Raw genomic sequence first — 60,948 nt, 5'->3', positions numbered from 1 at the left:
AAGTGATCTACAGATTCAATGCAATCCCTATCAAAACGTCCAGTGACGTTTTTCCCAGAAATAGAAAAAACAATTTAAATAGAAAAAAACAATTAAATATTCAGGGTCAAGAAACCCTGAATAGCCAAAGCAGACTTGAGCAAAAAGATCAAAGCCAGAGGCATATACTACCAGACTTCAAAATATATTACAAAGCTGTAATAATCATAATAGCATGATACTGGCATAAAAATAGACACATAGAGCAATAGCACAGAATTAAGAGCCCAGAAAGAAACTTACACATTTAAGGTTAATTTATTTTTGATAAAGATACAAAGAGCACACAATAAGTAAAGGAAGTCTGTTGTTGGGAGAAGTGGACATGCACATACAGAAGAATGAAATTAGACCCTCATCTCACACCATATTCAAAATCAACTCAAAATGGATTAAAAACTTAAATATGAGACCTGAAACTAAAACAATAAGAAGAAAACATAGGGGGAAAACTTCATGACCTTGGTAAGTAAATGATTTTTTGATACGACCTCAAAGTATAAGCAACAAAAGCAAAAATAGACAAATGGCATTATGTAAAACTGAAAAGCTTCTATACTTTTTTCCCCCCACTGTCTAAAGGAGATACTACTTAATTATATAAAACGCAGGTAATAAAATACATTTCTGTCTTTCCAATCAGGCAGTGAGGCATAAACTGTTGGGGCAATTTTTTAATTTTTAAAATTTTTTTAGATGTAAGAAAAGAACTTTATTTCCATATGGTGCTTGGGGCGGGGTCTGATGGGGGCTACAGACAGGTGCTCCCCGGTCCCAACCGCTATAGCTGCCAGGAGAGCCTGAGGTTGTACAGTAAGTGGGTCTTTCGGGGGACAGCCCGGAGTGGGAGGAGCCCTGTGTCCCCTCTTTTAGGACGTCCTCGCGGGTCCCCTTGTGGAGCCCATCCTGGATGACCTGCAGGAGGTGTCGCTTCTCACTGAGCCAGAGGCCGCCCTCCAGGACATTGTGGTGGGACCTCCACCGTGGCAGCTTCATGATCCAGAAGGCCACCCGGGGCTGGAGCTCTGCGTGGAAGCTGTCCATAGCCTTCCGGATGGACACCAGGGCCGCCGCCTCCTCCATCCTGGGTGCCTTCCAGTTACCCTCGAAACTCCCCTCCGCCGGCTGGATGGATGCCACCACCTTCTCGGAGATCAGTACCTCTCCTGTCTTATTGTCGGTCACCTTGTCAATATGGAGGTGGCTGGAGAGGGTGTTGTTCCCCAGCTGGTGCTCCTGGTTCTCCTCTTGTTGGTAGTTCCTAGGGAGGCCCCGGAAGTCCATGGGGGTAGAGAAGAAGCTGTCTATGCCCCGAAGCAGGTCGTCTTTCAGGAAAAGTCGGCTGAAGCCTTGGAGTAGGTTCTGGAGGCCTGTAAGACCCAAGGAGCTCTCTTGGGCATGAGCATCGTGGATAGAGGCTGCAGTGGAGGAGGTCACCAGGGCAGAGAGGAACAGCAGCAGGACCAGCGGATGCCGCATTGCGGGGGGAGTGAGGGAGGTTTCTTCCACCCCACGCCCCTTCTTCTCGGCTCCGCCTTTATGCTAGACCACAGCCTGGTCACCACACTCCAGGACTCCCGGCCGCCCACAGACTGTTTGGCACAGTCTCAGCTCACTGGAACCCCCACCACCCGGGTTCAAGCAATTCTCCTGCCTCAGCCTCCCGAGTAGCTGGGATTACAGGTGTGCACCACCACACCTGGCTAATTTTTGTATTTTTAGTAGAAACGGGGTTTCACCATGTTGGCCAGGCTGGTCTCGAACTCCTGACCTCAAGTGATCCACCTGCCTCAGCCTCCCAAAGTGCTGGGATTACAGGCATGAGCCACTTTGGTGCTATCTGCTGTTATGCTAATGAGAATTTTCTTACATGTGACTTGACACTTTTCCTATGTTTAGAATTCTTTGTCTTTAACTTTTGACAGTTTGACTATAATCTGCCTCAGAGAGGACATTTATGGATTGACTGTGTTTAGGGATCGTTGAGTTTCCTGTGTCTGGATGTCTATATCTCTGGCAAGAATTGGGAAGTTTTCAGCTAATATTTCATTAAATACATTTTCTTTGACTTTTCCTCTCTTCTGGAACTTTTAAAATTTGAATTTTTTTTTTTTTGCTTTGGTATCTTATATGTCTTCATTCTTTTTTTCTTTTCTTCCTTTTTTTTATCTGACTGGGTTACTTCAAAAGCTCAGTTTTCAAGTTCAGGAAAAGTTTCTTCTGCTTAATCTAGTTTATATTAGAAGCTCTACATTGTATTTTTGCTTTTATTCATTGTGTTATTCAGTTCCAGGATTTCTGTTTGCTTCTTTTTTTATGATATGCATCTCTTTGTTGAATTTCTCATTCAGATAGTGAATTGTTTTCTTGATTTGTAATGTTTATCTGTGTTCTCTTGTATCTCTGTGTTTCCTTACAATCATTATTTTGAATTACTTTCCATGCATTTCATAGATTTCTTTTTACAGGGAGGTCTATTACTGGAGAATTATTTTGTTCATTTGGAGGTGTTGTCTTTCCTTGCTTTTTCATGTTTCTTGTGTCCTTACATTGATATCTGTACATATGGTGTAACTGACATTTCTTTCAATTTTATGAAGTAACTTTTGTAAGGAAAAACATTTCCCTGTAGAAGTATCTATAATGTAAGTTGGGTAGGGTGCTTTGGCTTTGATTTTGGGTGGACACTGTAGTGTGGTCTCCATATGATTACTTTGGCTGTCATTAACATTAGTGATGTCTGCGAACTCCTTGGCATCTTAGGGTGTAGTTATTTGTGGAAGCTGTGGTGAGGCTCTGGCAGTTTCAGATGTGCTGGATGGGCTGGTTCATGGGCCCCTCGGTTGAATGTGCAGGCACTGGTGGTGATGGTTATGTGCTTCATGTGGGCTAGTCTTTGGGCCCCAGGTCAGATGCACAGGCACCAGCAGTGGCAGTGTAATGCCCTGAGTGGGATGGTCCTTGGTTACTCAAGCAGAGTGTAAATGCTGGCTGGGCAGTTCCTCCTTGGGCCCCCAGGTGGGCACCCAAGTGCTGGCAATATCTGTAGTTGGGTGAGTGGACTGGTTTCATTTCCTGAGTGGAGTAGTTGGGAGCTGGTGGTTTCTGTAGTGGGTTGGGCAGGTAAGTCTCTGGGCCCTTGGGTGGTATTTACAGTGTTTCATGGCCCCACTGCTGGAGGGGAGTGAGGTTACTGTTGGTGGCAGCAGGTCCAGGAAGGTTGCTCTCAGGCTCTGGGGAGCTCACACTTTGGTTCTCTATGTCCTTGAGCCAGTATACCGGTTGTGTTGGACCATCTGTTCCCTGGGGTGTGGGATGTTGTCTGGTCTCAGATGCTGGCAGTGTGGTTGTGCCACTGAGCTTAGCCAGCACTATGATGCTGCAGCCCTTTGAGTGGGTGTGGGCGGATATTGGTGAGGTCTCAGTGTTGTGGAGATGCAAGAGCTATTGGTCTCCATGGCGGGATATAGTCTGTTGTTGTATTTGCTCTCAAAATGGCACCATACTATAGCAGCCTGCATTCCAGGGATGGGCGCCTGTGCAAATTCTCTCCCTGGAACAAATGCAGTCACGTGGATTCCAGGCAGCTTTCCAGACTAGGCTCAGGACATGTGAGGGTCTAGGAGCTTTTCTGCAGTTAGAACTTCAGGCATTTCTGGTGGGAGTGTGGACTGACACGTATCTTTCAGTTACCTTTTTCCCAACAATGTGGAGTTCCTCCTGGCTCTGAGCTGATTCAGCTGGCTGCCTTGATTCCTTCTCTATGCTGCCATCTTGAGCTTTTGTGCCTCAGAGTCCCTGTTGCTTCCCTGCTGGATTCCAGCATTCTCTTCTAGACACTTTATTTGATATGTGGTTATCTATTATGTTGGTTCATAGGTAATTGAAGTTTTCTATCATTACCTTTAATGCCCCAAACCACATTTACTTTTGCACCCACCTAATACTGTTTAGTCCTTCTCTGTAAAAGTGGTAAGTTCTGGATGCTTCTAGTCAGCCATCATGATCTATATTTACCAGTGGGTTTTGTACTTTCAAATGTTATAGTCTTACTGAGTAGCATCCTTTTATTTCATTAGAAAGAATTCCCTTTAGTCTTTCTTGTAAGGCAAGCCTTGTGCTGATACACTCCCTCAGCTTTTCTGTGTCTAGGAAAGCTTTATCTTTCCTTCATTTGTGGAGTGCAGATTTCCTGCATAAAGTATTCTTCATTGGCAGTTTTTTTTCTTCAACACTTTGGATATATCATTGCATTCTCCTGGTCTGTAAGGTTTTTACTGAGAAATCTGTTGCTAGCCTTATTGGAACTCCATTACAAGTTATTTGCATATTTTCTCTTGCTGCTTTCAAGATGCTCCCTTTGTCTTTGATTTATGACTGTTGAGTGTACGTCTTCATGTAGTCTTTTTGAGTTTAATCTGATTCAAAACCTTTAACCTTCTTGTATCTGTATATTTATATCTTTTTCCAGATTTGGGAAGTTTTTTACTCTTATTTCCTTAAATAAGCTTTCTACTCCTTTGGTTCTCTCTTCTTCTTCAGAAACTTATAATTTGAATATTTGTTCTTTTGGTGCTGTCTCATAAATCCTGTAATGTTTTTTCATTCTTTTTATTTATTTTTCTCATTTGACTGTATGTTTTCAGTTTCACAGATTCTTTCTTCTGTTTGATCAATTTTGCTGTTGATGCTTTTTATTGTATTTTTTATTTATTCATTGTGTATTTCAGCTCTATAATTTAAAACAATTTCAATTTCTATTAAATTTCTCATTTTGTCACTTATTGTTTTCCTGATTTTACTGAATTGCTTCTCTGTATTTTCTTGGAGTCTGCTGAGCTGCTTTATTTATTTACTTATTATTATTTTTATTTTTTTTTGAGACAGTCTCACTTTATCACCCAAGCTGGAGTACAGTGGTACGATCTCAGCTCACTGCAAACTCCACCTTCCAGGTTCAAGCAATTCTCCTGCCTCAGCCTGCCAAGTAGCTGGGACTACAGGTGCCTGCCACCACACCCAGCTGAGTTTTGTATTTTTAGTAGAGACAGGGCTTCACCATGTTGGCCAGGCTGGTCTTGAACTCCTGACCTCAGGTGATCCACCCACCTCGGCCTCCCAAAGTGCTGGGATTACAGGCATGAGCTACCGCACCCAGCCTGCTTAGCTTCTTTAAAACAATTATTTTGATTTCTTTGTCACACAGTTTGTATATTTCCATTTCTTTAGGGGACCAGCTACTAGGAAATTATCATATTCTTTGTTATTATGTGTCCTTGGTTTTTAAATGTTTCTTATATTAATGTCATCATATTTGATGGAGCAATCACCTTTTTCAGACTTTACAGGTTAATTCTGGTGTGGAAAGACCTGCCTCTGTGGAGGGAGGGGAGTGCAAGGGTGCTTTCTGAGTGAAGGGTAACTGTTCTGGCATCACTGAAGGTACAGTGGTGTAATTTCTGTGCAGCTCTGTCAACTGATGCTGGTGTTGGTTAAAATTGCAGGAATCCTTAGTGACCAATACTGTGGATGCCAGCAGTGGCAGTGAGGATTGCTGAGGTCTTTGATGGTGTTGGCTGCTAAGGTCTTCTGTATCTCTTTTTCTCCCGCTAGGGAAATTGTGGCTGCATGAATCCCTCTTGACACTGAATCTGTCCTGTGGCTTGCTTGTAGTGCTGGTGGCACTGGTGTTTGATGAGTGGCATCCATGGAGTGGCCATGTTGCTGAGGCCTGCAGCACAGGTATGTATGGAGAGACTATGGCTCTGGGATCTGGAGTGGTAATGACACTGGCACCCAGGGCACAGGCACCCCAACTGCCTCATTAGTAACAATCTAAAGTGTGATACTTGTGAAGCAGTCAGGGGACCAAGAAGGAGAGCATAGGCAGGGTTACAGGGGCTCTGGGCTTGCAGTGGAGCTAGCTGTCTATGGCAGTTGAACTGGTGTCTGGAGAGAACATAGCTTCAGGGCCTGGAGTACAAACTAGCTTGCTATAGTGATGACTTCAGGGTCTGAGATGTGTGTGTGTGAGGTGCAGCCCCAGAGCCCAAATTCTCATGGGGATCAGTGCACATGGGGATTGACAGTGATGGTGGCTTCTTTCCCAAAGCAGTTCAGCAGTAGTGCTTCTTGGAGGAAGGAGGGTTGTGCAGCTGCATCTCTCAAAGATTCCCCAGTGGGAATGACTATTGTTAACCGTTGTGGCAAATGATGCTGTTGTCTTCTTCAGAGTAGGCCACTGGGACCATAGTGGTTTACACTGCATAACTGATACTCTGCCTTTCTTCTTTGTTTCTAACTGTCTCCTATAGTCTCAGATATGCTGACCTCACTAGCAATCCTTTCTTTGTGGATGTTCTCCATTTTGTTTGTTTGTTTTTGGTCCACTATGTTGCTACAGAGTTTTAAATGTTTAATGGGCCCTTGAGCTATCTCAGGGCTATTTTGATTTTGAGGATAGCTAGCTGGATAGATAGAGAAAGAGAGAAAGAGAGAGAGATCTTTTTTGGTAGGGTATGAAGGCTGGTATCTCCTATTCTTACTCTTTTTTTTTTCCATAGGTTATTGGAGTACAGGTGGTATTTGGTTCCATGAGTAAGTTCTTTAGTGGTGTTTTGTGAGATTTTGGTGCACCAGTCACCCGAGCAGTATACCCTGTACTTTATTTGTAGTGTTTTATCCCTCGCCCCCTTCTCACTCTTCCCCTTAAGTCCCCAAATTTCATTGTATCGCCTATTCTTATTCTTATAAACACAATAACTTATTTACATATGTTACATGTAAAGAACATGGTAACATAGTAAATGGTTGTGTACTTTATCTTATTTTGACCTTACAATATACTGAGAAAGGTAGTATTAAATAATATCCACTTTATGGAAAAGGAATCTGATGCTCAGAAAGTTTTGATGTCCTCCCCAAAAGAGTGGCAGAACAGGGAAGTGGAATAAACTTTTCTGGCTCCAGGGGATCATTCCAAGATGATCAAATAGGAACAGATCCAGTCTACAGGTCCCAGTGTGAGCAACACAGAAGACAGGTGATTTCTGCATTTCCAACTCAGCTTTGAAGAGAGCAGTGGTTCTCCCAGCATGGAGTTTGAGATCTGAGAACAGACAGACTGCCCCCTCAAGTGGGTCCCTGACCCCCGAGTAGCCTAACTGGGAGACACCTACCAGTAGCGGCCGACTGACACCTCATATAGCCGGGTGCCCCTCTGAGACGAAGCTTCCAGAGGAAGGATCAGGCAGCAATGTTTGCTGTTCTGCAATATTTGCTGTTCTGCAATATTTGCTGTTTTGCAGCCACCACTGGTGACAACTAGGCAAACGGTCTGGAGTGGACCTCCTGCAAACTCCAACAGACCTGCAGCTGAGGGTCCTGACTGTTAAGAAGGAAAACTAACAAACGGAAAGGAATAGTATCAACATCAACAAAAGGACATGCATACCAAAACCCCATCTGTACGTCACCATCATCAAAGACCAAAGGTAGATAAAACCACAAAGATGGGGAGAAACCAGAGCAGAAAAGCTGAAAATTCTAAAAACCAGAGCGCCTCTTCTCTTCCAAAGGATTGCAGCTCCTCACCAGCAATGGAACAAAGCTGGATGGAGAATGACTGACGAGCTGATAGATGTAGGCTTCAGAAGATTGGTAATAACAAACTTCTCTGAGCTAAAGGAGGATGTTCGAACCCATCTTAAGGAAGCTAAAAACCTTGAAAAAAGATTAGATGAATGGCTAACTAGAATAAACAGTATAGAGAAGACCTTAAGTGATCTGACGGAGCTGAAAACCATGGCACGAGAACTACGTGACGCGTGCACAAGCTTCAGTAGCCAATTCGATCAAGTGGAAGAAAGGGTATCAGTGATTGAAGATCAAATGAATGAAATGAAGTGAGAAGAGAAGTTTAGAGAAAAAAGAGTAAAAAGAAACGAAAAAAGCCTCCAAGAAATATGAGACTATGTGAAAAGACCAAATCTATATTTCACTGGTGTACCTGAAAGTGACAGGGAGAATGGAACCAAGTTGGAAAACACTCTGCAGGATATTATCCAGGAGAACTGCCCCAACCTAGCAAGGCAGGCCAACATTCAAATTCAGGAAATACAGAGAACACCAGAAAGACACTCCTCGAGAAGAGCAACCCCAAGACACATAATTGTCAGATTCACCAAGGCTGAAATGAAGGAAAAAATGTTAAGGGCAGCCAGAGAGAAAGGTCGGGTTACCCACAAAGGGAAGCCCATCAGACTAACAGCTGATCTCTCAGCAGAAACTCTACAAGCCAGAAGAGAGTGGGGCCAATATTCAACATTCTTAAAGAAAGAATTTTCAACCAGAATTTCATATCCAGCCAAACTAAAGTATAAGTGAAGGAGAAATAAAATCCTTTACAGATAAGCAAATGCTGAGTGATTTTGTCACCACCAGGCCTGCCTCACAGGAGCTCCTGAAGGAAGCAATAAACATGGAAAGGAACAACCAGTACCAGCCACTGCAAAAACATGCCAAATTGTAAAAACCATCGATACTAGGAAGAAACTGCATCAACTAATGAGCAAAATAACCAGCTAACATCATAACAACAGGATCAAATTCACACATGACAATATTAACCTTAAATGTAAATGGGCTAAATGCTCCAATTAAAAGACACAGACTGGCAAATTGGATAAAGAGTCAAGACCCATCAGTGTGCTGTATTCAGGAGACCCATCTCATGTGCAGAGACATAGATAGACTCAAAGGGATGGAGGAAGATCTACCAAGCAAATGGAAAACAAAAAAAAGCAGGGGTTGCAATCCTAGTTTCTGATAAAACAGACTTTAAACCAACAAAGATCAAAAGAGACAAGGCCATTACATAATGGTAAAGGGATCAATTCAACAAGAAGAGCTAACTATCCTAAATATATATGCACCCAATACAGGAGCACCCAGATTCATAAAGCAAGTCCTTAGAGACCTACAAAGAGACTTAGACTCCCACACAATAATAATGGGAGACTTTAACACCCCACTGTCCACATTAGACAGATCAACAAAACAGAAAGTTAACAAGGGTATCCAGGACTTGAACTCAGCTCTGCACCAAGTGGACCTAATAGACATCTACAGAACTCTCCACCCCAAGTCAACAGAATATACATTCTTCACAGCACCACATCGCACTTGTTCCAAAATTGACCACATAGTTGGAAGTAAAGCACTCCTCAGCAAATGTAAAAAAGCAGAAATCATAACAAACTGTCTCTCAGACCACAGTGCAATCAAATTAGAACTCAGGATTAAGAAACTCACTCAAAACTGCACAACTACATAGAAACTGAGCAACCTGCTCCTGAATGACTACTGGGTAAATAATGAAGTGAAGGCAGAAATAAAGATGTTCTTTGAAACCAACGAGAACAAAGACACAACATACCAGAATCTCTGGGACACATTTAAAGCAGTGTGTAGAGGGAAATTTATAGCACTAAATGCCCACAAGAGGAAGCAGGAAAGATCTAAAATCGACACCCTAATATCACAATTAAAAGAACTAGAAGAAGCAAGAGCCAACATATTCAAAGGCTAGCAGAAGGCAAGAAATAACTAAGATCAGAGCAGAACTGAAGGAGATAGAGGCACAAAAACTCTTCAAAAAAATCAACGAATCCAGGAGCTGGTTTTTTGAAAAGATCAACAAAATTGATAGACCGCTAGCAAGACTAATAAAGAAGAAAAGAGAGAAGAATCAAATAGACACAATAAAAAATGATAAAGAGGATATCACCACCGATCCCACAGAAATACAAACTACCATCAGAGAATACTATAAACCCCTCTATGCAAATAAACTGTAAAATCTAGAAGAAATGGATAAATCCCTGGACACATACACCATCCCAAGACTAAACCAGGAAGAAGTTGAATCCCTGAATAGACCAATAACAGGCTCTGAAATTCAGGAATAATTAATAGCCTACCAACCAAAAAAAGTCCAGGACCAGATGGATTCACAGCTGAATTCTACCAGAGGTATAAGGAGGAGCTGGTACCATTCCTTCTGAAACTATTCCAATAAAAAGAAAAAGAAGGAATCATCCCTAACTCATTTTATGAGGCCAGCATCATCCTAATACCAAAGCCTGGCAGAAACACAACAACAAAAAAAGAGAATTTTAGACCAATATCCCTGATGAACATTGATGCCAAAATCCTCAATAAAATACTGGCAAACCAAATCCAGCAGCACATCAAAAAGCTTATCCACCACTATCAAGTTGGCTTCATCCCTAGGATGCATGGCTGGTTCAACATATGCAAATCAATAAATGTAATCCATCATATAAACAGAATCAAAGACAAAAAAACACATGATTATCTGAATAGATGCAGAAAAGGCCTTTGACAAAATTCAACAGCCCTTCATGCTAAAAATTGTCAATAAACTAGGTATTGATGGGATGTATAATAAGAGCCGTTTATGACAAACCCACAGCCAATATCATACTAAATGGGCAAAAACTGGAAGCATTCCCTTTGAAAACTGGCACAAGACAGGGATGCCCTCTTTCACCACTCCTATTCAACATAGTGTTGGAAGTTCTGGCCAGGGCAATCAGGCAGGGGAAAGAAATAAAGGGTATTCAATTAGGAAAAGAGGAAGTCAAATTGTCCCTGTTTGCAGATGACATGATTGTATATTTGGAAAACACCATCATCTCAGCCCAAAATCCCCTTAAGCTGATAAGCAACTTCAGCAAAGTCTCAGGATACAAAATCAATGTGCAAAAATCACAAGCATTCTTATACACCAATAACAGAGAGCCAAATCATGAGTGAACTCCCATTCACAATTGCTTCAAAGAGAATAAAATACCTAGGAATCCAACTTACAAGGGATGTGAAGGACCTCTTCAAGGAGAACTACAAACCACTGCTCAAAAAATAAAAGAGGACACAAACAAATGGAAGAACATTCCATGCTCATGGACAGGAAGAATCAATATCGTGAAAATGGCCATACTGCCCAAGGTAATTTATAGATCCACTGCCATCTCCATCAAGCTACCAATGACTGTCTTCACAGAATTGGAAAAAAGTACTTTAAAGTTCATATGGAACCAAAAAGAGCCCACATTGCCAAGACAATCCTAAGCCAAAAGAACAAAACTGGAGGCATCATGCTACTTGACTTCAAACTATGCTACAAGGCTACAGTAACCAAAACAGCATGGTACTGGTACCAAAACAGAGACATAGACCAATGGAACAGAACAGAGCCCTCAGAAATAATACCACACACCTGCAACCATCTGGTCTTTGACAAACCTGACAAAAACAGGAAATGGGGAAAGGATTCCCTATTTAATAAATGGTGCTGGGAAAACTGGCTAGCCATATGTAGAAAGCTGAAACTGGATCCCTTCCTTACACCTTATACAAAAATTAATTCAAGATGGATTAAAGACTTAAATGTTAGACCTAAAACCATAAAAACCCTAGAAGAAAACCTAGGCAATACCATTCAGGACATAGTCATGGGCAAGGACTTCATGACTAAAACACCAAAAACAATGGCAACAAAAGCCAAAATAGACAAATGGGATCTAATTAAACTAAGAGCTTCTGCACAGCGAAAGAAACTACCATCAGAGTGAACAGGCAACCTACAGAATGGGAGAAAATTTTTGCAATCTACCCATCTGACAAAGGGCTAATATCTAGAATCTACAAAGAACTTAAACAAATGTACAAGAAAAAAATCAAACAACCCCATCAAAAAGTGGGCGAATGATATGAACAGACACTTCTCAAAAGAAGACATTTATGCAGCCAAAAAACATGAAAAAAGGCTCATCATCACTGGCCTTCAGAGAAATACAAATCAAAACCACAATGTGATGCCATCTCACACCAGTTAGAATGGTAATCATTAAAAAGTCAGGAAACAACAGGTGCTGGAGAGGATGTGGAGAAATAGGAACACTTTTACACTGTTGGGGGGACTGTAAACTAGTTCAACCATTGTAGAAGGTAGTGTGGCGATTCTTCTGGGATCTAGAACTAGAAATACCATTTGACCCGGCCATCCCATTACTGGGTATATACCCAGAGGATTATAAATCATGCTACTATAAAGACACATGCACACGTATGTTTATTGCGGCACTATTCACAACAGCAGAGACTTGGAACCAACCCAAATGTCCATCAATGATAGACTGGATTAAGAAAATGTGGTACATATACACCGTGGAATACTATGCAGCCATAAAAAAGGATGAGTTCATGTCCTTTATAGGGACATAGATGAAGGTGGAAACCATCATTCTCAGCAAACTATTGCAAGGACAGAAAACCAAACATTGCATGTTCTCACTCATAGGTGGGAATTGAACAATAAGAACACTTGGACACAGGGTAGGGAATATCACACACCGGGGCCTGTCATGGGGTGGGGGGAGGGAGGAGGGATAGCATTAGGAGAAATACCTAATGTAAATGACCAGTTAATGGGTGCAGCACACCAACATGGCACATGTATACATATGTAACAAAACTGCACGTTGTGTACATGTACCCTGTAACTTAAAGTATAATAATAAAAAAAAGTTTCTGGCTCCAAAGAATAGGCTGTTAAGTACAACCACACATTGCATCTAAAAACTTACTGGATAAGTATGAGTTTTATGAGATATTCAATGCTAGAGAGTTAATGCTTCTGAAATGAGTATAAGCTGGTTCTATATGTAGAAGGCATGGCTACACAGACAAAAGATCAAGAGGTAGACAATGCCTTATCAAAACTAAAAGCTAAATTTGAATCAGTTTCATTTATGATTGAATTGTAGCAACTAAATTCTACTATATCAGCCTACCAAGGGAAAGGGTGGACCCTCTCTGGATGAAGATAATATCATTGGAAGCTCTACAATATTTTATACAATGTGTCTGGAAATCAACAAAATATTAGTTGTCCATTAACCTCTGTTCAACCTTTTATGCTATTATTGTTATGCATATTAATTATATAAATATTATAATGCCCTAAGACATTATTATAATTGTTTTTTATAGTCAATATTCATTTAGATTTACCAAACAGTTATCACTTATAATATTCTTTATAAGTGGAGTTTTTTGACCAAAATGAAAATAATTCTAGTTAGAAGCATGAAAATAAAAAAAATACTTTACTGTAGGTTTGCCTTTTTAAAATGTAGCACAATCACATTTATTTGCAAAAATATTCTAGGTTCCAATCAGTTTTTCTTTGGGCTTTTCCTTATGCTTTGTTAGTTAAGAAGTGTTTTAAAAAATTACTTCTTATATCATCATTCTTGTCAATTTTCTTTTTAATTTTCAACTAATATAATTCTTACTGATCCTCATTTATTAATGACTTTGCATATTAACAGTTTAATTTTATAACATGACTATCAATATCTAGAGAAAATCCCGCATATTCAAGAAGGTTTAAATGTCACTTGACGACAATTTGCCATGCATTTTTGCATGTTCACAATTAGTCCATGGAAGACATTGACCTGCTGGGTTTGGGAGAGGCACAGATTCTAAGAAATTGGGATGTTTGAGTGGAGACTTATTTCACCAATGAGTTTTTAAATTAATAAATATTCTTAGGATGACTTTTCTTCCCCACTTAACCTCTTTTCAGAGGGGGATGGAGTGATCTGGTTTGCAATAAGAAACTTTCAGGCAGAAGGGGCAGTCTATAAAAAGAAGGGCAAGAAATTAGATTAATTAATTTCCAAGAATAAGGTTGTTTTGGGAGGTCCACGGTGGGAATTGAAAGGGGGGAGGAACTGGATATAAAACTACTGAGGCAGGCAGGGATTATCATAAAGGGAGTTGAGAATTGATTCCTGAAAGGGTTATGTAGCTTTTGGACAATTTGGAAAGAAAAAAGTTTCATATTTTTGTAGAGATGTTCTTCTGGCAACTGTATGAAAAGCCTGGAGTGAGTTGAAGTCCTAATGAGAGAAAGAGAGATGACTAGGATGCTGATGTTATGGTATGTCTGTATCAGTCTGCCAGGGCTGTCACAACAAAGTATCGCAGATCAGGTGGCTTAAACAATACAAATTTATTTTCTCACAATTCGGGAGGCTAAAAATCTGAGACCAAGGTGTCAGTAGGGTTGATTTCTTCTGAGTCTTCTCTCTTTCACTTGTAGATGGTCTTGATCTCCCTGGATCTTAACGTGGTCTTCTTGCTGTGGTCATAATTATTTGTAAAATAATTCTGTCCTAATTTCTTCTTATAAGAACAGTAGTCCGATCGAATTTGTATCTGTCCTAATGACTTCATTTAAACTTAGTCACCTCTTTCAAGACTCTGTCTCCAAATGCAGTCACATTTTGAGGCACTGGAGGTTCTGACTTCAACACACAATTTTTGGGGGTTGGGGCACAAAATTCATTCCACAGCAATGGACAAGGAAAGATGATGGCTGAACTGGAAGACTAGAGGCAGAGATGAAGAGCAGGTGCTATAGAAGCAGACTTGGAAAGTCTGCGTGGCTAACATGATATATGCATATGGGGAAGCAAGGAGGAACAGAAGGTGTATTTTAGGGTTATGTTTTGAGTACCCAGATTGAGGTATACATTTCCTATTTCCCAGTCTCTCTCTTCATCTTCCATGCCTTTGCTCCCTAAGGTGTCATCTTCTGCAGTCATAGGTAGAGAGTGCATAATTTTCACCATAATGTAAAGAATGAAGAAGGCCTTAAAGGTTGAAAGGTATATGGAGTTTATAGTCCAGACCAATGCTTCCATTTTGAAGATGCCTCATAGTATTCTAGTTGGGGGAAATGAGAGAACTGACAGGAAGTACTTTGGGAACTGGACTGAAGGGTTAGTGGCTGCCGTTATTGTGATGATTGCTGTACCTTGCCTTTGGACTGTGTCCTCCAGATCGTTGTGTCAACAGAAGGTATGGATACTGTTCAACTTCAGATGTGATTGGCATTGGCCCCTGAGCTGCAACTCTCTGCAAAGCCGGAGCCATTTCTCGCTAGCCAAGTGCAACCTAGGATAACCTTTATTTGAACCTGGATGAACCTGCTAGGACTGGGTTCATTACACATTTTAACCACAAGAGGGCACACAAAGCTCTTTCTTCACCACACCTTCCCTATTAAAGAGGTTGGTTCTGTGTGGGAGGAGTAAAGTGAAGCTTTTCGTAATGCAGCAATCTCTTTCCACTATGGGGAAGCACGGTACCTGAAGCCAGGCATTGCAGAGTCAAAGTCCTGTTAATGAACTAGCTCTCTGTGCCATTTAGGGCAAGTCACTTAAACTCTCTGTGACTTAGTTTCCTCTTCTGGCGAAGGGGCACACTAGTTCCTATCTCCTGGAGCTGTTGTTGGGACAAAATGAAGTAAAGTGCTTAGGACAAGACCTTGCACATAATAAGTTCTCACTAAATGTTGGGCCTTTTATTTTCCTCTTCCATTTGCTTGGGAGCAGGAATAGTTGCCTCCTGCTCAGAGGGCATGCCAATCTTTGGACAGCCAAAGGTGCCTGGGAATTTGGGGTAAGGGATAAGTTCCAAGAGTAAGACCATACGGCAGAGCCTTGAGCTAAATTTTGAGCTAAAGACAGAAAAGGACACTTTCTGGATTACTCTGTTTTATTGCAACTCTCCAGGATGAGACATTAGGTAGGAATCTGTAGCTAAGGTCCAATTTGCGTTAACCTGGTAAACTTCTACTTTCAGGGACCCGGTCAGAGGTTTAGGAATTCAAGATCTAGATCCTATAAAATTTTCTTACCTTGAAAACCACTATTATTAGTCATATCCAGGGACGGCTTAGAGCGTTGTTGGGCTACAGCAGGCTAGAGAGATATATTGATAGCAGGAATGAGCTTGTTTTTCTAACGGGCCCTGTGAAGACTTGGCAGAGATCTAGGAAAATGCAGGTGCCCCCGATAGCCATTTCATTGACTCATTATAATGACTTAAAATTCTGAATTAGAAGTCGCAACTAGATATATAGCTCACTTGTCTCTTTTTGGTCGTGAATGTGTGATAGTTTATCCTTTTCTTTAGGGACACAGCAAATATGTTTTTCCCCACATTTTTCTTTCTTCCTCTCAATTTCTTTGCATGATTTCCTGCATCTGCCAGTTCCATAATAGCACCTTCTGATCCATCCATCTATCAAAATAAGCAAAGACATGAATATATAAATACATTTGAAAAGTAAATACAATTAAACAAAGGATGTTGGTAATAGTAATAATGGTTAGAGTGAAACATTGATTTTGACACTTAGTGGCATTCATGGGAATGTTATAAATTTGCACATGTTTAATGACTAGGAGTAGTTATCTTCCTTCCTCTAATCAGCTCTAATTGAATTTTATTCCTATGCTTATGATACTTTCTTCTCTGTCATTTTTCAGTCTCACTAAATCTGGTTCTACTTCCTCTCTAAATCTAGATGCTTGCCAGGGAGTGGGACTAAGCCTTCAATTATCTTTTTTTTCCTCTCTCCATTCATTATTCATCTAACCACAATTTGTTGAGCATCTACCATGTGCCAGGCATTGTTTGTTCTAGGGGTGTTTGCCCCAGGGGTTGTTTAAAGCAAGACCCTGAACAATGGATGACCAGTTTACATTTCTGAGCTGCAGGCTGAAGTTGTGTTTGTGTGTGTGTGTGTTGGGGGGCGGGTGCAGGGAGGGTTTAACACTGTGCCCTTCTCTGATTTATTTTCTGTGACTCTAAGTCAACGCAGACTGCAAACCCAGTTTTCTCAGCACATTGGATTCGTTTGAGGGATCATTATATCTTAATCTAAACTACAGATTCTTTCCACTTGTCTTTTCCCCAAACTCTTCTTCTGGGAGATAATTCCTAATTCTCTGTCTTTTACCAGAATGTTCAGACTGAAAAAAATCAGTCACATTGACTCTCACTTTTCTCTTCCAGTATTTCATAAGTCAATATGTAGATTCTTTCTCCAAAATGTCTCTTGCATCTGCAACTCCCTCTATTCTACTTGCCCTTGCTGGAATATAAGGCATGCTCAAACCAACACAGGGTTAGCCCAGAATAACCTTCTTTTGCTTCTAGAACAACTGAGTGATTGGCAAAGGCTTTCATCTTGAATAGCTGCTCCAAGAGAGGATGTGACTTCCAACAGCAATGACCCAAAGGAAATCACAGAATTAAAAATCATCAACTTTAGAGCCCCTGGGAAGCCTAAGGGGAAAACATTTCCATTAGAAAGTTATTCACCACCTGGCCATGATGCCTGTTTATACTGCTAGAGAGCTTTGAGCATGTTCAACTTGAAAGCCAAAATCTTCTGCTGTAACCCCAGCTCCATACTGTGAGCCTGTTTTTATAAACCTGTAGATATCCAACATCAACTTACAACTTTTTCACCATATATTCCAAGACAAGAGCAAGTTGCCTCTTCTGCCTGCTTTAAAGGAGCACTCAAAGCCCAACAACAGTGGAAAAGTGAAGTAATGAGACTGATTATTACAAGAGGTAGTATCAACTGAAAGTGGGGTTGAAGTGAGAGACTCACAGGATGAGACTGTTGACATATGGGCCAGAGGCATTCAGGATACTAGAGATGTTGGGGTTGCTTCTGCATATGGAAGGGACTTCATATAAAACACCTTGGCCTCTGCAGATATTCTCCAGGTTCCCTGATGAGAACCACCACCATGGTCAGGGCTGACAGGCTGCCCTTCTTATGGGAGCATATTCATTATAAGCCTTTCATCAGGTCTCAGCCATCCCTGTGGGCTCTCCTCGCTTCCACACATGTTCAATTTTCCAGTGATTCTGTGGTTAGGACCCCATCCTTACTCCCTTTTCCCTCCTCTCCATGGTTCTGTTTACCTGGGGCAGTCTGAGCCAGGACCACAAGGACAACTAAGTCCAGGACAGAGAGTTTAATGTCTCCTGAGAGGGGTGAGAAATGATCTGGCAGCATTCTGAGTGTGCTGGGGAAGCTGGGTGTGCACTCAGCATTTTATTGACCTAGGTAAGGCTGACTCACAGACAGAAAATTAGAGAAGGGCAGAATGTTACACCACCCAGAACATCAGCCTGCCACTCAGCAGTATAAACTGATTATCCAGTGTTCAGGGTCCTGCTCTAGATAGCCCTGGGGATGGTGAAAGGCACTAGCAGTGGAGGTACAAGTCCTCTCCAAGGCTGTTGCACTGGCCAGAAAACAGATCCCTTCTCCAAGAAGCCTTTCCTGTCCCTCTCCTTCAGAATTTATCCCCCTCCCCTACATTCTCACAGCTGCTGTTTTCTTTTTCTCTGTGTGTTTATCATGACACACTGGAACTAAGTGTTTTTCTAGTTCCTCCTCCCATTCAGAATGATACCCTAAGGGAAACTTTTAATAGACAGTGAGACCCCTGAGGTTAGGAACAGGCTGTCATTTTGGTACACCCAGAGCATACAGTGAACATGTGTCGAAAAGCACTGAGTGAGTGAACGCACATATGGCATATAATTGTATCCCAGTAGCTCTTAGAATTGGCATTTCCCAGCTAAGAAAATGCAGGCTGAGAGTGGAAAAGAATTGTCTAGGGCCCAACCATGAGCAAGAAAGAAATGGACTGGGGTGGAAGCCCTCATAACCCAACTCGTTGTCCAGCTCTTAACTCTGAATTTTTATCCTATTTTCCTGCTCCAAATCCTTCATATCAACCATTTCTGGGTCCTTCTTGGACTCCAGCCTCAAACAACAAAGCAAAAAAGATTTCTTGCTGTTTTTCCAACAAAAAGAAGAGGGTACTGCCCAGGCTCCATTAGGAGGGCTGCCTGTGGGCCCACTGGATCTTCCTTTTTGGGTTCCTGGTCGTTTTCTGCCTTTGGGTGAGTCCAGTGTGCATCGGTTTTACTCTCCTCTTTCTACATGCAGGCAGCGGACCTGATGGGGTTCAGGAAATTTGTTTTGCTTTTAGGATTTGGACAGAACTTTCTTCAGGAAAGCAATGAACATCAATGTCATCCACTGAACTTTCACTGTCAGGCAGCAACTATGCTAAGCACTTTATATATATGACCCCCTGGAATCCTCACAGGAGCCCTGATAGGCAGGTGTGATGTGCTCAGGGTTACACAGTGACTATGAGTGAGGTCTGGATTCAGATCTGGGTTACCTGTCCCCAGATAACATGTTCTTTCTGTCATCCCAGAGGATTATGCCTGAGCAATGATGGAAGGAGAGGTCTGTTTAACTTGAAAAGCAGTAAACAGCTGGAGAGAGTCATAATTGCTCTCTTCAAGTATCTGAAAGGCATGTTCTGTGTAGGCCCACAGGGCAGAACTAATAGGCCTGAGTGGAAACTGCAAGGGCACAAGTTGAAACTCATCAGAAAGACCTCTGAAGATGGGAACCATCTGGAAAATGGTTAGACTGCCTGGAGGAGCTAGCTGGTGGCTCCTGCTGTTTTAAAGCTGCAAACTGAGACGACATGACCACTCCCCTCAGATTCTGCAGGGAGGATGGCTGAATTGGCTGCATGTGGGTCTGTGCACTGGCACAATTCTAGGCACTGAGCTTAAGAGAAGAAAGCAAAGTCTGGCCATTCTAATTAGGGAGAGGGACAACATATAGTGTCAGTTGGTGATAAGTGCTATAAAGAAAAATAGGGAAAGGAGAATAGAGAATAATATACTTGTGTGTGTGTGTGTATGAGAATATGTGTGTGTGAGTGTGCATGTGAAAGGCACACAGGATTGAGTGTAGAGTAAGAGGAATAGAGAATATTGATATACATCTGTGTGTGTGTGTGTGTGTGTGTAAGGCACATAGGATTGAGTGCAGTATAAGGGGAATAGAGAATAATATGATATACGTGTATGTGTGAGTGTGTGTGACACACAGGTTTGAGTGCAGAGTAAGGGGAACAGAATAATATACATGTGTATGTGTGAGTGTGTGTTAGGCACACAGGATTGAGTGTACAATAAGTGGAATAGAGAATAATATGATATATGTGTGTGTGGCTATTTTGAGCAGGAGGGTCAAGTAAGGACTCATTGAGGAAGTGGCATAGGGCAGAACCTGAATGTACTAGGAATTGAACCACATAGATATCTAGAATCTTCCAGGCAGAGAGAACAGCAAGAGCAAAGCCCCTGAGGCAAAAAAGTGTTCAGTATGCTGGGAAGAGCAAGAGGTCAAGTGTGATTGTAGTAGTGGGAGCAAGAGAACAGACAGAAGAAACGGAAATCATAGAGGCAGGCACAGCTACATCCTATCAGATCCAATAGGCCCTCGTTAAGGACTTTGGAATTTATTTAAAATGTGATGAGAAATTGTAGTTTACATTTTAAGTGATCTTTCAAATCTGAAAGTTTATTTCTGTCTATGAGACATCATGTTCTCTATCTAAAAAGTAAAGTATTTGGGCTAAACTAATGTTTCCTGAAATATGTGGTCCATACCATTGATAGTATGTGTGATCATTTAGGCGGCACAAAAAAGTATATGTTTTTAATAGTTATTTACTTTAATGCTCATTTGAGAAAAAATTCACTAGTCCTTGATGTCATGGTTTTATATATAACATCACTCAGGATTTGGGCTTGGTATGGATTTAAGTAAATGGACTGTGTTGATCTCTATAAGGAATATATATATATCTTTATGAGACAGAGTCTTGCTCTGTCGCCCAGGCTGGAGTGCAGTGGGCAATCTCGACTCACTGCAAGCTCCGCCTCCCGGGTTCAAGCAATTCTCCTGCCTCAGCCTCCCACGTAGCTGGGATTATAGTCATGTGCCACCACACCTGGCTAATTTTTCTATTTTTAGTAGAGACGGGGTTTTACCATGTTGGCTAGGCCGGTCTCGAACTCCTGACCTCATATGATCCTCCCGTCTTGACCTCCCAAAGTGCTGTGATTACAGGGGTGAGTCATCGTGCCTGGCCTCTATAAGAAATATTAAGTACACAATATAACAGGCTATAGAGAATATGGCAAAAATTGTTTATAAGGTGGTATACAAATAGCTAATGTTTGTAGCTAGAAAATCGATAAGGACCATTCTATGAAATAGAAAACTTGAAGCTCAGAAAGGTTAACTGACTTTCTTAAGGGCACACAGCTGGTAAGGCATGGGGAGCAGAAACTGGGTCTTGGTTCATCTGACTCCAAATCCATTGCTCCTTGCATCAGGGAACACTGTCTCACCAAACACATAAGCCTCTGACTTTGTCTTTCTTTGATTATTTATTAACTTTTTATTTTGAAATATAAATTAACAGGAAATTGCAGAGATAGTAAAGAAATCCTGTGTGCCTTTTACTCAGTTTCCCCTAAATGTTACATTTTGCATAACTATAGGACAATATCAAAACAGCACAATGTTTTTGTATAGTTCTATGTCATTTGATCACAGGTGTAGATTAGCAATCAATATGCAAAACTCTTCAGTCACTGCAAAGATCTCCCTTGTGCTACTACTCCCTTATAGTCACACTCAACCCCCTGCACCCTCCATCCCTAAACTCTGTAAACTACTAATTTGTTCTCCATCTCTATACTCTTATCTTTTTTTTTTTTTGAGATAGAGTCACACTCTGTCACCGAGGCTGGAGTGCGATCTCAGCTGACTCCAACCTCCACCTCCCGGGTTCAAGCGATTCTCCTGCCTCAGCCTCCCAAGTAGCTGGGATTACAAGTGTGTGCCACCATGCCCGACTAATTTTTATATTTTTAGTAGAGATGGGGTTTCACGATGTTCCCCAGGCAGGTCTCAAACTCCTGACCTCAGATGATCTGCCCGCTTTGGCCTCCCAAAGTGCTGGGATTACAGGCATGAGCCACCATGCCTGGCCTACTTTTGTCATTTTAAGAAGGTTATATAAATGGAATTATACAGTATATAGCCTTTTGGGGTTGTATCTACCAATAGTTTTTTCATTTCATTCCTGAGTAGTGTTTCATGGTGTGGATGTACCATAGTTTATTTAACTGTTAACCTATTGTAGAATATTTTGATTATTTCCAGTTTTACATTATTATAAATAAAGCTGGTATGAATATTTATGCATAGTTTTTTTCTGTGAATGTAAGTTTTCATTTTTCTGAATGAATATCTGGTAACCACTATTCTATTTTCTACTTCTATGAGATCAACTTTTTAGCTACCTCATATGAATGAGATCATATGGTATTCGTCTTTAGGGTCTGGCTTATTTCACTTAACATAATGTCCTCCAAGTTCACCCATGTTGCCACAAATGATGGGATTTCATTCATTTTTTATGGCTGAATAGTGTTTCATTATGTATATATACTAAATTTTCTCTATTCAATCATCTGTTGATGGGCACTTTGGTTGATTCTATATCTTGGCTACTGAGAATACTGCTGCAATAAACCTAGGAGTGCCGACATCTCCTTGACATACTGATTTCCTTTCCTTTGGATATATACCCAGTAATAGGGTTGCTGAATAATATGGTAGTTTTATTTTTAATTTTTTGAGAAACCTCCATACTGTTTTCCATAATGGCTGTACTAATTTAAATCTCCATCAACTGTGAGTAAATGTTCTTTTTTCTCCACATTCTTGCCAGCATTTTAATCTTTTGTCTCTTTGACAGTAGCCATTCTAACTGGAATAAGGAAATATCTCATTTTGGTTTTGACTTGCTTTTCCCTGATTATTAGTGCTGTTGAGCATTTCTTCATATAACTGTTAGCTATTTGTCTTATTTTGAGGAGTGTCTCTTCAGATTATTTGCCAATTTTTAAATCAGGTTATTTGGTGGTCTTTTTATTTTTTCTCTTGAGTTGTTTCAGTTTCTTATATATTCTGGATATTAACCACTTGTCATATATATATATAGTTTGCAAATATTTCTCCCATTCTGTAGCTGTCTGTTCACTCTGAATGTTTCCTTTGCTGTAGAGTTTTTAGTTTGATTTAATCCCGTTTGTCTATTTTTGCTTTTGCTGCCTATGCTTGTAGAGTCATAGCCAAAAAATCTTTCCTTGACACCCATCCTCTTGTGAAAATAGTACTTTTTAAAAATAAAAAAAGTAACAAAAAATCTTTGCCCCAGTCTAATGTCATGAAGTATTTCTCCAATGTTTTCTCCTACTAATTCCTTAGTTTCAAGTCTTACAATCAAGTCTTTCAATCATTTTTAGTTGATTTTTGAATATGGTGAAAGATAAGGGTCTATTTTCATTTTTGTTCATGTGGCTATCCAGTTCCCTAGTACCATTTATCGAAGAGACTGTCCTTTTCCCAATGTGTGTCCTTGGAAACTTTTTTTGAAAATCAGTTGGCTATAGATGTGCAGATTTGTTTCTGGGCTTTCTATTCTGTTCCATTGGTCTATGTGTCTGATTTTATGCCAATATCAACCTATTTTGGTCACTAGATCTTTATAGTATATTTTAAAGTAAGGTAGTGTGATACCTTTAGATTTGCTGTTTTTGCTCTAGATTGCTTTCATTATTAAAAGTCTTTTGCAGTTCAATAGAAACAAGGATTGTTTTTTCTATTTCTGTAAAGAATGTCATTAATATGTTGATGACATTCATGGTCCAGGACACATAGCCCTCCTGTGCAAATAACTCATAATCTTCCTGAGCCCAGCTATCACCAGACACTTGCAAGTTAGCTCACTGCAACTTTGGGGTTATGAGTACTGCTCGCAGCACTCTGCAGCCCAAGAACCATTCTTTAAAATATCCAGCAAGCTTTTGTTTCCTTTCAGTCAGCTCCTCTCTTGCTGATTCTGTTCATTGCTTGTTTGCAACATATTTTCATACTTTCTCTAATAAACCTGCCTTTCTTTACCTACATCTGTCATAGTAAATTATTTTACCCCCGTGCCACTGGCCCAGATAGTTGTCACTCATCTGCGACAGTTTCCCAAAAACTTAACTACTAATAGCCTTGTGAAAGTTGTCAAAATCAAAATGGGTTAAGAAAATCCCAACAAACAGAGCCAGGGAAGGTCATGAAGAGAGGGTTCTCATATTTGTGTGCCTGATAACAAAAATGATCACAAAAGACTGCAAAAGCCACAAACTTAAACAAAGGCCACTGCAATCTTATGCAAAAAAATACTTCTAAAAGGACATCTGCCTAGCAACTACCTGTCGGACTTCAGACTGGCATCACCCTTATTATTGATCTTTGTAATCAAGGATAATTATTTCAAAATAATTATGTCATCCTCCTCATTTTTTCCTTTAAAAGCCTTTGTCATCCTTGACTTCCCTGAATATGCACATAGTTTACTGCAGCATGTGTATTTCCATTGTAATGTTTTATTCCCAAATAAATATATATATGTATTTTTAGAGAGCCACTCTCTGTTATTTAAATTGACAGCCTACTATTGACTGGAAGCCTTGTAAATAACATAAACAGTCAATTAACATATATTTTGTATCTTAAATGTATTATATACAGTATTCTTACAATGAAGTAAGCTAGACAAAATAAAATGTTATTAAGAAAATTATAAGGAAGAGAAAATATATATTTACCATTCATTAACTGGAAATGGATCATCATAAAGGTCTTCATCCTCATTGTCTTCACATTGACTAGGCTGAGGAGGAGAAAAAGGAGGGGTTAGTCTTCCTGTGGCAGGGCGGCAGAGGCAAAAAAAAATCCACATATAAGTGGAACTGTGCAGTTCAAACCCATGCCGTTCAAGAGTCAACGTATTTGAAAAGCAGCCATGTCTTCTGATCAGCAAAAATACTCATGTATTTAACTTTAGAGTTCTTGCCTATCATTTGCATGCTGTAGAAATTGTTAGCAGAGAAATAACTTGAGATGATGGAGAGTTTTGTTCAATGTCTTACAGAAGTTTTATAAACAGTTCAAACATGATTGTCAAAAACAAGTAAATTAGGCATAAGTGTTTACAAATAAACTCCTCATAGTTTCAAAAAATGTTTTTGGTAATTTGAAATCTTAAAGCAGAATTACGTAATATATACCAGTTAAATGTCTTGGTAATTGCTAAATAAGTTAAAATACTAAAACATTAATTATTAAGTATAAGCTTTAAGTTTGTATACTTTGGCATTTTGTTTCTATATGATGTAGACAAACTAAATATATTTGAATCTCTGTTAGTAAATTAAAAAAAACTTCTTTGAGGAACAAAAAACTTGTTTTTTCAAGAACAATTTTTTTCACAATGTCTAAAAATTGTGAAATATATAGTCATAAAATGTTGGTATATTACAAATAGCTCAAATAACTTACTTCCTAGTTATTCACAAAAATTTGTTTGCAAAGTAAATTTATTCTCAAACTTGGCCTGATTATTAACATAATGAAGCAAGAATAACTACATAGGCTTCTTTTAAAGTTGTTTTGCTGGAAATTTTTACAAGGAATCTCAGATTAGATTTTGAAAAACCTCTCAATGCTAGGAAGCCAAACCAAGGCAGTCATTGAATTTTACCTGCTGTATCTAATATCTTGAGGTTCCTGGGTCTACCCAGAAGTGAAAACTTTTACTCATTCGTTATAAGGTTGGGAACCCTTGAAGCCAAGACGTCTATGCACATTTGTAAATATGACATTCCAGTCAAAGCCTTGGAAATACAATTTGTGTTTTCAGTTGTATCCTGTTATAAAGAGAACTAAGTCTTATTGAACTTATGCAAATAGCCATAAGGCCATAAGAATACTCACAAATAGTTTCCAAATTCTGGAGGGATTATACGTGGAGGAAAATCAAATATCTCAATTTTTGTTTACAAAAGTATATTTCACCAAATTGCTATAAACTATAAAGAGCTTAAAAGAAAAAACTTTTTTTTTTTGCAAACAAATTGGTCTTACCATGGTGGTTATTTTTGGTAGAAATGGAGAAGACTGTAGAAAGAAAAATTACATTTCAAAAGAAAACTCTATTACACCTATTATTAGATTGTAACCCTGTTCATTATTTTGCGTTGTGATTATTTACCTGTAGACTGGACTGGATTCTGATTTCTTCCAGTTTTCTATAATACTTGGCCAGAATTCTGCAACAAAGAATGAGAACTGCTCAGTACCTGAAACCTTATAGGCTAAAGCTGGACAATTCGATATAAATTTCAAGTAACACCTCTCATGCCTGATGCATGGGTCACAGATAATTCACGAGAATGCTGATGCTACAACCAGAGACATTCAAACTGCAAACCATGATTTGAAGTTGCCAACTTCATGCTGTGGACAGCTTTTCCCAAGACCATTGGAACAAAGCTGTCTACCATAATAAAGTTCTTACCTATCTTCATTTTTTCTTACTTATGCCTAGCTCTTTCACTTGGCAGGATAATGTTGTAGTTAAAATTTTACAATCAGTAGCTTCTGTGGGTAACCTGCACTCCCTGATTTCATTTAATCAATCATGGGATGTTAGATTACTTACTAACTCAATAGGGAGGAATCTGCAGTTGATGACATTTCTTATTGTGCATAGATAAATACATCAGGTTTTATAGAGCAGACACCTTGATTCAAATGGGTAGACTCCTAGTTTGTGTATTTGATGTTGGTTGGTTTAGGTCATGGGGACCCTGGCTAAGAAGCATACTCCAAACTCTTGGTGTTATCGTCTTTTATTTATATTTATTATTATTATTATTTTTATTATTTTTGAGATGGAGTCTCGCCCTGTTGCCCAGGCTGGAGTGCCGTGGCGTGATCTTGGCTCACTGCAACCTCCACCTCCCGGGTTCAAGCGATTCTCCTGCCTCAGTCTCCCGAGTAGCTGGGACTACAGGTGCTCGCCACCACGCCCAGCTAATTTTTGTATTTTTAATAGAGACCAGGTTTCACCATGTTGGCCAGGATGTTCTCAATCTCCTGACCTCGTGATCCGCCCGCCTCAGCCTCCCAAAGTGGTGGGATTACAGGCGCGAGCCACGGCGCCCAGCCCAGTGTTAACCTCTTAATAGTCATAATATTAGTCCCGTGGTGCGTTTTATCCTCTTAAAGTTTTAAATTTTCGATACAGCCATCTGTCAAATCTCAAATGATCTCTCTCTAGCTGGAACAACCAAATCTCAAAGAAATGCATAATAAGGAAGACACTAATGGATGCAGGCGACAGATAAGGGAGAAGGTCCCCAGAGAATCTCCAACAGGCCGGTGCACTGGGAGGGCGGGGTGGAGCCTCGGAAGTTCACGCCATTTGCAGAGGGGAGGAGCCTGGCCTCTCCTGTTCGTGTGTGGTAACCTTGGATTCAATAGGTGAGGTGGAGACCCTGTTAGCAGGATTCCATCCCACTTTGCTGAGATGTTTTTTCTTTTTCCTTTTCACCCAATAAATTCTGTTCCCCGTCACCCTTCAAAGTGTCTGGGAGCATAATCTTTCCTGGTCATGTAACAAAAACCTGGTTTTTCCTAGAACACCGTAACCTATGGACACTACAATCTACAAATGGCATGCTGAGGCTGGAAACCCAAAATAATGGTAACAGTAATGTGGATGCCCTAGATTTTGGTCACACTCTCACTTAGGTGAGCATGACCAAAAGGGGACAATTGTTAAATAAAAATTGTAAGAGGCTATTGTTCTGGACTAAGTTTCTGTACTAGGCCTCAAGAGACCAGACTAAAAATCAAAATGGAGTCACCCATGCTAAAGTTTCATGTCACCAAACCCAAACTAATCTGTTATTTCACCTTCCAAGAAATCAGAAGAAAGATGTAACAGCCAATTTCCCAAACGGGCTAACTTAAATCTACAATCGGCATGATAATGAAGTTCATAACATTATCTTTATTTGTTACACAACAGAAGGTAGTCTGAAGTTACCTGATGTTAATTAATCAGTTATTCTTCTACTGTTCTATCTCCCTGTCCGCATCCTACAAGAAACATAGCTTTGAAGCAACTAATACATAGCTTCGAAGCAACTCTGTTCTTTTCTTCTGTTTTTTTTTTTTTCTTTTGAGACGGAGTCTCACTCTTGTTGCCCAGTCTGGAGTGCAATGGCCATGATATCCTGGCTCACTGCAACCTCCACCTCCCGGGTTCAAGCGATTCTTCTGCCTCAGCCTCCCGAGTGGCTGGGATTACAGACATGCGCCACCACGCCCTGCTAATTTTTGTATTTTTCATAGAGACAGGGTTTCAGGGTTTCTCCATGTTGGCCAGGCTGATCTCAAACTCCTAACCTCTGGTGATTTCGCCTGCCTCGGCCTCCCAAAGTGCTGGGATTACAGGCTTGAGCCACCGTGCCTGGCCTTTGCTTCTGCTTTCTTCAGCCCTTCTCTTTCTATAAAGCCAAACATTTCTGCTCAGTTCATCAGATCACTTATTCTATTTTATGAAATGAAGTGTTATTTGATGCTAGAATTGCAATAAAGCCAATTTAGATCTGAAAATTTATTGAAACTTTGTCCCTTGACATTATTTTTGACCATTTTGACTTTTAATGTTCATACTAGTGTTATGTATGATTTACCTACCACTATTGCAGTATTGGAGTATTCTGAATTTGACTATGTATTTACCTCTACCAATGAGTTTTATACTTTCACATGTATTTATGATAGTCATTATTGTCCTTTTGTTTCCAGTTAAAGAACTCTCTTAAGCACTTCTTGTAAGACAGATCTAGTGGTAATTGATTCCTTCAGCTTTTTCTTGTCTAATGGAAGACTTTATTTCTCTTTCATTTCTGAAGGCAGCTTTGCTGGGTAGTATTCTTGGAGTGAAGTGGTGCCTTACCCCCAGGGACCCAGAGCTCAAGGAGCTGGCCCTAAGGTGAGGGTGCACCAGCGACTTGGATGTGGGGGATAAGTGGCTAACTGATAGCTTGGCCCTAGGGAGAAGGTCATAGCAGTAGCTCTGCTCGAGGATGGCACACTACCAGGTGGGCATGGTGCAGTGGCGGCTGAACCTCAGGGATGGAGGGATGCAAATGCTACTCACTCCCAGAGTAGGAAGCACTCTAGCACTGGTTCTAGTTTCAAGATGGCACAAGGAGGTAGCAGCACAAACCAGGAGTGAGTTGGGTGGAGCACAGTGTGGGCTCCTTCTCTGGGGGTAGCTCAGCATATGGTGTCTAGGGACTTCCCTCAATGGAACTCAGAGCCTTTGAGGACTGCAGAAGTGTTTGTAATAGTGATGAGTGTTGCTGGGGCCCCCTTGCTTAACTTTTCCATCACAGCTCAGAGCTGGGTCTCAACTGGGGGAAGGGTGTGGTGGAGGCAAGGTGTTTCCTTACCTTTTGTTTGTGGTCATCCTGGGTTGCTGTGGTCCATGGGATTTCTGCTGCTTCTTTGCTGTTCTCCTGTGCTCTACTTTAGCTAGCAGCTCCTGGTCGGCCATCTTGCTGATGTTCTGAAAATCCTCAATGAGATTCTGGACTTCTCATAAAGATATTTTGTTACTTATATCATTGTCAGATCTCTGTTTGTGTGAGGGAATGAGAGCTGAGACTCCCTATTCCACCATCTTGCTGATATCACTATATTAAATAAGTCACTTTCTGATTGTTAAATTTTGGAGTTCACCTATCTATTTTAATTATTTTCTAAATCAAAAATAAAATTTGTTGGGTAGGTAACTGGGGCAAAAGCAGAGTTTGGGGCATGAGGCAGCTTGCACGGAAATATTTTAACTCTGAAAACCTTCTCACCAACACTAACAGCCATATATTGTCTTAGTATGGCAGATTTTTTGAGAAGTTCCTGTGTATTTCAGAGGCTTCAGATTGATATCACCTGCCAAAATTCTGCAGCTGACTTAAGTCAGCCCTAATGTCATTGATCACCTGATAACAAGCTCTTCTATTTGCCACATTTCTAAACTGTTCTTTTCAGTTCAGGATGTGGTAAGAACATGCAGTTTCTCTCTTGACCTCCAGGGCGATGCCACACAAAGCTTGGGATCTACCTGCAGGTATTAGCATAATCAGAGCATGATGTTCCGAGAAATGGATAATTAATTTGGCCCTGCAGGGTGTGCCACGTTTCTTGGACAACTCAGTGTACAATTTGAGATTTACTGAGGCATGAATGGGCTCTTGGCAGTTCCATTTATTTGCTTCTTATTACATTGTATTCCACTCCACTCCATTCCTTTCCACTCCATTCCATTCCATTCCACTCCACTCCATTCCTTTCCTGTCCAATCAATTCGATTCCTTTCCACTCCATTCCATTAAATTCCATTCTATTCCATTTTATTTCATTCCGTTCCATTGCATGCCATGCCATTCCATTTGATTCCATTTTATTCCATTCCATTCCATTCGAGACCGTTCAACTCCAGTCCATTCCATTCTAGTCCATTCCTCTCCAATCCATTCCATTTGATTCCATTGCATTCGATTCCATTCCATTCTATTCCATTCTCTTCAATTCATTCCTTTCAATTCCATTACATTGCATTCAATTCCCTGCCATTCGATTCCATGTCCTTCGATTCCATTCCATTCAAGACCATTCCATTCCATTCGAGTCCATTGCATTCCAGTCCATTCCATTCGATTCCATTCCATTCGAATTTGTTCCATTTGATTCCATTACATTCTATCTTATTCCATTTGATTACATTCCATTCAAACCCATTCTATTCAATTTGACTCGATTCCATTCCTTTCCATTCGAGACCATTCCATTGGATTCCATTCCATTCGATTCTTTTCCATTCGAATCCATTCCATTTGATTCCATTCCAATCGAGACTGTTCCATTCCAGTCCATTACCTTCGAGTCCATTCCATTCCAGTCCATTCAATTCGATTCCATTTCATTCAATTCCATTCCATTCAATTCCATTATATTCGATTCCATTACATTCAATTTCATTTCATTGCATTCCATTCAATTCCATTCAAATCCATTCCATTTTATTCCATTCCAAGAGACCATTCCATTCCAGTCCATTCCATTCGATTCAATTGCATTGCAGTCCATTCCATTCAATTCACTTCCATTCGATTTCATTTCATTCGATTCCATTCTATTTGATTCCATTCCATTAGATTCCATTCTATTGCAATCCTTTCCATTCGATTGCGTTTTATTCGAACCCATTCTATTCGATTCCATTACATTAGATTCAAATTCCTTTCTTTTGTTTCCATTCCACCTGATTCCATTCCATTCGAATCCATTCCATTCGAGTCCATTCCATTACGTTCCATTGCATTCTGTTCCATTCCATTGCATTCCATTGGATTGCATTCCATTGCATTCCATTGGATTGCATTCCATTCACGTTAATTCCATTCAAGTCCATTCCATTCCATTCCATTCCATTCGAATCCTTTCCATTCCATTCCATTCCATTCGAGTCCATTCCCTTCGAGTTTGTTCCTTTCGAGTCCATTCCATTACAGTCCATTCCATTCGATTCCATCCCATTTGAATCCATACCCCTCGGTTGTATTCCTTTCGAGTCCATTCCATTCGAATCTATTCTGTTCGAGTCCATTCCACTCGAATACATTCCATTTCAGGCCATTCTACTCGAGTCCATTTCATTCCAGTGTATACCATTTAATTCCATTCCATTTGAGTCCATTCCATTCCATTCCATTTAATTGAATTCCATTCCATTCGTTTCAATTCCATTCCACTAGATTCAATTCCATTCAATTCAATTCTATTCGATTCCATTCCATTCGAGTCCTTTCAGTTTGAGTCCTTACCATTCCATTCCTTTACATTCGAGTCCATTCCATTCCATTCCATTCCATTCCATTCCATTCCATTCCATTCCATTCCATTCCATTCTATTCAATTCCATACTATTCTATTCCATTGCATTTCATTCGATTCGATTCCATTCCATTCCATTCCTTTTGATTACGTGCCATTTGAATCCAATACATTCCATTCGATTGCCTTCCATTCGAGTCCATTCCGTTGGAGTATATTTCATTCGAGTCCATTCCATTCTAGTCCATTCCAATCGATTCCATTCCTTTCCATTACATACGTATGGTTCCATTCCAGTCCATTCCATTCGAGTCCATTCAATTTGATTCCATTAAGTTCAACTCCATTCCATTCCATTCAATTCCATTCCATTCGATTGCTTTCCATTCGAGTCCATTCAATTGGAGTCCGTTTCATTCGAGTCCATTCCATTCTAGTCCATTCCAATCGATTCCTTTCCATTCGATTCCATTCCATTCGATTGCATTCCGCCGAGTCCATTCCATTTGACTCCATTACATTCGAGTCAATACAATTCCACTCCATTACATTCGAGTCCATTCCATTCCATTCTATTCCATTGCATTCCATTCAATTCCATTTGATTCCATTCCATTCCATTCGATTCGATTCGATTCGATTCCATTCCATTCCATTCCATTCGATACCATTCCATTCCAATCCATTCAATTCGAGTCCATTCCATTTGATTCCATTCTATTACATTCCAATCCAATCGATTCCATTCCATTCGATTCCATTCAGTATGATTCGATTCCATTCCATTCGATTCAATTCCATTCGATTCCATTCCTTTCCATTCCATTCCATTCCACTCCACTCCACTACATTCAGTTCCATTCCAACACATTCCATTCCACTCTGTTCCACTTTACTACACTCCACTTCACCACAATCCACTCGATTCCATTCGATGCCATTTGATTTCATTATGTTCTGTTCCATTCCATTCGTTTCCATTCCATTTGATTTCTTTCCATTCGATCCCATTCCATTCGATCCCATTTTATTCAATTCCATTGCATTTGATTCCATTCCAATCGAGTCCATTCCAATCGAGTCCATTGCAATCCAGTACGTTCCATTTGATTCCATTCCATTCCATTCAATTCCATTCGATTCCATTCCATTGCATTCCTTTTGATTCCATTACATTCGTGACCGTTCCATTCCAATACATTCCATTCGAATCCATTCCATTGCATTCCTTTTGATTCCATTACATTCGTGACCGTTCCATTCCAATACATTCCATTCGAATCCATTCCATTCCAGTCCATTCCTTTTGAATCCATTCCGTTCGATTCCATTTCATTTGATTGCATTCCTTTTGGGTCCATTCCAATGGAGTCCATTCCATTCGAGTCCATTCCATTCCAATTCATTCCATTCCATTCCATTTCATTTGAGTCCATTCCATTCCAGTCCATTACATTCGAGTACATTCCATTCCATTCTATTCCATTCCATTAAATTTCATTCGATTCCATTCCATGCGAGTCCATTCCATTCGAGTCCATTTATTTGAGTCCATTCCATTCCATTCCATTCCATTTGAATACATTCCATTCCAGTCCCTTCAATTCGAATCCAATCCATTTCATTCCATTCCATTCGAATCCATTCCATTCCATTCCATTCTATTTCATTGTATTCCATTCTATTCCTTCTATTTCTCTGCTTTGATTCCATTGCATGCCCTTTTATTCCTTTCGATTCCATTCCATTCTATTTCATTCCATTCCATTCTATTACACTACTTTTGGTTCCATTGCATGCCCTTTTATTCCATTCGATTCCATTCCATTCCATTCAATTCCGTTCCATTCCATTCCATTGCATTTTAGTTGATTCCATTCCATTCTATTCCATTAAATTCCAATCCATTAAATTCCGTTTCACTGCATTCCATTCCATTCCATTCCATTCAACTCACTTCCATTCTATTAGAGTCTATTCCATTCCATTCCATTCCATTCCATTCCATTCCATTCCATTCCATTCCATTCCATTCCATTCCATTCCATTCCATTCCATTCCATTCCATTCCATTGTGTTCCATTCCATTCCATTTCATTTGATTAGATTCCATTCCATTCGATTCCATAACATTCGATTCCAATTCATTCGATCCCATTCCATTCAATCCATTCCATTTGATTCCATTCCATTCGATACCATTCCATTCATGCCCATTCCAATCGAGTGCATTCCATTGCAATCCATTCCTTTCGATTCCATTCCATTCTATTCTGTTCCATTGCATTCTATTCCATTCTGTTCCATTCCATTCCATTACGTTCCAGTTGAGTCCATTCCATTCTAATCCATTCAATTTGTGTCCATTCCATTCGATCCCATTCCATTCGATTCTATTCATTCGATTTCATTCCATTCGAGTCCATTCCATTCCAGTCCATGACATTCGATTCCATTCCTTTCCATTCCAGTCTATTCAATTCCATTCGATTCCTTTCCATTCGAGATCACACCATTCCATTCCATTCCTTTCGAAGCCATTCCATTCCAGTTCTTTCCGTTCTATTCCATTCCATTCCCTTCCTTTTGAGTTCATTCCATTCCTTTCCATTGGAAACCATTCCATTCCATTTGATTCCATTTCATTCAATTCCATTCCATATGATTCCTTTCCTTTCGGGTCCATTCCATTCACTTCCATTCCATTCCATTCCAGTCCATTCCATTCGTGTCGATTCCATTCCATTCCACTCCTTTCCCTTCCACTCCATTCCATTCCATTCCATTCCATTCCATTCCATTCCATTCCATTCCATTCCATTCCATTCCATACCATTCCATTCTATTCCATTCAAGACAGTTCCATTCCAGTCCATTCCATTCGTGTTCATTTGATTTGTTCACATTCCATTATATTCCATTCCATTCAATTACATTCCATTTGATTGCATTCCATTCGAGTCCATTCGATTCCAGTCCATTACATTCGAGTCCATTCCGTTTCATTCCAGTCCATTCCATTCGATTCGATTCGATTCCATTCCATTCCATTCCTTTGAATTCTATTCCATTTGATTCTCTTCCATTCGAGACCGTTCCATTCAAGTCCATTCCTTTTGAGTCCATTCAATTCCTGTCCATTCCATTCGATTTTATTCCTTTAGAGTATATTCTAATGGATTCCATTCCATTCGAGTCCATGCCATTCGAGTCCATTCCATTCCAATCCATTCCATTCCATACCATTCCATTCCATTCGATTCCATTCTCTTCCTGTCCATTCCATTGCATTCTATTCCTTTTGATTCTATTCGAATCCGTTCCATTCAATTTGATTCCATTCGATTCCATTCCATTCGAGTCCATTCCATTCCATTCCATTCCATTCGAGTCCATTTCATTCCATTCAATTACATTCTATTCCATTCCATTCCATTCGAATCCATTCCATTCCATTGCATTCCATACCATTCCAATTCATTCTATTCCATTCCGTTCATTACCATTTCATTCAAGACAATTCCATTTGAGTCCATTCCATTTCAGTCCATTCCATTGCAGTCCAGTCCATTCCATTCCATTCCATTCCATTCCATTCCATTCCATTCCATTCCATTCCATTCCATTCCATTATATTCCACTAAATTTCATTCGTTTCAATTCCATTTGATTCGATTTCATTCCATTTGAGTCAATTCAATTCCTGGCCATTTTATTCAAGTCCATTCCATTCCATTCTATTCCATTCCATTCCTTTCAATTTTATTCCATTTGTGTCCAATCCATTCGAATCCATTCCATTCTATTCCATTCCATTCCATTTCACTCGAGATTGAACCATTTCAATCCATTCAATTCAATTCAATTCCATTCAATGCCATTCCATTTGATCCCATTCCATTCGAGTCCATTCCATTCCAGTCCATTACATTCGAGTGGATTCTTTTCCATTCCAGTCAATTCAATTCCATTGTATTCCCTTCCATTTGAGCAGTTCCATTCCAGTCCATTCCTTACGAGTTCATTCCATTCCAGTCCTGTCCATTCCATTTTATTTGATTCCCTTCCATTCGAGTCCATTCCATTCCATTCCATTGCATTCTATTCCATTCGATTCCATTCCATTCCATTACATTCCATTCTATTCCGGTCTATTCGATTCCATTCCATTCAAGCTGTTCCATTCCAGTCCATTCCTTTTGAGTCCATTCCATTCCATTCCATTAGATTGCATTCCATTAAAGTCCATTTCAATGGAGTCCATTCCATTCGTTTCCATTCCATTCCATTCCATTCTTTTCCATTCGAGTCCATTCCATTCCAATCTATTCCATTCCATTCCATACCTTTCCTTTCCATTCAATTCCATTCTGTTCCTGTCCATTCCATTGCATTCCATTCCATTCGATTCTATTCAAATCCATTCCATTCGATTTGATTCCATTCGATTCCCTTCTATTTGAGTCCATTCCATTCCATTACATTCGAGTCCATTGCATTCCATTCAATTCCATTCTATTCCATTCCATTCTGTTCGAATGCATTCCATTCGATTGCATTCCATACCATTCCAATCCATTCTATTCCCTTCCCTTCGTTACCATTCCATTCAAGACAATTCCATTAGAGTCCATTCCATTTCAGTCCATTCCATTCCTGTGCGTTCCATTCGAGTCCATTCCATTCCATTCCATTCCATTATATTCCATTCTATTTCATTCGTTTTGATTCCATTTCATTCGATTTCATTCCATTCGAGTAAATTACATTCAAGTTCGTTCATTCCATTCCATTCCATTCCAATCCATTGTATTCCATTCCATTCGATTCCATTGCATTTGATTCCACTCCATTCGACTCCATTCCATTCGAGTCCTTTCTATTTTAGTCGATTACATTCGAGTCTATTCCATTCCATTCCTTTCCACTCGATGCCATTCCTTTCGATTTCACTCAATACCATTCCATTCCATTTGAGACCGTTCCATTCCGATGCATTCATTTTGAGTCCATTCCATTTGATTCCATTCTATTACATTCCAATACATTCGATTCCATTCAATTCGGTTTGATTCCATGCCTTTCAATTGAATTCCTTTCGATTTCATACGATTCCATTTCATTCCATTCCGTTTCATTTTGTTCCATACGTTTCATTCCACTCCACTCCACTCCACTCCACTCCACTCCACTCCACTCCATTCAATTCCAATCCAACCAATTCAATTCCACTGCATTCCTCTCCACTCCACTTCATCTGAGTCCATTCGATTCCATTTGTTGCCATTTGATTCCTTTCTGATTGCTTCCATTCCATTCGATTCCGTTCCATTCGATTCCTTTCCATTCTATCCCATTCCATTTGATCTCATTTTGCTCGATTCCATTGCATTCAATTCCATTTCATTCGAGTCCATTCAAATCGAGTCCATTCCATTCCACTACATTCCATTCGATTCCATTCCATTCCATTCCATTTGTTTCCATTTGATTCCATTCCATTTGTTTCGATTCCATTCCACTGCTTTCCTTTCAATTCCATTATATTGCATTCCTTTCGATTCTATTCCATTCAAGACCATTCCATTCCAGTACATTCCATTCAAATACATTCCATTCCAGTCCATTCCATTCGAATCCATTCCATTCTATTCCATTCCGTTCGATTGCATTCCCTTCGGGTCCATTCCAATGAAGTCCATTCTATTAGAGTCCATTCCATTCCATTAGAGTCCATTCCATTCGAGTCCACTCCATTTGAGTCCATTCTATTCCAGTCCATTACATTCGAGTTCATTCCACTCCATTCCATTCTATTCCATTCCGTTCCATTCCATTCCATCCCATTTGATTTTATTCCATTCCAGTCTATTCTTTTTGAATCAATTTCATTCCATTCTCTTCCATTCCATTCCATTCCATTTGATTCTATTCCATTCGAGTACATTCCATTCCAGTCCATTCCATTAAATTCCATTCGATTCCATTTCATTGCATTCCATTCTATTTGATTCCATTCCACTCGATTCCATGGCGTTTGAGTCCATTCCATTCGAGTCCATTCGATTCCACTGTATTACACTCAAGTAAATTCCGTTCCATTCCATTCCATTCCATTTGATTCTATTCCATTCCATTCCATTCCATTCCATTTGATTCCATTGTATTTGATTCCATTCCACTCAATTCCACTCAATTCGAGACTGTTCCATTCCATTCCATTCTACTCAAGTCCATTCCATTCGATTCCATTCCATTTGAGACATTTCCATTCCAGTCCATTTCTTTTGAGTCTATTCCATTCCTGTCCATTCCATTCGAATACATTCCATTAGAGTCCGTTCCAATGCAATCCATTCCTTTTGAGTCCATTCCATTCCAGTCTCTTCCATTCGAGTCCATTCCATTCCAGTCCATTACATTCGAGTCCATTCCATTCTTTCAATTCCATTCCATTCCCTTAGATTTGACTCCATTCCATTCAAGTCCATTCCATTCGAGCTCATTGCATTCCAGTCCATTACATTCTTTTCCATTCCATTGCTTTCCATTCCATTCCATTCCATTCCATTTCATTCCGTTCAGGTCCAATCCATTCGAATCCATTTTATTCCATTCCATTCCTTTCTTTTCCATTCCTTCCCATTTCATTCAATTCCATTCCATTCAAGACCGTTCCATGCCAATGCATTCAATTCGAGTCCTTTCTGTTCGATTCCATTCCATGAGATTCCATTACATTCGATTTCATTCCATTCGATTCCATTCTATTCGAGTCAATTCCATTCCAGTCTATTATATTCGAGTCATTTCTTTCCATTAAAGTCCATTCTATTCCATTCGATTCCATTCCATTCAAGGCCATTCCATTCCACTCGAGACCATTCCATTCCAGTTCATTCATTTCAAGTCCATTCCATTCCTGTCCAGTCCGTTCCATTCCATTTGATTCTCTGCCTTTCCATTCCATTCCATGACACTCCATTCCATTTCATTCCATTCCATTTGATTCCATTCCATTCCATTTGATTAAATTCCATATGGGTCCATTCCATTCGAGTTCATTCCATTCCAGTCCATTTCATTCGAGTCCATTCCATTGCAGTCCATTCCATTCCAGTCCAGTATGGTCGATTACATTCCAATCCATTCCATTCCATTCGATTCCATTCCAATGGGGTTCATTCCACTCGAGTCCATTCCATTTAAGTCCACTCCATTCCAGTCCATTGCATTCTAGTCCATTCCATTCCATTCCATTCTATTACATTCAATTACATTCCAGTCCATTGCATTCAAATCTATTCCGTTCCATTCAATTCTATTCCACTCCATTCAATTCCTTTCCATTCATTTCCATTCTGTTAGATTCCATTACATGCCATTCCGTTCCATTCGAATCCATTCCACTCCATTCCATTCCATTCCATTTCCTCCATTCCATTTGAATAAATTCCATTCAATTCCATTACATTGCATACCATTCCATTCTATTCCCTTCCTTTCCAATCCATTCCATTCGATTCCATTCCATTCGACTTCATTGCATTTGACTCCATTCCATCCGAGTCCACTCCATTCCAGTCCATTCCATTAGAGTCCATTCCAATCGATTCCACTCCATTCCATTCCGTTCCATTGGATTCCATTCCATTCCATTCGAATCAATTCCAATTCCATTCAATCGCATTCCATTCCATTCCATTCTGTTCGTTTTCTTTCCATTCAATTCCATTCCATTCCTTTTTATTCCGTTCGATTCCATTCCATTCGTGGCCATTCCATTTGTGTCCATTGCAGTCTATTCCATTCCATTTCATACCATTCCATTCCACTCCATTATACTCCATTCCAATCCATTCCATTCGATTTCATCCTATTCATTTCCATTTCTTTAAAGTCCATTCCATTCGAGTCCATTCCATTCAACTCCATTCCAGACCATTCCATTCCTGTCTTTTCCATTCGAGTCCATTCCATTTGAGTGCATTCCATTCCAGCCCATTACATTCGAGTCCATTCCATTCCATTCCATTCCTTTCCATTCCATTCGAGTCCAATCCATTTGTATCCATTCCATTCGATTCCATTCCATTCCAATCCATTACATTCAATTCCATTCCGTGCCATTCCATTCTATTCAATTCCATTCCAATATATTCGATTCGATTTGATTCCATTCCATTCCATTCGGTTCCATTCCATTCAATTACATCCCATTTGAAACCCTTTCATACCAATCCATTTGATTCGAGTCCATTACTTTCAATTCCAATACATTTGATTCCATTCCATTCGAGACATTTCCATTCCAGTCTATTTCTTTCGAGTCCATTCCATTCCTGTCCATTCCATTCGAATGCATTCCATTAGAGTCCATTCCAATGCAATCCATTCCTTTCGAGTCCATTCCATTCCAGTCTCTTCCATTCGAGTCCATTCCATTCCAGTCCATTCCATTCCAGTCTATTACATTTGAGTCCATTCCATTCTTTCAATTCCATTCCATTCCCTTAGATTCGATTCCATTCCATTCGAGTCCATTACATTCGAGCTCATTGCATTCCAGTCCATTACATTCTTTTCCATTCCATTGCTTTCCATTCCATTCCATTCCATTTGAGTCCATTCCATTCCAGACCATTCCATTCCATTCCATTGGATTCCTTTCCATTATATTCTATTCCATTCGATTCCATTGCATTCAACTAGATTCCATTCAAGTTCACTCCATTCCATTCGATTACATTCGACTCCATTCCTTTGCATTCCATTCCATTCTATTCCAATCCTTTCCATTCCATTCTATTCCATTCCATTCCATTCCATTGCATTCGATTCCATTACATTCTACTCCATTCCATTCGAGTCCAATCCATTTGATTCCATTCCGTTCGAGCCCTTTCCATTCCAATCCATTCAATTCGAGACTATTCCATTCAGATCCATTCCATTAGATTCCATTCCATTCGATTCTATTCCTTTCGAGTATATTCCATTCCAGTCCATTACATTCGAGTACATTCCATTACATTCCAGTCAGTTCCATTCCATTCCATTCCATTGGATTCCATTCCATTCCATTCCATTCCATTCCATTCCTTTCCATTCCATTCCATTTCTTTTGATACCATTTGATTCCAGTCCATTCCTTTCAAGTCCGTTCCATTCCAGTCCAATCCATTCCATTCCATTCCATTCAAATCCATTCGATTCCATTGCATTCCATTCCATTCCTTCCCATTCCATTCCATTAGATCCCATTCCGTTTGATTCCATTCCATTCGATTCCATTCCTTTTGGATTCATTCCAATCTAGTCCGTTCAATTCCAGTCCTTTTCGTTCGATTCCAATCCATTCCATTCCATTCCATTCCATTCCATTCCATTCCATTCCATTCCATCATTCCATTTCATTATATACCATTCCTTTTGATTTGATTCGATTTGATTCCATTCCATTCCATTCCATTACTTTCCATTAAATTCCTCTCCATCCCAGTCCATTCCATTTGTGTCTATTCCATTCCAGTCCATTATATTCGATTCTATTCCTTTCGATTCCATTCCATTCTTTTGCATTCCATTCGAATCCATTCCAGTGGAGTCGATTCCATTCGAGTCCATTCCTTTCGAGTCCATTCCATTCCAGTCCATTAAATTAGAGTCCATTCCATTCAAATCTATTCCATTCCATTCCATTATATTCCATTCCATTGCAATCCATTTGAGTCCATTCCATTCGAGTCCATTCCATTAAAGTCCATGACATCCGAGTCCATTCCATTCCATTCCATTCCATTCCATTCCATTCCATTCCATTCCATTCCATTCCATATCATTGAAATCCATTCCATTCGATTCCATTTGATTACATTGCATTCGGTCCCATTCCATTCGATCCCATTCCATTCGATTCCATTGGATTCATTTCCATCCTTTTTGAGTCCATTCTAATCGAGTCCCTTCTATTGCAGTCCATTCTATTCCATTCCATTCCATTCCATTCCTTTCCATTCCATTCCATGTGACTCCATTCAATTTTGTTCCATTCCATTCCATTCCACTTTACTCCATTCAATTCCATTCTATTCAATTCCATTCAACTCCGTTCCATTCGAGAGCGTTCCATTCCAATCCATTCAATTCGAGTCCATTCCATTCGTTTCCATTTCATTAGATTCCCTTCCATTCGATTCCATTCCATTCGATTACATTCTATTCAAGTCCACTCCATTTCAGTCCATTACATTTGAGTCCTTTCTTTTCCATTAAAGTCCATTCCATTCGATTCCATTGCATTTGAGACTGTTCCATTCCAGTCGATTCCTTTTGATTCCATTACATTCCAGTCCTGTCCATTCCATTCCATTTGATTCCCTTCCATTCCATTCCATTCCATTCCATTCCATTCCATTCCATTCCATTCCATTTAATTCCATTTCATTTGATTGCCTTCCATGCAGGTCCATTCAATATGAGTCCATTCCATTCGAGTCCGTTCCATTCCAGTCCATTTCTTTTGACTCCATTCCATTCAATTCCATTCCAATCGAGTCAATTCATTTCCATTCCATTCCATTCCGTTCCATTCGTTTCCATTCCATTCCATTCGTTTCCATTCCATTCCATTCCATTCCATTCCATTCCATTCCATTCCATGAGATAGTTCCATTCCAGTCCATTCCATTCGTGTCCATTCTATTCGATTCGATTCCATTCCATTCCATTCCATTCGATTCCATTCCATTCGAGTCCATTCCATTCCAGTCCATTACATTCGAGTCCTTTCCATTCCACTCTAGTCCTTTCCGTACCATTAGATTCCATTCCATTTGATTCCATTACTTTGAATTCCATTCCATTCGATTCCATTCCAATCGAGACCATTCCATTCCTGTCCATTCCTTTCGAGTCCATTCCATTCTATTTCACTCCATTCGATTGCATTCCAATAGAGTACATTCAAATGGAGTCCATTCATTTCGAGTCCATTCAATTCCAGTCGAATCCATTCGAGTCCATTCCATTCCATTGGATTCCATTCCATAACATTCTCTTCCATTGTAGTCAATTCCATTCCATTCCATTCCATTCCATTCGAGTCCATTCCATTCCAGTCCTTTGCATTTGAGTCCATTCCATTCCATTCCGTTCCAATCCATTCCATTCCATTCTATTCCATTCGATTTTATTCCGTTCCAGTCCATTCCGTTCGAATCCATATCATTCCATTCCATTCATTTCATTTCATTCCATTCCATTCCATTGGATTCCATTCCATTCGATTAAACTCCGTTCGATTCCATTGCATTCGATTCCATTGCATTTGTGTCCATTCTATTCCTTTATATTACATTTGAGTCCATTCCATTCCATACCATTCCATTCCATTAAATTTTTTTCCATTCCATTTGATTCCATTCCATTCAATTCCATTCAATTCATTTGCATTCCAGTCGAGTCCAATCCAATGGAGTCCATTCCATTCGAGTTCATTCCTTTGCTGTCCATTCCTTTCGAGTTCAATCCATTGGATTCCATTCGATTCCAGTCCATTACAGTCACGTACATTCCATTCCATTCCATTCCATTCGATTCCATTACATTACGTTACATTCCATACCATTCCGTTTGAGTCCATTTTGTTCTATTCCATTCCATTTGAGTTCACTACATTCCAGTCCACTACATTCGAGTCCATTCCATTCCATTTCATTCCATTACACTACATTACATTTGATTCCATTCCATTCCATTCCGTTACATTTGACTCCATTCCATTCCAGTCCATTTCATTCAAATCTATTCCATTCCATTCCCTTCCATTCCATTCTATGCTTTTCCATTCGTTTCCATTAAGTTTGATTCCATTACACACTATTCCATTCCATTCAAATCCATTCCTCTCAATTGCATTCCATTGCATTCCATTCCATTTCTTTCGAATCAATTCCATTCCATTCCATTCGAGTCCATTCATTTCCATTCCTTTTTATTCCATTCAATTCTATTCCATTTGTGTCCATTCCATTGGAGTCCATTCCATTCCATTCCATTCCATTATATTCAAGTCCATTGCATTCCATTCATTTCAATTCCATTCCATTCCCTTCCCTTCCATTCCATTCCATTCCTTTCCTTTCCTTTCCATTCTATTCCATTCCATTGCATTGCATTGCATTCCATTCCGTTCGATTCCATTCCGTTCGATTCCATTCCATTCGGGACAGTTCCATTCCAATCCATTCCATTCGTGTCCATTCGATTCGACTCCATTCCATTTGATTCCATTCCATTCAATTCTATTCCATTCGAATCCATTCCAATCCAGTCAATTATACTCCAGTGCATTCCATTTCATTGCAGTCCATTCCATTCCGTCCTATTCCATTCCATTCGATTCCATTCCATTCAATTCCATTCCATTTGTTGCCTTTCAATTCGAGACAGTTCCATTCCAGTCAATTCCTTTTGAGTCCATTCCATGCCAGTCTGTTAAACTCAGTTCCACTCCATTCGATTCCATTCCATTTGATTGCATTCCTTTTGATCCCCTTCCTTTTGATCTCATTCCATTCGTTTCCCTTCCATTCGATTCCATTACATTCGAGTACATTCCAATCAAGTCCATTCCATTCCAGTTCATCCCATTCCATTCCATTCCATTCCTTTCTATTCCATTCGATTGTATTCCATTTCATTCCATTCCATTCAATTATATTCCATTCGAGACTGTTCCATTCCTGTCCATTGCATTCGATTCCATTCCATTCCAGTCCATGCCGTTCGATTCCATTCCATTCGATTCCATCCCATTCGAATCCATTCCATTTCAGTCAATTATAGGCCAGTGCATTTCATTTCATTGCAGTCCATTCCATTCCATTCGATTCCATTCCATCCAATTCCATTCCATTCTAGACCGTTCCATTCCCATCGATTCAATTCGAGTCCACTCCATTTGATTCCATTCCATTCGAGACCATTCCATTCCTGTATTTTACTTTCGAGTCCATTCCATTCCAGTCCACTCCATTCCAATTCTTTGAATTCCATTCCATTAGAGTACATTCCATTCCATTGCACTGCACTCCATTATATCCCATTCCATTCAATTCCATTCCATTTGTTTCCCTTTCATTTGATTCCATTCCTTTCGAATCCATTCCATTCTAGACCATTGCATTTAAGTCCATTCCATTCGAGTCCATTCCATTCCACTCCACTTCATTCCATTCCTTTCGATTCCAATCCATTCCATTCCATTCGATTGCAGTCCATTCGATTCCAGTCCATTTGTGTTCATTCCATTCCATTCCATTACATTCTAGTCCATTCCATTCCATTCCATTCCATTCGTTTACATTACATTCGAGTCCGTTCCATTCCAGTCCATTCCATTCGAGTCCCTTCCATTTGATTCCTTTCTGTTTAATTCCATTCTATTCGAATCCATTCCATTCGAGTTCATTCCATTACAGTCCATTTCATTCGAGTCAATTCCATTTCATTCCATAACATTCCATTCCATTCGATCCCATTTAGTTTGATTCCATTCCATTCGAGTCCATTGCAATCCAATTATGTTCCATTCCATTCCATTCGATTCCATTCCATTCGATTCCATTACATACGATTCCATTCCATTCAATTCCATTCCATTCCTTAATTTTCCATTCCTTTCGATCCCATTTATTTTGATTCCATTCCAATCGATTCCATTCCATTCGAGACCATTCCAATTCAGTCAATTATATTTCAGTCCATTCGATTTCATTCCATTCGATTCTATTCCATTCAATTCCATTCCATTTGATGTCATTCCATTCGAGACCTTTCCATTCCACTTTATTCCTTTCAATTCCATTCTGTTCCAGTCAATTCTATCCAGTTCTGTTCAATTCATTTCCATTCCATTCGATTGCATTCCTTTCTATCCCATTCTATTTGATCCCCTTCCATTCGTTTCCATGTCATTCGAGTCCATTCCAATCGAGTCCATTCCATTCCAGTGCATTGCGTTCGATTCCATTCCATTCCGTTCCATTCCATTCCATTCCATTCTATTCCATTTCATTCCATTCCATCTGATTCCTTTCCAATCGAGACCATTCCATTCCAGTCCATTCCATTCGTGTCCATTGCATTCCAGTCCATTCCTTTTGAATCCATTCCATTCGATTCCATTCCATTCGATTGCATTCCTTTCAAGTCCATTCCAATGGAGTCCATTCCATTCGAGATCATTCCTTTCCAGTCCATTCCATTCGAGTCCATTCCATTCAAGTCCATTATATTCGAGTTGATTCCATTCCAGTCCTTTCCATTTCATTTCATTCCATTCCATTGCATTGCAGTCCATTCCTTTCGAATCTATTCCATTCCATTCCATTCCATTCCTTTCCATTGCATTCCATTGCATTCAATTCTTCTCCATTTGATTCCATTCCTTTAGATTCCATTACATGCCATTGCATTCCATTCCATTCGATTCCATTCCATTCAAAACAGTTCTATTCCAGTGAATTCCATTTGTGACCATTCTATTCAATTCCATTCCATTAGATTCCATTCCATTCCATCCCATTCTGTTCGATTCCATTCCATTCGAGTCCATTCGATTCCATTCCATTAATTTCGAGTCCATTCCGTTCCATTCTATTCCATTCTGTGCGATTCCATTGCATTCAATTCCATTCAATTTGATTCCATTCCATTCAAGACCGTTCCATTCCAGTCCATTCCTTTCGAGTCCATTCCATTCTAGTCCATTCCATTTGATTGCATTCCATAGAGTCCATTCCAATGGAGTTCATTTCATTCAAGTACATTCCATTCCATTTAATTCCATTTGAGTCCATTCCAATCGCCTCCATTCCATTCCAGTCCATTCCATTCGAATCCAATCCATTCCGTTCTATCCCATTCCATTCCATTCCATTCCATTCAATTCCATTCCAATTCATTCCGTTCCAGTCAATTCCATTCCATTCGAGTCCATTCAATTCGAGTCCATTCCATTCCATTCTATTCCATTCCATTTAATGTTATTCCGTTCTGTTTTATTCCGTTCGAATCCATTCCATTCCATTCCATTCCATTCCATTCCATTCCATTCCATTCCACTCCATTCCATTTGAGCCCATTCTATTCCAGGCCACACAATTGCATTTCATTCCATTCCGTTCCATTGGATTCATTTCCATTGAGTTCCATTGCATTCAGGAACATTCCATTTGAGTCAATTGCATTCCACTATGTTACATTTGAGTCCTTTCCATTCCATTCCATTCCATTTCATCACATTCCATCCGATTCTGTTTCATTTGATTCCAATCAATTTAATTGCATTCCATTCCACTCCATTCCATTCCTTTCCACTACGTTCGATTCCATTCCATTTGAGAGCATTCCATTCCAGTCCGTTGAATTCGAGTCCATTCCATTTGATTCCATTTGATTCGAGACCTTTCCATTCTAGTCTATTTCTTTCGAGTCTGTTCCATTCCAGTCCAATCCATTCCATTTGAGTCCATTGCATTCCATTCTATTCCATATCCTTCCATTCCATTCCATTCATTCCATTCCATTCGATTACATTTCATTCGATTCCATTCCATTCGTTTCCATTCCATTCGAGACAGTTCTATTCCTGTCCATTCAATTTGTGTCCATTCAATTCGATTCTATCCCATTGGATTCCATTCCATTCGATTCCATTCTGTTGGATTACATAACATTCGTGTCCATTCGATCCTTTGTCCATTACATTTGAGTTAATTCCATTACATTCCAGGCCATTCCATTCCTTTCAATTCCATTCCATTTGATTCAATTCTATTGCATTCCATTCCGTTCCGTTCCATTCCATTCCATTCCATTTCATTCCATTCCATTCCATTGCATTCCATTGCATTCGAGTCCATTCCTTTCCAGTCCATTCCGTTTGAGTCCATTCCATTCCATTCTATTGCCATCCATTCCATTGCAATCCGTTCCATTTCGTTCTGTTCCAGTCCATTCCATTCGAATCCATTTCATTCCATGCCATTCTATTCCATTCCGTTCCAATCTATTCTATTCGAGTCCATTCCACTCAAGTCCATTCCATTCTATTCCAGTCCATTCCATTCAATTCCACTGGATTCCATTCCATTCGATTCCAATCTATTTGATTCCATTGTATTCAAGTCCATTCCATTCGAGTCCATTCCAATCAAGTCCATTACATTCCAGTGCATTGCATTCGATTCCATTCCATTCCATTCCGTTCCACTCAATTCCATTCAATTTTTTTTCCATTTCGTTTCATTCCATATGATTCTATTCCATTCGAGACTGTTCCATTCCAGTCCATTCCATTCGTGTCCATTGCATTCCAGTCCATTCCTTTTGAATCCATTCCATTCAATTCTATTCCATTCGATTGCATTCTTTTCAAGTCAATTCCAATGGAGTCCATTCCATTCGAGATCATTCCTTTCCAGTCCATTCCATTCGAGTCCATTCCATTCAAGTCCATTCCATTCCAGTCTATTACATTTGAGTCGATTCCATTCCAATCCTTTCCATTTCATTCCATTGGATTCTATTCCATTCCAGTCTATTCCATTCGAATCTTTTCCATTCAATTCCATTCCATTCCTTTCTATTGCATCCCATTCCATTCGATTCTTCTCCATTTGATTCCATTCCTTTAGATTCCATTACATGCCATTGCATTCCATTCGATTCGATTCCATTCCATTCCATTCCATTCCGTTCGAATCCATTCCATTCCATCCCATTGCATTCCATTCTAGTCCATTCCATTCCATTATATTCCACTCCATTCCATTCCATTCCATTCCATTCCATTCCATTCCATTCCATTCCATTCCATTCCATCCCATTCCATTCAGTTGCTTCCATTCAAGACCGTTCTATTCAAATCCATTCAATTCGCGTCCATTATGTTCCATACTATTCCGTTACATTCCATTCCATTTGGTTCCATTCTATTCGTTTCCATTCTGTTTGAGTCCATTCCATTCAAGTGCATTACATTCTAGTCCATTCCTTTCAATTAATGTCCATTCTATTCCATTGGATTCCATTCTATTTGATAAAGTTCTATTCCAGCCAATTCCTTTCAAGTCTATTCCATTCCAATGCAGTCCATTCCATTTCTTTCTAATACCTTCCATTCATGTCTACTCCATTCTATTCCATTCCATTCTAATTGATTCCAAACGAATTGATTCCATTCCATTTGATTCCATGCATTGCGAGTCAATTCCATTCGAGGCCGTTTAATTCCATTCCATTCCATTCAAGGCCATTCCATTCCATTCCATTCCATTCGTTTCCTTTCCATTCCTTTCTATTCCATTCCATTCAATTCCATTCCTTTCCATTCCGTTCCATTCCATTCCATTCCCTTCCATTCCATTCCATTCCATTACGTTCCATTTGATTCCTTTCCTTTCCTTTCCATTCCATTCCATTGCATTAGTTTCCATTATATTACTTTTGATTCTATTCTATTCGATTCCATTCCATTCGAAACTGTTCCATTCCAGTCCATTCCATTTGTGTGCATTCTATTCAATTCCATTCCATTAGATTGCATTCCATTCTATCCCATTCTGTTCGATTCCATTCCATTCGAGTCCATTCGATTCCAGTCCATTACATTCGAGTCCATTCCATTCCATTCCATTTGATTCCATTAAGTTCAATTCCATTCAATTTGATTCCATTCCATTCAAAACCATTCCATTCCAGTCCATTCCTTTTGAGTCCATTCCATTTGATTGCATTCCATAGAGTCCATTCCAATGGAGTTCCTTCCATTCAAGTACACTCCATTCCATTCAATTCCATTCGAGTCCATTCCAATTGAGTCCGTTCCATTCCAGTCCATTCCATTCGAATCCATTCCATTCCATTCTATTCCATTCCATTCCATTGCGTTCCGTTCAATTCCATTCCAATTCATTCCATTCCGTTCAATTCCATTCCATTCGAGTCCATCCCATTCGAGTCCATTCCATTTCATTCCATGTTATTCCGTTCCGTTTTATTCCGTTCGAATCCATTTCATTTCATTGCATTCCATTCCATTCAATTCCATTCCATTCCATTCCACTTGAGCCCATTCCATTCCAGTCCACGCAATTACATTTCATTCCACTCCGTTCCATTGGATTCCATTCCATTGGATTCCATTCCATTGGGTTCCATTTCATTCAAGAACATTCTATTCGAGTCAGTTGCATTCCATTTTATTACATTTGAGTCCTTTCCATTCCATTCCATTCCATTCCATTCCATTTCATCACATTCCATTAGATTCCATTTCATTCAATTCCAATCCTTTTAATTCCATTCCATTCCACTACATTCCATTCCATTCCATTTGAGACCACTCCATTCCAGTCCATTGAATTCGAGTCCATTCCATTTGATTCCATTCGATTCGAGAACTTTCCATTCTAGTCTATTCCTTTCGAGTCCATTCCATTTTGGTCCAATCCATTCCATTCGAGTCCATTCCGTTCTATTCCATTCCATATCCTCCTATTCCGTTCCATTCATTCCATCCCATTTCATTCGATTCCAATCCATTTAATTCCATTCCATTCCATTCCACTACATTCGATTCCATTCTGAGACCATTCCATTCCAGTCCATTGAATTCAAGTCCATTCAGTTTGATTCCATTCGATTCGAGACCTTTAATTCTTGTCGACTCCTTTCAAGTCCATTCCATTCCAGTCCAATCCATTCCATTCGAGTCCATTCCATTCCATTCCATTCCATTCCATTCCATATCCTTCCATTCCATTCGATTCATTCCATTCCTTATCCTTCTATTCCATTCCATTCATTCCATTCCATGTGATTACATTCCATTTGATTCCATTCCATTGGATTCCATTCCTTTAGATTCCATTCCATTCCATTCCATTCCGTTCCATTCCATTCTATTCGTGTCCATTCAATTCGATTCCATTCCATTTGATTCCATTTCATTTGATTTCATTCTGTTGGATTCCATACCATTCGTGTCCATGCGATTCTTTGTCCATTACCTTCGAGTCCATTCCGTTACATTCCAGTCCATTCCATTACATTCAATTCCATTCCATTTGAATCCATTCCTTTCAATTCCATTCCATTCAATTCCATTCCATTCGAGACCGTTCCATCCAGTGTATTCCTTTCGTGTCCATTCCATTCCAGTCCTTTCCATTCGATTGCATTACATTAGAGTCCATTCAAATGGAGTCTGTTCCTTTGAAGTCAATTCCATTCCATTCTATTCGAGTCCATTCCATTCGAGTCCATTCCAGTCCAGTTCATTAGATTCGAGTCCATTCCATTCCATTCAATTGCATTCCATTCCATTCCATTCCATTCCATTCCATTCCATTCCATTCCATTCCATTCCATTCCATTTCATTCCTTTACATTCAATTCTATTCCATTCGAGACCGTTCCATTCCTGTACACTCCATTCGAGTCCATTCCGTTCCACTCCATGCCACTTGATTCCATTCCATTTGATTCCATTCTATTCGCATCCATTCCAATCCAGTCAATTATATTCCAGTGCATTTCATTTCATTGCTGTCCTTTCCATTCCGTCTGATTCCATTCTATTCGATTCCATTCCATCCAATTCCATTCCATTCGAGACCCTTCCATTCCAATCCATTCTATTCGAGTGCATTCCATTCGATTCCATTCCATTCGAGACCATTCAATTTCAGTATTTTCCTTTCCAGTCCATTCCATTCCAGTCCACTCCATTCCAATTCTTTCAATTCCATTCCATTCGAGTACGTTCTATTCCATTCCATTCCATTGCACTTCCCTCCATTCTATCCCATTCCATCCATTCCATTCTATTCCATTCCATTCCATTTGATTCCATATCTTTCGAGTCAATTTCTTTCTTTTCCATTGAATTAAAATCCATTCCATTTGAGTCCATTCCATTCCTCTCCACTCCATTCCATTCCATTCGTTTCAATTCCATTCCATTCCTTTCCATTTGATTCCATTCTATTTGATTCCAGTCCATTTGTGTTCATTCCATTCCATTCTAGTCCACTCCATTCCATCCCATTCCATTCCATTCATTTACATTCCATTTGAATCCCTCCATTCCAGTCCATTACATTCGAGTCCATTCCATTTGATTCCTTTCTGTTCAATTCCATTCCATTCAATCCCATTCCATTCGAGTTCATTCCATTACAGTCCATTTCATTCGAGTCCATTCCATTCCACTCCATAACATTCTATTCCATTCATTCCCATTTAGTTTGATTCCATTCCGTTCGAGTCCATTCCAGTCCAGTCAATTATATTCCATTCCATTCCATTCCATTTTATTTGAATCCATTCCATTCAATTCCTTTCCATTCCATAACATTCCATTCCGTTCGATCCCATTTAGTTTGACTCCATTCCATTCGATTCCATTCTATTCGAGTCCGTTCCACTCCAGTCAATTATATTCCAGTCTATTTGATTCCATTCCATTAGATCCCATTCCATTCAATTCCATTCCATTTGATGCCATTCTATTCGAGACTGTTCCATTAGAGTTTATTCCTTTCGTGTCCGTTCCGTTCCAGTCATTTCTATCCAGTTCCGTTCAATTTGATTCAATGCCATTTGATTGCATTCCTTTCGATCCCATTCCATTCGATCACCTTCCATTCAGTTCCATTCCATTCGAATCCGTTCAAATCGAGTCCATTCCATTCCAGTGCATTGCATTGCATTCCATTCCATTCCATTAGATTCTATTCCATTTCATTCTGTTCCATCTGATTCCATTCCATTCGAGAGCATTCCATTCTTGTCCATTCCATTCATGTCCATGGCATTCCAGTCCATTCGTTTTGAATCCATTCCATTCAATTCCATTCAATTCGATTGCATTCCTTTCAAGTCCATTCCAATGGATTTCATTCCATTCGAAATCATTCCTTTAAATTTCATTCCATTCGAGTCACTTCCATTCAAGTCCATTCCATTCCAGTCCATTACATTTGAGTCGATTCCATTCCTATCCTTTCCATTACATTCCATTAGATTCCATTCCATTCCAGTCCATTCCATTCGAATCTATTCCATTCCATTCCATTCCTTTCTATTGCATTCCATTCCATTCGAATCTATTCCATTCCATTCCTTTCTATTGCATTCCATTCCATTCGATTCTTCTCCATTTGATTCCATTCCTTTAGATTCCATTACATGCCATTGCATTCCATTCGATTCCAATCCATTCCATTCCATTCGAATCCATTTCATTCCATTCCATTCCATTCTAGTCCTTTCCATTCCATTCCATTCCCATCCATTCTAATCAATTCTGTTCACTTCCCTTCCATTTGAGTACATTCCATTCGACTCCTTTCCATTCCATTCCATTAAATTTGATATCATTCCATTCAATTGCTTCCATTCGAGACAGTTCCATTCCAGTCCATTCAATTCGAGTCCGTTATGTTCCATACTATTCTATGAGATTCCTTTACATTCAATTCCATTCCATTCGTTTCCATTCTATTCGAGTCCATTCCATTCCAGTTCATTACATTTGAGTCCATTCCTTTCAATTAATGTCCGTTCCATTCCATTCGATACCGTTCTATTCCAGTCAATTTCTTTCGAGTCCATTCCATTCCAGTCCAGTCCATTCCATTTCATTCGATTCTCTTCCATTCGTGTCCACTGCATTCCATTCCATTCCATTCTAATTGATTCCATTCCATTAGATTCCATGCCATTTGATTCTATTCAATGCGAGTCAATTCCATTTGAGTCTGTTCCATTCCATTCCATTCCATTCAAGGCAATTCCATTCCATTCCATTCATTTCCTTTCCATTCCATTCTATTCTATTCCATTCAATTCCATTCCTTTCCGTTCTGTTGCTTTCCATTCCACTCCTTTCCATTCCATTGCATTCCATTACGTTCCATTTTATTCCTTTCCTTTCCGTTGCATTCCATTCCATTCCATTAGTTTCCATTACATTATGACACATTTGATTCCTTTCCATTTGATTCCATTCCATTCGGGACAGTTCCATTCCAGTCCATTCTATTTGTGTCCATTCTATTTGATTCCATTCCATTAGATTTCATTCTATTCGATCCCATTCTGTTCGATTCCATTCCATTCGAGTCCATTCGATTCCAGTCCATTACATTCGAGTCCATTTAGTTCCATTCAATTCCATTCCAAACCATTCGATTCCATTCCATTCAATTTCATTCAAATCGATTCCATTCCATTCAAGACCGTTCCATTCAAGTCCATTCCTTTCGAGTCCATTCCATTCCAGTCCCTTCCATTTGACTGCATTCCATAGAGTCCATTCCAATGGAGTTCATTCCATTCAAGTGCATTCCATTCCATTCAATTCCATTCGAGTCCATTCCAATCGAGTCCATTCCATTCCAGTCCATTCCATTCAAATCCAATCCATTTCATTGTATTCCATTCCATTCCATTCCGTTCAGTTCAATTCCATTCCAATCCATTCCGTTCCATTCAATTCCACTCCATTCGAGTCCATTCCATTCGAATCCATTCCATTCCATTCCATTCCATTCCATTCCATTCCATTCCATGATTTTATTCCATTCCGTTTTATTCCATTTGAATCTATTTCATTTCAGTTCAATCCACTCCATTCCATTCCATTCCATTCCACCCCATTGAATTCCATTCCATTCCATTCCACCCCATTGAATTCCATTCCATTCCATTCCATTCCATTCCATTCCATTCCATTCCACTTGAGTCCATTCCATTCCAATCCACACTATTGCATTCCATTCCATTCCATTCCATTCCATTCCATTCCATTGGATTCCATAACATTGGGTTCCATTGCTTTCAAGAACATTCCATTCGAGTCAATTGCATTCCACTATAATATATTTGAGTCGTTTGCATTCCATTCCATTGTATTTCATCACATTCCATTTGATTCTATTTCATTCTATTCCAATCCATTTAATTCCATTCCATTGCATTCCACTCCACTCCACTCGATTCCATTCCATTTGAGACCATTCCATTCCAGTCCATTGAATTCGATTCCATTCCATTTGATTCCATTGGATTCGGGAAATTTCAATTCTAGTCTATTCCTTTCGAGTCCATTCCATTCCAGTGGAATCCACTCCATTCGAGTCCATTCCATTCCATTCCATTCCATTCCATTTCATGGCATTCCATGCCATTCCATTCCATTCCATTCCATTCCATTCCATTCCATTCCATTCCATTCCATTCCTTTTCCTTCCCTTCCATTCCATTCATTCCATTGCATTCTATTACATTCCATTCGATTCCATTCCATTTGATTCCATTCCATGTGAGACAGTTCCATTCCCGTCCATTCTATTTGTGTCCATTCGATTCAATTCCATTCCAATGGATTCCATTCCATTCGATTGCATTCCGTTCAATTCCATACCATTCATGTCCATGAGATTCTTTGTCCATTACATTCTAGTCCATTCCATTACATTGCAGTCCATTCCATTCCATTCCATTCGGTTCCATTCCATTTGATTCCATTCCTTTTAATTCCATTCCATTCGATTCCATTCCATTCAAGACCATTCCATCCAGTCCATTGCTTTCGTGTCCATTCAATTCCAGTCCTTTCCTTTTGATTGCATTACTTTAGAGTCCATTCCAATGGAGTACATTCCTTTCCAGTCCATTCCATTCCCGTCCATTCTATTCCAGTCCATTCCATTCGAGTCATTTCCAGTCCTGTCCATTAGATTTGAGTCCATTCCATTCCATTCTGTTGCATTCCATTCCTTTCTGTTGCATTCCATTCAATTCCATTCCATTCCATTCGAGTCCATTCCTCTCCAGTCCATTACATTCGAGTCCATTCCATTTCATTCCATTCCATTCCATTCCATTCCATTCCATTCCATTCCATTCCATTCCATTCCAGTCCATTTCATTTCATTTTGTTCCAGTACATTCTGCTAGAATCCATTTCGCTCCATTCTATTCTATTCCATTCCATTCCATTCATCTATTCCGTTTGAGTCCATTCTATTCGAGACCATTCCATTCCATTCCATTCCACTGGATTCCATTCCATTTGACTCCAATCCATTCGATTCCATTGCATTCGAGTCCATCCCATTTGAGTCCATTTCATTCCAGTATGTTACATTCGAGTCCATTCGTTTCCATTCCATTCCATTCCATTTCATTCCATCTGATTGCATTCCATTCGATTCCATTCCCTTCCATTCCATTCCATTCCACTCCTTTCCATTCTATTCTATTCAATTTTATTCTATTCCGTTCCATTTCATTTCTCTCCATTCGATTCCGTTCCATTCAATTCCATTCCTTTCAAGACCGTTGCATTCCAATCCATTCAATTTGAGTTCATTGCATTTGATTACATTCCATTCGAGAGCATTCCTTTCTAGTCCATTCCTTTTGAGTCCATTACATTCCAGTCCACTCCATTCCATTCCATTCCATTCCACTCAATTCCATTCGAGTCCATTCGATTCGATTCCATTCCATTCCATTATTTTCCATTCCATCTGAATCCATTCCATTGATCCATTTCATTTGATTCCATTCCTTTCAAATCCATTCCATTCGAGTCCATTCCGTTCCTGTCCATTCCATTCCTTTCCATTCATTTCCATTCCATTTCTTTTCATTCCATTCTATTCGATTACATTCCATTCGAGACCATCCCATACCAGTCCATTCCATTCATGTCTATTTGATTTGACTCCATTCCATTCGATTCCATTCCATTCGATTTCATTCCATTCGAATCCATTCCAATCCAGTCAATTATATTCCAGTGCTTTCCGTTTCATTCCAGTCCATTGCATTCTGTCCGATTCCATTCCATTTGATTCTATTCCATTCAATTCCATTCCTTTTGATGCCTTTCAATTCGATACTCTTCCATTCCAGTCGATTCTTTTTGAGTCCACTCCATGACAGTCCATTATATTCAGTTCCTTTCCATTCAATTCCATTTCATTCGATTGCATTCCTTTCGATCCCCTTCTATTCGATCACATTCCCTTCGATTCCATTCCATTCGAGTACATTCCAATCGAGTCCATTCCATTCCAGTTCATTCCGTTCGATTTCATTTGATTCCATTCCATTCCATTCCATTCCTTTCCGTACCATTCAATTTTATTCCATTTAATTCCATTCCTTTCAATTATATTCCATTCGAGACCGTTCCATTCCAGTCCATTCCACTGGAGTCCATTCCATTCCAGTCCATTTCATTCAAAGGGCATTACATTCAATTCCAGTCCATTCCATTCGAATCTATTTCACTCCATTCCATTCCATTCCATTCCGTTCCATTCCGTTCCTTTTGATTATTTTCCATTCCTTTCCATTCCATTAGATTCCATTACGTGCCATTCCATTCCATTCCTTTCCATTCCATTCTGTTCGAATTGATTTGATTCAATTCCTTTCCATTGCATTCCATTCCATTGCATTCCATTCCATTCCATTCCATTCCATTGCATTCCAAATGAGTCGATTCTACTCCATTCCATTCCATTCCATTGTATTCCGTTCGATTCTATTCCATTCGAGTCCATTCCATGCGAGTTCATTCCATTTAATTCCATTGCATTCCATTGTATTCCGTTCCATTCCATTTGATTGTGTTCCATTTCATTCCATTTGATACGATTAAAATCGATTCAATTAAATTCGATTTGATTCCATTCCATTCGATTCCATTCCGTTAGAGTCCATTGCATTCGAGACCATTACATTCCAGTCCAATCCAATCCATTCCATTCCATTCCATTCCTTTGGACTCCATTACATTCAATTTGATTGCATTCGATTCCATTGCTTCTAGTCTATTCCATTCGAGTCCATTGCATTCCATTGCATTACATTGGAGTCCATTCCATTCCATTCCATTCCATTCCATTCCATTCCATTCCATTCATTTCCATTCTTTTTGTTTCAATTCCATTAGATTCCATTCCGTTCGATTCCATTCCAAGTCATTCCATTCCGTTCGATTCCATTGCATTCCATTCCATTAAATTATATTCCATTCCTTTCCATTCCATTCCATTCGAGTCCATTCCAATCCATTCCATTCAATTCCTTTGTTTTCCATTCCATTTCATTGGAATCCGTTCCGTTCCGTTCCGTTCCATTCTGTTCCATTCCATTCCGTTCGATTCTATTTCATTTGATTCCATTCCGTTTGATTCCATTCCATGCCATTCAATTTGGTTCAATTCCATTCCATGACATTCCATTCCATTTGATTCCATTCGATTCCATTCAATTCCAGTCCATTCTATTTGAATCCATTCCATTCAATTCCATTTGATTCTTTTCGATTCCATTGCATTGCATTCCATTCCATTCCATTCCATTCGAGTCCATTCCATTGCATTCCATTCCACTTCATACTTTTCCAGTCCATTCTATTGGAATCCATTCCATTCCATTCGATTCCATTCCTTTCCATTCTATTAGATTCTATACCATTAGATTCCATTCCATTGAATTCCATTTCATGCCATTTCATTCCTTTTGATTCCATTCCATTCCAATCTATTCCATTCCATTCCATTTCATTCCATTCCATTAGATTCCATTCCACTCCATTGCATTGAATTCCATGCCATTCCATTCCATTGCATTGCATTCCATGCCATTCCATTCCATTGCATTCCATTCCATTCCATTCCATGCCATTCCATTCCATTGCATTCCATTCCATTCCATTCCATTCCATTCCATTCCATTCCATTCCATTCCATCCATTCCCTTCCATTCTATTCCATTGCACTGCATCCTATTCTGTTTGAAACCATTCATTTCCAGTCCATTCCATTAGATTGCATTCCATTTCTTTCCATGCTGCTTGATTTCGTTCCTAACAATTGCCATCCATTCGAGTCTATTCCATTCGTATCCATTCAAATCGAGTCCATTTCATTTGAATCCATTCCATTCGAGCCCATTCCATTTGAGTTAATTCCATTCCATTCCATTCCATTCGAATCCATTCCATTCCATTCAATTCCATCCGAATCCAATCCAATCCAATCCATTCCATTCCATTCCATTCCATTCCATTCCATTCCATTGCAGACCGTTGCATTCCAGTGCATTCATTTGAAGTCCATTTTATTCCAGTCCAGTCCATTCTATTCCATTTGATTCCCTTTGATTCGGGTCCATTCCATTCCATTTCATTTCATTCAATTCCATTCCATTCGATTCCCTTCCATTTGATTACATTCCGTTCAATTCGGGTCCATTCCATTCCATTTCATTTCATTCGATTCCATTCCATTCGATTCCCTTCCATTTGATTCCATTCCATTCAATTCGAGTCCATTCCATTCTAGTCCATTACATTCGATTCCATTCCTTTCCATTCCTGTCCATTCCATTCCACTCTATTAGATTCTGTTCCATTCAATTTCTTTCCTTTCTATTTTATTCCATTCAATTCTATTCCATTCGATTCCATTCCATTTGAGACCGTTGCATTCCAATACATTCGTTTCGAGTCCATTCCATTCAAGTCCAGTCCATTCCATTGGCTTTGATTCCCTTCCATTCAAGTCCATTCCACTCCATTCCATGTCATTCGATTCCATTCCATTTGTATCCATTCCGTTCGATTCCATTCCATTTGATTGGATTCCTTTCAAGTCCATTCAAAAGGAGTCCATTCCGTTCGTTTCCATGCAATTCCAGTCCATTCCATTCGAGTCCATTCCTTTTGAGTCCTTTCCATTTCAGTCCATTATATTCGTGTCCATTAAATTCCTTTCTATTCCATTCTGTTCTATGCCATTCCTTTAGATTCCATTCCATTCGATTCCATTGCATTCAAGTACATTCCATTCGAGTCCATTCCATTCCAGTGCATTCCATTCGAGTCCATTCCATTCCAGTGCATTCCATTCGAGTCCATTCCATTCGTTTCCATTCCATTCCATTCCATTCCATTAGTGTCCATTACATTCTGTTCTATTCCATTCCATTCCATTCCATTCTTTTAGATCCCATTTCATTCGAGTCCATTCCATTCGAGTACATTCCTTTCGAGTCCATCCCTTTCCAGTATATTCCATTCGAGAGCACTCCACTCCTTTCCATTCCATTCCATTCTATTCTCTTCTATTTTATTGTATTCCACTGTGTTCCAGTCCATTCCATTTCACTCCATTCCATTCCATTACTTCCTTTACATTCGATTGCATTCTATTCGGTTCCATTCCATTTGAGTCCATTCCATTCCATTCCATTCCATTGGATTCCATTCCATTCATTCCATGCTATTCAATTCCATTCTCTTCAATTCAATTCTATTCGATTCCATTCCATTCGAGACCATTCCATTCCAGTCCATTCCTTTTGATTCCTTTACATTGCATTCGAGTCCATTCCATTTCATTTGATTCCCTTCAATTTGAGTCCAATACATTCTTTTACATTTTGTTCGATTCCATTCAATTTGATTCCATTCCATTTGATTCCATTCCGTTTGATTCCATTCCATTTGATTCCATTCAATTCCAGTCTATTCCCTTCGAGCCCATTCCATTCCATTCAATTCAAGTCCATTCCATTCCATTAGATTCCATTCCATTCCATTCTATTATATTCCATTCCATTCTATTCCATTCCATTGCATTGCATTGCATTGCATTCCATTCCATTCAATTTGATTCCATTGCATTCTATTCCATTCCACTTGCTTCCTTTCCATTCCATTTGATGCCATTCCAGTCCATTCCATTGCATTGCATTCCATTCCTTTCCATTCCATTCCATTCCATTCCATTCCATTCCATTCCATTCCATTCCATTCCATTACATTCGTTTTGATTCAATTCATTTCCATTTGATTCCATTCCATTCGATTCCATTCCATTCGATTTCATTTCATTCCATTCCATTCCATTCAATTACATTCCGTTCAATTCCATTCCATTGTATTCCATTCCATACACGTCTATTCCATTATATTCCATTGCATTCTATTCCATTCCATTCTATTCTATTCCATTCCATTCCTTTCAATTCCATTCCATTTCAGTCCATTCCATTCGATTCCCTTCCATTCCAGTCCATTCCATTAATCTCCGCTCCATTTGATTCTATTCCTTTCGTTTTCATGCCTT

General features: G+C 39.5%; 1 protein-coding gene and 1 pseudogene across 1 annotated transcript; both read right to left on the bottom strand.

Moving 5' to 3' along the window:
* Window positions 1-820: 820 nt before the first annotated feature.
* Window positions 821-15,072, bottom strand: LOC101137241 (dickkopf-like protein 1; annotated as a pseudogene).
* Window positions 15,073-16,051: 979 nt separating this feature from the next.
* DEFB115 (defensin beta 115) lies at window positions 16,052-18,022 on the bottom strand. Its single transcript, XM_004061941.1, has 2 exons — window positions 17,929-18,022; window positions 16,052-16,224 (listed from the first exon to the last, which is right to left on the bottom strand). The coding sequence occupies exons 1-2, from the start codon at window positions 18,020-18,022 to the stop codon at window positions 16,052-16,054; spliced, it is 267 nt and encodes an 88-aa protein (XP_004061989.1).
* Window positions 18,023-60,948: the final 42,926 nt, after the last annotated feature.

The sequence above is a fragment of the Gorilla gorilla genome, chromosome 21 (assembly GCF_029281585.2).
Source record: "Gorilla gorilla gorilla isolate KB3781 chromosome 21, NHGRI_mGorGor1-v2.1_pri, whole genome shotgun sequence".
NCBI lineage: Eukaryota > Metazoa > Chordata > Mammalia > Primates > Hominidae > Gorilla > Gorilla gorilla.
Note: the sequence above shows the minus strand (reverse complement) of the source record. Positions and strands in the feature narration are given on the sequence as shown.

Excerpts from the sequence above, each read along its gene's own strand:
- DEFB115 (XM_004061941.1), bottom strand. The coding sequence starts at position 18,022 with ATGCTGCCAGATCATTTCTCACCCCTCTCAGGAGACATTAAACTCTCT. Across the intron at positions 16,225-17,928 it reads CCTGGCTCAGACTGCCCCAG|ATGGATGGATCAGAAGGTGC; the intron begins GTAAACAGAACC and ends TTATTTTGATAG.